Below are 71,345 nucleotides of genomic sequence, written 5' to 3'. Positions count from 1 at the left end.
ATAAAGTGGCAACTCCGTATCATCCACAGACAAATGGGCAAGCAGAAGTCTCTAACAGAGAACTAAAAAGAATCCTAGAACGGACTGTGATGGCCCGAAGAAAGGATTGGGCAAAGAGCTTGGATGATGCTATGTGGGCATACAGAACAGCATTCAAGACTCCTATAGGAACCTCTCCATACCAACTGGTGTATGGGAAGGCCTGTCATTTGCCTGTGGAACTGGAACATAAAGCCTATGGGGCAACCAGATTCCTAAACATGGATGCTCAGTTAGCTGGTGAGAAAAGACTGCTCCAGCTAAATGAGCTAGAGGAGTTCAGACTCAATGCCTTTGAAAATGCAAAAATTTATAAGGAAAAGGCAAAGAAGTGGCATGACAAGAGATTGTCAACCAGAGTCTTTGAGCCAGGACAAAAAGTTCTGCTCTTCAACTCCAGGCTCAAATTGTTTCCAGGAAAACTCAAATCCCGGTGGAGGGGTCCGTATGTGATTACAGGAGTGTCACCATATGGATATGTTGAGCTTCAGGATATTGATTCTGACAAGAAGTTCATTGTTAATGGACAGAGAATCAAGCACTATCTTGAAAGAAATTTTGAGCAGGAATGCTCAAAACTGAGACTTGAGTGATTCTTAGCAGAAGTCCAGCTAAAGACAGTAAAGAAGCGCTTGCTGGGAGGCAACCCAGTCATTAGGAGGGTATATGATTAGTTCTTACAGAGGCAAGTATCAAAAATGAAGGAATTCACAGAGTTACAGAAGGATTCAGCTCAAAAAGCAGAGAAAATGAGCTTACTGGTGAAAAAACGCCAGTAAGGGGCATTTTGGGCGTTAAACGCCAGAATGGGTACCATTCTGGGCGTTTAACGCCAGGAATGGTGCCATTTTGGGCGTTAAACGCCAGAATGGGCACCATTCTGGGCGTTTAACGCCAGGTGTGCAGCATCCTGGGCGTTTAGAAAAACGCCCAGTGATAAAGGATTTCTGGCGTTTAACGCCAGCCAGGGCACCTGGCTGGGCGTTAAACGCCCAAAAAGGGTAGCAAATGGGCGTTAAACGCCAGAATGGGTGCCATTCTGGGCGTTTAACGCCAGCTTGGTGGGGGGACCACAATTTTGTTTTCAACTCAAATTTTTTCAAACTTTCCTTTTCTCACCCATACTTTTCTACAAAATCACACTTCAATCATTCATCATTCACTTTCAAATCTTCAAAAATCAAAACCATTCTTCAAATTTATTTCAAATCAATTACAAACATTGTTCAAAAATTTCACCCTTTTCTCAATTTCTGTCCATATCTTCTCAAATCTCCTTTCAAATTTCTCTCTTCTTTTTCGAAAACTCCCCTCCCCACCTTATAAATACACGTTTGGCTCCCTCATTCCATCACACCATTCGAATTTCCTCTTCCTCCCCCTCTCTTCTCTGTTTTCTTTTGCTTGAGGACAAGCAAACCTCTAAGTTTGGTGTGCTTTTCCGTGATCACTAAGCCAAGATTCATCAAGATCATGGCTCTTAAGGGAAAACAAACCAATTTAAGAGGAAAGAAAGAGACTAATCCAAAGAATCTTTGGAATCAAGAGAAGTTCTTAACCAAAGAACATGAAGACCATTATCACAAAATAATGGGTCTGAGGTCAGTGATCCCGGAAGTAAAATTTGATCTGAAAGAAGATGAATATCCGGGGATCCAAGAGCAAATTCAAAACAGAGGTTGGGAAGTTCTAACCAATCCTGAGACAAAGGTTGGAAGGAACATGGTTCAGGAATTCTACTCAAATCTGTGGCTGACAGATAAGCAGAGAATGACTGGAACCGCTTACCATACCTATAGAACCATGGTCAGAGGGAAAGTTATGTACTTCCATCTGGACAAAATAAGAGAAATCTTCAAGTTGCCTCAACTGCAAGATGATCCTGACTCCTTTAATAGGAGGATGGTGAGAGTAGACAAAGGGTTGGATCAAGTTCTAGAGGACATATGCCTCCCTGGAACTAAGTGGATAACCAATTCTAAAGGTGTCCCAAACCAACTCAAGAGAGGAGACCTCAAACCAATTGCAAGAGGGTGGCTAGACTTCATTGGGCGTTCCATATTGCCCACTAGCAACCGTTCTGAGGTTACCATCAAGAGAGCAGTGATGATTCATTGCATTATGCTTGGAAAAGAAGTGGAGGTTCATCATGTGATTGCTTGTGAGATCTACACAATTGCAAATAAAAATTCCACTGAAGCCAAACTGGCCTACCCAAGCTTGATCTCCTTGCTCTGTAAAGAGGCTGGAGTGAAGATTGAAGCAGATGAATTCATACCCATTGAACATCCAATCACCAAGAAGTCAATGGGAGGAGCAAGAGGAGCAGGGGCGTGAAATCCAAGAATTGAAACGCCAAAAGCTCTCCCCTCAAGCTGAGGGAGCATCCACTTCTCAAAATCAAGGTTATTGAGTCCTAACTCTGTGAAAACCTCTATCATTAGGAGCCTATTTTTTCGTTTTTTTTAGTTTATTTTGTTTCATCTTATATTTATTTTCTGAGTCTTGTTCTTAATTCATAATTAATAAAATTAAAGTTTATGCCTTAAAGCTATGAATGTCTTATGAATCCATCACCTCTCTTAAAAGAAAAATGCTTTAATCACAAAAGAACAAGAAGTACAGGGTTTCGAAATTTATCCTTGAAACTAGTTGAATTAGTTTGATGTGGTGACAATACTTTTTGTTTTCTGAATGAATGCTTGAACAGTGCATATGTCTTTTGAATTTGTTGTTTTGAGAATGTTAAAATTGTTGGCTCTTGAAAGAATGAGGAGAAAGAGAACTGTTATTGAGGATCTGAAAAATCATCAAATTGATTCTTGAAGCAAGAAAAAGCAGTGAAAAAAAAAATTTCGAAAAAAAAAAAAGAGAAGAAAAAGAAAAAGAAAGAAATAAAGTTGTGAACCAAGGCAAAAAGAGTGTGCTTAAGAACCTTGGACACCTCTAATTGGGGACTTTAGCAAAGCTGAGTCACAATCTAAAAAGGTTCACCCAATTATGTGTCTGTGGCATGTATGTATCCGGTGGTAATACTGGAAGACAGAGTGCTTTGGGCCACAGCCAAGACTCATACACTAGCTATGTTCAAGAATCATCATACTTAACTAGGAGAATCAATAACACTATCTGAGTTCTGAGTTCTCATAGATGCCAATCATTCTGAACTTCAAAGGATAGAGTGAGATGCCAAAACTGTTCGGAGGCAAAAAGCTACTAGTCCCGCTCATCTAATTGGAGCTATGTTTCTTTGATATTTTGGAATCTATAGTATATTCTCTTCTTTTTATCCTATTTTGATTTTCAGTTGCTTGGGGACAAGCAACAATTTAAGTTTGGTGTTGTGATGAGCGGATAATTTATACGCTTTTTGGCATTGTTTTTAGTATGTTTTTAGTATCTTTTAGTTAGTTTTTATTATATTTTTATTAGTTTTTAGTTAAAATTCACTTTTCTGGACTTTACTATGAGTTTGTGTGTTTTTCTGTGATTTCAGGTATTTTCTGACTGAAATTGAAGGTTCTGAGCAAAAATCTGATCCAGAGACTAAAAAGGACTGCAGATGCTGTTGGATTCTGACCTCCCTGCACTCGAAGTGGATTTTCTGGAGCTACAGAAGCCCAATTGGCGCGCTCTCAACGGCATTGGAAAGTAGACATCCTGGGCTTTCCAGAAATATATGATAGTCCATACTTTGCCCAAGATTTGATGGCCCAAACCGGCGTAGCAAATCAGCATCAGAAATTCCAGCGTTAAACGCCGGAACTGGCATAAAAGTTGGAGTTAAACGCCCAAACTGGCATGAAAGCTGGCGTTTAACTCCAGAAAACATCTCTACACATAAAAGCTTCAATGCTCAGCCCAAGCACACACCAAGTGGGCCCGGAAGTGGATTTTTCTGTCATTTACTCATTTCTGTAAACCTTAGGATACTAGTTTACTATTTATAGGATCTTTTGACATTGTAATCGAGACCTGAGGACCTCATAACACTTTTTACACGTTTCTTGTACCTTCCACAGCATGAGTCTCTAAACCCCATGGTTGGGGGTGAGGAGCTCTGCTGTGTCTTGATGGATTAATGCAATTACTACTGTTTCTTATTCAATCATGCTTGTTTCCATTCTAAGATATCACTTGCTCTTAACCCGGATGAATGTGATGACCTGTGACACTCATCATCATTCTCAACTATGAACATGTGCTTGACAACCACCTCTGTTCTATCTTAGATTAAGTAGATGTCTCTTGGATTCTTTAATCGGAATCTTCGTGGTATAAGCTAGAACTGATGGCGGCATTCAAGAGAGTCCGGAAGGTCTAAACCTTGTCTGTGGTATTCTGAGTAGGACTCAATGATTGAATGACTGTGACGTGCTTCAAACTCCGAAAGGCGGGGCGTTAGTGACAGACGCAAAAGAATCACTGGATTCTATTCCGGCCGGACCGAGAACCGACAGATGATTAGCCTATGCTGTGACAGAGCATCAGGGACGTATTTTCACTGAGAGGATGGGAGGTAGCCACTGACAACGGTGAAACCCTACATACAGCTTGCCATGGAAGGAGCCTTGCGTGTTTGATGAAGATGACAGTAGGAAAGCAGAGATTCGGAAGATGGAGCATCTCCAAAGCCTCAGCCTATTCTCCACTACTGCAGAACAAGTACCTTTTTCATGTTCTTTTGCTTTTTTACAATCAATCCTGATAATTTCTGATATCCTGACTAAGATTTACAAGGTAACCATAGCTTGCTTCAAGCCGACAATCTCCGTGGGATCGACCCTTGCTCACGCAAGGTATTACTTGGACGACCCAGTGCACTTGCTGGTTAGTTGTGCGGGATTGCAAAAGTGTTATTGCGATTTCGTGCACCAGACTACAACCCATTCAATCAAATAATTTGGTTGGTAAATCAAATGCAATAAGAAAGGAAAAAAATTCAATTAACACAGCTCTGTTTTTTCAACTGTATTGCATAACTACAATGGTAGGAAGTCCTTACTCCAAATGCAACCACAATAAACTGCAACTAAAATACAGCAATGTAAGCAAAACACATGCATATCATTCAACATTATTGTCATCATAATGGACTAAGTAGGGAAAAAAATCAATTTACACAACTCTAATTGATCAACTGAATTGCATAATCACAATGGTTCCAAATCGTTACCCAAAAGTCAACCGCAATTTACTGCAACGAGAACACAGCACTGTAAGCAAATCACATACCTATTATTGAACATCATTATCACCAAAATTGACATGTTCATACTTAACGTAAATAACTACAACTTAAAACTCCTCAATACCAAGCAGTGACTAATACATTGCGGTCAGTAAATCAGGATAGATCATGCTTTTAGAACCAATTATACTTGCATTGCACTAAATTCAGAAGACTAATTCATTGAAATGGTCAAAGTGTCCTGTGCATCGACGCGAACAATGCCATGTACGATCCTTGTTTGTTGCCACAAGGCAGTGACGATGTTAACGGATCTCGGACATCGATCTGCACATGTCGTGTGTCACATTTATCATCAAGGACATCATTAGCGCATTCATAATTCTTGAATGAATGTCTCATGTCCTGCTGTGACTCATTCACCTGCTGATAACATCATAATCCCCAATCAGAAACTATAATCATGCATAAAACCATAATGGTCATTCATCGCAAAGTGGTTAAGAGGAGTTTTACGCATCACACCTGTGTTAACGAGTAGAGATTTTTATTGAAAACACCATTCGTGGACGCGATGTCAATGGATTCGCTGCTTTCATGGAGGCTCCGCTGTTTTATAAATTTTTTTTTTAGACAAGAAGTCCGAGATCATCATTAATTTACCCAGTTCATGACACGGAAATTAGACGTTTATATTCAAAAAAATTACCTCAACAAAAGTGTTGTCTTTACCCTTCCGGTTCCTCATACCCGTCGCCATAAACTTCCTTGTTCCAACCTTTTTAAAAGGCTGCCCAAACAGAGGAACATTCACATAGTTTAATGGTTTTTAAAGGAACACACACCGAACAAGATTTTCAAAGCAGGAGCCTATTTCGAATAAACAAATCGTACCTTGGTATTAGGTCCTGATTGGTGTTCGGACTTAATTGAGAACGACCTCGAAGAATTAGCAAACCTTTCTGGACTAAAACCTGAGTCCTTGGCTGATGCATTGCCGTATGATCGATCGCGAGGGTTACCTTCCACACTATGCTGCATCAGATCTGGACAGCGCTTGTAGTAATGACCGTACTTGTGGCAATTAGAGCATGCTCTCTTCTTCCTCCAAGAAGACCTCTTGGAAGGGGCTCCTTTGCTTTTGACAACAAATGGATCGTTGATGCCTTCCACGTTAACATTAGGAGTTGACTTGCCTTGTTTGCGTGACTGCAGGCGGATAACTAAATTGACAAGTTCAGACTGGACTTCATCAAAGTCTGCAAGATCCTTGCAAGCAATATCACACAGCTTGTTGCAATTCGATGCCAACGCTCCAACTCGAAACTTTAAGACCCTTTCGATGTCATCATTCACAGGCATTTCTGTGCTAATAAATTCGTTCTTTGCATTCTTTGTCCACCTTTTGTATATCAACGAATCTGGAAACTCAAGTATGTTTTCGAACTTCATGGCACAGAAGATATGACTATAAGGAATACCACGTGATTCAAACAGCTTGCACGAGCACGAGAACAAATTCTTACCTATATCGACTTCCACCCATCGATCTTTGGCCGGGTCTCCGAGAGCAGTCACACTGAACTCTACCTTGTCCAAGGTTGTGCTTAGTACCGTTATATTCAAAGCCCCTGTCCTCTGAATCTCATTACGAATTTCCTTGAAAATGTTTCGCGTGAAATAACATGATGCAGATCTTTCATATACCTCCAACGAGGTAATCATCACTGGCTCTGAGCACTGAGACTTAAAGTCAGCTATTAATTCGTTGTTTCTATACTCCTTTAAGGCCCTATCCAGGTTATGCATGAAGTCAATGAGGGTGTTCTTGCGATTAACATAAAATCTGATGAGAGAATTTATACCTTCACACTGTGATGTCGTCCTTATGTAACCGAAAAACTTATCCCGAAGGAAACAATGGGACCACATCTCACGAGTTTCGTACGTCTTTTCCATCCAGGTACTGCCAACAAGGTTGTGCTTATCCAAAATGGCTGCCCATCTCCGATCAAAGTCTCTCTGGTCGTTGTTGTCGTATATAAGACCCTTAAAATCGCGCAAGAAATTAGGATTCTTTATATTTTCACATGCATTTCTCTGCAGATGCCATCCGCATAACCGATGGGTCGCATCAGGCATAACATTCTTGATTGCATCTCGCATGGCAAGGTCTCCGTCAGTTATTACTGCTTTTGGACTTTTCCCACCCATCGCTTCAACAAAGGTTTCCAACAACCACTTATACGTCTCTGTAGTTTCGTCGGATAGTAGGCCGGAGCCGAAGATAACAGTCTGCCCGTGATGATTGCATCCAGAGAAAATGACCAAAGGCTTGTTGTATTTATTCTTCTTGTAGGTTGAATCAAAGGCAACAATATCTCCAAAGCAGTGAAAGTCGATAACTGACTGCCCATCTGCCCAAAAAATATGCTCCAGCCTTTCGTCACTAGTGAACGTATACTTTCCAAAGAACAGCGGATCGTTGTTTGACTTGCCAATCAAATAGTTTATTGCCGCATTGGCATCCCCGTTTTTAACTTTTGCCCGACGATAGCGATCGATGTGGTTGTACAAATCTTTCCGTGTGAAGCCAGCATGACGATATCCACCCTTCTGGAATGCAATATACCCCATAATATGGCAGCTCTTGACACCAAAATTATGAAGATTTTCCACTTAGACTCTATCAGTCACAGTTAGACGACAATTGGCCGGTACCAGATGCGCAAATTGGGGTGGCGTCAGATCATGGTTGTGAGATTCCACAAAACATGATACCTTCCATCTACTGCAGCCGTAGTCAAGCTTTACCCTAAGACGAGCTGGACACTTGGTTCGCGTTAGTGACCTTGCCTCCCTTGATCTATCATCCATATCAAGATACCTCATATTTCTCCAGCCCTCTTTGTTGCAAACAAGTTGCCTGCTAATGATTCTACCTTGATTATCCCTAACCACGTCGTCCTTCCTCATTACAAATCCATGCCAACAAGAATAAGCGGTATAAAATTGGCAAGCCTCATCCTCCATCCTAAACTCCAGGTTCCAAATATCCTCCACCATTAAATCCGCTATTCTTTTTACACCACAAACTTCTTCACTCTTGCTAGTGGAATCCAGTGAATCCACATCGTCGTCATCAGCATCATCTTCTGCATTCGGTTGATAATCGAAATCATCACCCAAATCATTATCAGAATCATTCTTAACATCATCCTCCTTTATGGACATAATTTAACCCCTGCCATAATTTTACCCAAAAATGTCAATAAACAGAGCCAATGGCAGCAACTACGGGAAGCTAAACTAAGCTACATGTAAAATTAAATGAACCAAAACCAATTAAACTAACCCAATTGTTTTCGACCCCAGTATTAGGTTTTAATTTGAATTCCCCAAAGCTAGCCAAAGCATAGAACTGGATAATGTAACTTAATTTCCAAATTCAAGGATACCTACCCAACACCCTAAACAGAGAACCGTTTAAAAGGCATAGACTATCATCCAAATTAAACTAATCTGGATTAAGAAAAAAACTTAATCGGACATACCTTGATCACAACTAGAGGTTGAGCTTCAACGGATAAAAAATGCACTGTCGGAGTCGGAGGGAGGTGACCTTTACCTAATCCGACGCACCTAATTCGAAGGCAGCCGAAAAATGAATGTTGGTAAACCAGCTTCCAACAGCCACAGCTTCAGATCTAGCAGAAGTTCTGCTACAAATTTCTCTACCGGAGCCACATCAGTTTAGCGTTTCGCCCTCTCCTCAGTTGACGTCGACGCCAATCCGACGAAAGCAGAGTACCAGTTCCGGAACCTGTTACTCAAAGGAGATCATTCTTGCTAAATGGACGCTGGGTATAGAACGAAGGCGAAAAAATCAAACAGGGTTGGGTAGTGGGTTCTAGGATAACAAAATTCAGGGTTGGGTAGTGGGTATAGAACGAAGGCGAAAAAACCAGTGGGTAGTGGGTTCTATGCGTTTTCCAGAAAGTAAAACATGACTTAAAAGGCTTGTGAGACATGCATGTTGAATTTCAAAAAGTGATGGTGGGTATTTTATAAAATGAAAAACAAGTTAGAGATTATAAATTATAATTATAAATGTTCCCTAATACACTATATAGTATATGTATACAATAATTAATGTAGTATTTGTTATAGTATATGTTCATTAAAGGCTTTTGCTATTATCAATGAATGCAATTAATGAAAGGTTGAAAATTTTTTTGATCAATGGCTGAGATGATGACACATATGCAAGGGTAAATTACCCATAAAATTGCCATGGGTTTGGAAGAAATCACCATTAAGAATAGATATTTTTGTATTTATTTGATTATTAAAATACAAGTAAAATACAGATTTTTTCTTAATTTTTAAATAAACAAAATAAATACATTTCTTATGGAAAGATGTATATTTTTGTAATTTATTACTTCTTTCCTTGGCATAAACAATGAGACTGAAGTGAGAAAAAGTTATATTTCTTATGGAAAGGATGCACCTGCTTTTCTTTGACTGTGAGGTATAAATATTTAATATTGTTGTGCTTGTGCATTATATTTTGTCCTTTAACATTTATTAAAAATAACAAACTTATTGAAAATGTTAATTTGTATTAGGTTGGAGGGTCTAATCCAACATGTTATTGATATTATCTGAATCCAAAATTTGAAAATGTTAATTAATTTCTGTATGTCTTTAGGAGTTTGCTATAAGAAATTGTGCTTTTAAAATTTAAAAAAAAAATTGGAAAATATGAAAGTTTCAGTAATAGAAAACATAGAAAGTTCAATAGCAGAAAATTCAGATAATGTGTCTGTTTCTCGTAAGAGAAAGAGCGACACTTTTGAGGAAGAAAATAACACCTAAGCCCTCTTTTCGAGGCAAGCATAATTCTGTAGTGGCATTATACAAACACTCAATTAACAGTATATGAACTAAGGAAATATATGGATTTTCTTGTTTTAAGTAAAGATATAGTTATAACTTCAGTCATTATTTAATCATTTAATAGAAAGTTCTACAACATGATATAAGAGTCAAGATGAGGTGGGGGAATAGTGAAGAACAAGTTAAAACTTTGAAGGTTGTGCTTGATGTCTTAGGAATGAGAGATATTGCTTCAAGAGCAGTTACATTACATATTTGATGGTTGTTGATTAGTTATAATCTTCTCCACAACTAGTCACAAGGAATCATGCAGTGGATTGCAACAACAATCCTGCATTACAAATAATATAACCCTTGGGTGGAATCCCACTAATTTCTTGTAGATTCTTGCATTCATTCAGATAAAGAATCTCCAAAAAGCGGAATTCGCCGATGCATTCAGGGAGAATTGTGAAATTACAATATGACAAGTTTAAAACTTGCACATTGGGAAACCGTGGAAGAAATATTTGAAGGAACTCATCAGATATATTGCAAGTACTGAAATCAAGACTTGTTGCATTTGAAGACAGCACTAAGCTCACTTGCTCTATATCATCACCTTCATATGGTGTTAGCAAGCACTCACATTCCCACAAGTCCAAAGCATTAAGTTCTCTCAACATGAAAATGTTCTCTAAACTTTTTTTTTTTATTAGGTCTATATACTACTTTTAATTTTGTAATTAAATCATTTTCATGTAAAAAATATTAAAATTAACAGAATATTCTTTCTAAAAAAATATGTGATCAAAAATCTAATTAAACTCTTAATTGTGAGTATCTTCAATTTGCGGATAAATATTTCGTTAACTCTAACATTTTTTATACTTGCAAGACCTAATTACAAAATTAAAATTAGTATAGAGACCCAATTAGAAGAAAAAAAATATATAGACTTAATTATAAATTTAGTATAACTATAAAGACCAATAGAATAATTAAACCTTGTTAAATTTAGAACAAACATGTATATTACACAAGGTTCTGAAAATTGGACCGGTCATCGAATCGTTTTACTCACTAGTTCATTGGTCCAATTGGTCCAACCGTAATTCAACCGAAAAAACCATTTTAAAATAAAATAATAAATAAATTATAAAACAACTCTCATTAACACAATAAAAAAACAATCAATAAATCATTAACATAATAAAAATTATAGAATGTGTATTGCTATAATATAAAATTACAGAACATGTTGTCTACTGGCATAGTGGCATGTTACTTATTATTATGACAGCCTCTATCACCAGTTCATTGTGCTCATAGTTTTCAATGCTGCAAGCTACTCCACTCCTAATTTTGAGCTGCTCCCAAGTTTCAAATAGAAATTTCAAAACATTTTAATACTATGGCTCAAAACATATTAAAGATTGAGGTGTATGCATGTATTCAATAAAATCAAAGCAAAACTAACTGTGAGAAGAACATTAAATTTAGTCGTGGTTTTTATAGAAAGCATTCCATCTGTTTTACAAGCTTCAAATATAAACAGCTCAAATACTCATCAATAAAATATGAAAATTATGTAGATGTTTTTCCTCTCTAAAATGAATAGTCCAATTGTTAAGTTATTCCACTTGTCAGCATCATTGTTAGAAGAAAATCTCAAAGCTTGAAATCAACCTATTATACATCAAACTCGAAAAGATTATCAAGTTTAACCCAATTTTAACAAGATCTGCACAATAATTAACAACAAAAAAAGCACTGAGTGAGATAATGAGCACAAAATTAAATTTACTAGTATTTTAAATTTAAATTTATAATATATAATATAATTAATTTAGTTTATCACACATAAGTGGGTCTTAATCTTAGTCTGAATGAACCACCCAATGAATTTCTCTTAATTCCCCAGCCTAATTCTCCCTCATGATAAATTCTTCTTCCCTCTCAGTTACATTACATCTCCACATAGTCATCACCATTCCAATTACATTCATTCCCTCATAATTTCATTCTAAGTACGGACTACAGTAAAAAATATAATATTAAAATTTCTAGCAATGCTTATGATTTAGTTTATGTTAATAGTGCAAACCAAACAAACAAATTAAGGCCAATTAGTTATAGCTCAAATGATATAGTCTCTCCATACTCATCCATGAGATCAGGGTTCAAGTCACCCTATCTTTGGTTTTTTTAAAAAAAAAAAAACTAACAAATTAAGGCTTGGCAGCAAAGGCTCCTTTCAATGTAGCCAGTCGTCTTCAAGTCTTGTCTTCGAATTCTGGGCCTCCCTATAAGCATGCTCAGAACTTCTCATCCTTTTCATAACCACTTTGTTCTCCCCAACGCCGCAACTAAAAAATAGAAAACTGAGATGGGACTTTGCCAGAAACCAACGACTTGGTACAAATCCAACCTCTAATTATCATATTAGGCAACGCAACTATCAAGAAACATTTACAAAACAACAAAGCAAGTTTTTCCAATCACTGCTTATCACCCGGGCCAATCCAACAATACCCTTTATTCAGCTCCGAGTCACGTTGGCAAGAAGCCTAGATCGAACTGAGTCCAAATCTGACACTTTCTTGATGCTGCAAATGTTCATTAAACCCAGGGGCTCAATATAAACTAAAATTATCAGAAACAAAATTAAGAAATAAGTGATTCTACTATATCTTAAAAACTCAACCATATTTGAGCCATTAAGTGAAAGGCTCAAGATATGTTTTCAATCTCTAACTTAGTACCATTTATATTTTTCCTATGCAGCTCTTCATATTTTCATAGTTAACAAAAGAAAATGATACTGACTCTCTAATTATAGAGCTATAATCAACAGTAAACAGGAAGAGACTTACCTGTAGATATCATCTCCACTTGGAAGCAACTTCCTGCAGATCCAGTCTGGCACCAACTTTTCAAGAAAATTGATTTGTTCTTCAACTTCACCTGCACAGATGTCAGTGATCATTCCTTAGCAAGTAATCAACAAAGATTTTCTGGTACATGATAATAAATGGCACTGGAACATACTAATCTCAACAACATCCAAACTGTTCATAAGTATCTTTTGCAAAAACTCCTCTTTCGTGATTGAAGCTCCTCTGACAGAATGAAATATAGAGTGAATCACATTGACCAGATCAAGCAACGAAGATGATTTTTGATCCCTTGTATCTAAACCACCTTGAATTTGGTTGGTATCCTCACGAGAGTGACCAGACCTCTCTTCTACCTGAATCAAGAAATCAGGTTACAGAAAAGAAATCACACGCACAAGAGAAAAAATTATTTTTCAATGCAGATTCATATAAAATAAGTTAAAGTTTATTCATGTCTTGTCAAAAGAAATCTTCAAGGAAGGAAGGCCACCTATCATGATCAAATCATAGCATAACATGCACATCAAGTGTGCCCCGTAAAATTAATACCATGGATTCTCAAAGCTAACAGCATGCAGTCAATTAAAAGAAGGGATAATGTATATACAAAGGATATGGTAATTATCAACAAGCCTTAACACAAGTCAAAACTTCAAGATCTCTTGCAACACCTGTCATAAAAAAAATGCACAGCACAACCATACCGCTTGTGAAGCATGAAAACATAGCAGATTTGACCACCAGTAGAGAGAGAGGGAGAGGTGGGGGGGAGGGGGGGGAAGAAGGTATTGGCAAATCCCTTTGTTGTAAACGTAGAAAGACAAGGATGTCTTGTTCTACCGGTAACCCTATATAAGCTAAAAGAGTAAAGTATCGTTTTTGTCCCCAACGTTTGGTGTAAATCCTATTTGTATCCCTAACGTTTAAATCGTCCTATTTGTATCCCTAACGTTTGTAAAAGTGATTCAATGTTATCCTGCCGTCAATTACACATCATGAACGCTTTAGTTTGAGTTTTAAAAATCTCTTCTTGAAGTTAGAATACAAATGTTTGGGATAGAATCGATGATCTACTCCGAAAAATAGCTCATCAAAAGTTGAAACTAATTCCTACAACATTTACATAATTCACTTTTCTAGGGACATAATTGAATCTAAACACAAATAGTGGGTATAATATTAAAATCGAACACATCCAAGTGACACCTAATTGAGAATGAATACATCCAAGTGAGAATAATTGAAAAATATAATCTGATTTGTTAATATAATTGATAGTAGGATAACATTGAATCACTTTTATAAACGTTAGGGATACAAATAGAACGATTTAAACGTTAGGGATACAAATAGGACTTACCCCAAACGTTGGGACAAAAACGATACTTTACTCAAACTAAAATGATAAGATTAAACATTTTTTATGATGTTACAAATAGGACAGAGACGGTTGAGATGGCATACCTGCTGGGGCAGTACATTCCAATCCTCAGCACATGCAATACTAGATTCGAGGATGCTATCGTATTTGTGTGAACCTCCGGTAGGTTCTAAGTTGTCTACTTTGATGTCAAAACCATCATTTCCTTCCATGAGTGGAAAGTCAAGCACTCTTTTTGCTGGTTTGCGACATGATGCTGACTTTCGGGTATCCATGTTATGACGCTTGGCATCAGAAATGGGAATCAATCTCCCAGGTGCTGATTGTGCAGGTGTCTCCGTCATCAAACTATTTGAGGAAGAGGAAATTTTGATATCAGGGCTCCCAAAACTACTATCACAAACATCATGTGGAGGACAGACAGTATGCACTGGTGTATTAGCAATATTAGGTTGAAAGTGAGAGAGAGATTCCTTCCCCTGTCCTCCAGTTTTCATATTAGTTGCACAATCAGATGGTGGTGCATATTTGCTTTCTTGGTTATCCTGGCAACCAGATGCACAGGATGACAAGGAAGCTTTAGTTGTTGAAAAACACTGGAGCTTTTCGGTTTGGCTAGCAACATCCTTTTGAGAAAAGTGTCGGCTAAAGGATGGACATAGATGGAACTTCCCAGGCAACAATTCAATTTGATTGGAAGTTGACGAAAAAGCTTTGGAAGAATTTACAGGCAAATCTACATCAATCACGCCACATGGTCTTTGGCCAAAGGGCTCTGGCAGAACAGCCTCTGGAATATCAGCAGCCTTATCCACAATAAAACAAAAAGAGAAACGGGGATAAATACCTCAATCACAATTTCAAAATTCTTGAGCGAAACATGCAAATAACTGAGCCTGGCCCAAGAATACACTAATGAAGAGGTAAGCTAAACAGAAAAAAAAAAACACAAGTGGATACTCTCATTTTCATCAACCCAACTTTTAACATAAGAAAACATGTTATTATACAGTGTGTATACCTGCTTGATGAAATGACAATACACAGCACAGAATTCTTTGCAGGTAATCCAAACACCACAACACAATATATTACCGCTAATTGACTCTTGTGGACATAGTCAGACATAACACAATAGAAGAAGTACCCAGAAGACCCACTAGTAATTACCTTGTCATACTCTTGTAATAACGCAGTGCATTGAACAATTATCCTCGTGACAGCTAACGGTCTATAACAATTTCATATGATTGTATTGTGTAAACTACAAAGCAAAAACATAACTAACATGATAACTTAAAATTAAAAAAGTTACCTCGGGATGCATATTGGAGAAATTAATAAGCCTAGAACTAAAATATTGTCGAAGAGCCATATCAGCAGATTCATTAGATTCCTCTTCCAAAAAATCAAATACCAAGGTGATCTTCATGTCTGACTTCATACACAAGCTCTTCTTATCATGAACAAGGACCTTATCTATATGTATGCCCTCAGGAAGTATATACTTCATTTGTGCAAGATGGGCATATGAGAATTTCCTGGAAATAAAATACAGAACAGTAACTTCATTTTACTTAACCATAAAACCAAAGTTGTCAGAAGAGTAATCCCTGAAAAAAGATTGCACCCAATTGCCAAAGCGTTAACATTAGTCTCACTACAAACTGAATAACTCCAGCAGAGTCCATAAAAATCAAAAGTACGACTGTAAGAGTCATCCTAGTTGTCTATATAACATGTTGGAAGCTACTTTATTCATGGACAACTTTGGGGATCTAATGTTATCACTAAACTAAATCAGGAAACATATAAGAAAACAAAACAACACACCTCTGCGCCAGAATTTCAACTTGGGCACAAATATTTTGAAAAGTTGGAGACTTTTTACGCAGATGCAGAAATCTAAGTGAGCAGCTCATATGGCCAAACAAATCAGCTACGGCTCTGTATCTGAAACAAAAATTTAAAAGTAATATGAAATCACAATTTGATTAAAATTTGATGGAAATTGAAACTTTTGCCAAAACAATTTTTAAAAAGATAATATAATTATTTAGGGTGCACACTTTTCTGGGAGCTGAGTTTGTTGCTCTTTGGATTTGGAAGGTAAGGGCTCATTCGTCTTATTTGGTGTAGGGCATGCAATTGATTCATCGGATTCGTTGAGATTCTTCGCACACTTCAAGTCCGAAACGCTTCTCGCAGATTCCTCGCACGATTTTTGTTCCATTCTCCAACAACACTAAAGACGATGGTGCAGTAGGAAAAACTGCATGGCATGAAATAGAAGCGGAAAAAAAAAAGGAATCAACGCACAAATTCAGCTAAGCATTGTCGTGGCACTGGAACAAAACTGTGCTCTGTAAAAGAAATTTTACCTGAGCTGAGAGGGTAGCAGGATTCGATTTGGAAAGGGGAAAAAAACCCTAGCTGGGTTTCTGAGTTGACTCGGTAGCGAGTTGTGACTCGGAAAGGAGGGAAAATGTACGAACTTCAAAAATCGTGTAGTGGCTAGTGTGTGTTTTTCGCTTTCGTTGTGGATTGGTGCTTTCGTGAAAAGACGCGATTGCCCTCGTTCTGTTCAGCCTGTTGGCGCTTTTTTGCAGTTTTCCGTTTTGGGATTTGACCGTTGAGGGGCACTTGGAAGTTCAAACTTTTCTTGTTTTCAGCTCTTATTTTTTGGCCTTGAGGGTTTCAGCCTTTTATTTCAGGAACCAATAACATGGTTTTTTCCCGTATTATTGGGTCTTGAGCCCACTCTTGTAATAAAAAAAAATTAGTCTTCTTCATTGCTAGGCTGAAACTGAGTCAAGTCAGCTCGACCTCGATTTGTTAATAGCTCGATAAGTCAAACTCGTGAGCTGACTCAATTATATATATATATATATATGAAATAGTAAACATAATTATATATATTAATGATCTTAATTATTTAAAATTTTATATTTATTTTTTATATATAATTTTGATATAAGACATAAATAAAAATTTTATAATTTATTGATAAATAAATAATATATAAAATTGATTTTTTTAAATATTTTTTAAAATATATAAGTTATAATTTATTGATATAGAATTATAGATTATGTTTTTATTATTTAAGTCAACTCGTAAACTCAAATAAGCTCGTGAACTTGATCCATGAGCCAAGCTCAATTTTTTTAGTCGAGTTTAAATTTGGTCCAACTCAACTTACTTTCATGTTTGATAGAGACCTAAAACTATTATTACTAAAATAAAGATATATACAGAGATGTAAATATTCATTTTAGGAAGTGGAGCCATAGAGGTCGAAGGAATTGGTCATGGATGTTATAAGAATTGGGTTTTTGAGAATAAAATTAGCAGGATAAAATAGGAAAAAAATTGACTTAGAGATAATTGACAAAAATATTATAAAAAATAATGGTAACTGATTTTAGTGGTTTATTTTAATATATACGTACAGTGATTTTTAAATACCAAACGATGAAATTTTGTTTTTGTTTTTGTTTTTAGTCTAAACACTATAAATATTATTGAACATTTTTATTTTTTTCCCTAGACCATTATTGGATTTGGATCCAAAATAGGGATGTTGAAGAGTCTTGGATTAAATAGGCTTCATTCGTCCACTTGGGACAAAACCATAAGGCAGATTTCAGATCAGATGAACTCAAAGGGCAATGTTAATAAAAATAAAGAAATGCTTGAAAAATTCAATTAATTGGTTGAGTAAATACTGAGAATTCGAATTTCATTTTGTGTACACAACAATTCATATTCATTTCGTGACGGATTAATTCATAGACAAAAATAATGATCTCATTTAAAAATTTATGTGAGTTGTATTAAATATTTAAATGTATGACTAGCTTATTTGATATTTTCATAATTGTTAATCAGTAAAACAATTTGTTTATTCGATATAAATTATGACTTTAATCTCGCAGATATTTCGATTCCAATAACGATGATATTATAATTTCAATTCAATTAATTATTAATAAATTAGTATTTACAATTTGTGAAGAAAAATATCCATGCACATGTATGTATAGGACTATAGGAGCGAAATGGGTCATACAGTTGACCAACCTAACACATTATGATTATTAACACCACGTGTCACCCTTCTTGACCAGTAGCTTGATCCTTGTGGCCCCACCTTTCCAACCACATTATAGTTGTACCTCACACGTGGAACACCCAAGAGCCGACCTATAAAAATGATTTGGAAGATTGGGAGTATGTGTGGCCAAACACTATTACTATGAATGAATGTTATGAAGATGAACAAATTATTATGTTGCAAAATTATACAAACATACATAATATATATTATATTTTCCTTTTGGTTTATATATATTCTCGTCGTTTTATTAAGAATAATATCCATATCAATATCATCAATATCAACTTCAATCATATACACCTTCATTTAAGCAAGGATATTTCATTTGACACCTATTACATGGATCGATCTTTGATACTAGCACATCCTTGCTTCCATTGATTAATTATAATGCATATCTTATAATAAAAAGATAGATATTATTATTATTATTATATTTTACATAATTTATTGAACGAAAAATCTCATAGTATATCATCATCTCTTCACGTATATTATAGTAAACTTTAAAATTTAAACGGTAATATATTATTATTATTCTCGTTTATTAATCTCTTATGTAAGACTTCACCAGTGTCGTGGGTGTTTCGAATTATTCATTGGAAATAAATTAGTGTACATATTTTTCTAGTTTGATATGACATTTCCTTGCCACATGGCAGTAAAACAAAGATCCTTATGTATACCAGATTTCAGGGAATTGTTCAATAATTAGTTTTTTTTTTATGTTTTATATAATAAATAAATTCATATATTATTCAACTACAGTCGGTTGACCTGAGATAATTCATTGAATTCAAAATAAAAATGGAAACGATCAAAAGACATGCGATAACAACAACAATAATGATAAGGACAAGTCGTAATAAATAGTTTGATATTTCGTAAAAATAAAAGATACACATTTAAATATAAAATAAAAATGTACTTATTAAAATAACAATCTCTTTCATAATTTATAAGTTCCAACAAAAAGTAATTAATTAAGTGCATAACGTTATAAGATTTAATTTGATGAAGTTTTATATATATGTATATCAACTAATAACACAAATCTCAAATATATCTATACTACAGTAATTATTATAATCAGTTATATAAGGGTGGGGCAATTGCCAATTGCCCTCGTTGAATTTTTAAAAAACAAATAATAAATATATATGTATTTGTAATGTCTTCATTACAATAATAATAAAGATTATTATATTATATAAATTTAGAAAAAATATAAAAAAAATAATTTTTAATTAGTTAATATAAACCTATTTTAGTGTTTAGGCTTATGAGTTAGAATTTAGAATTAAAAATTAATAATTTTAGATTTAGATTTTAAGATAAACAAAATAATTTTTAAAAATTGGCCATTATTGGCTAAAAAAGATTAGTTAATTCCGTAAAAAAAATTATAACATAAATATTATAGTGCCAACTCTATAATTAAATAATAAAAAATATTTGAATAATGATTTAATAAAAAAAAGACATTGTCTATAATTATATATAAAAGAATTGTGATTTGTTTGATTCTTTAATTTTTATATTTTACATAATATTTTATTTTTCTCTCACACAATTATATTGAAAAATCGAAATTGGTCCATTTAATATGTTAGACTCTTTATAGAATTATTTTAAATATTAAGGTATAATTTTTATTATATAAAAAATAATTAATAAAAATATTTTTTTATGAATATAAAATATTTAACAAGATACTAGTATTATAATAAAATATTATGCAACATATTAAAAAATTGATTAATATATATTTTAAATTTTAGATATATAAATATATTATTATTTTTGCCTCCACTACTAAAATTGTTTGAATCTATCACCGATTATAATGATGATTATAGCACTTTAAAAAATATTATTAAAAAATATTATTAACATATAAAAAAAATATAACTTTAATCTTAATAACACTTTAATACATTATTTGTGAAAGAATTATATCTGCCACTAATTGTTGAAACTGGCCAAAGGCTATAATCATACTTTAGGCCGATTATAAAATGAGACAGCTTAATCCAAATAAGGGGCATGTTAAAAATTCTACTTGAGTTTCACTTGAAAAATTATTAGAATTTGACTTAAATATTAAAGTGTTTTTTTTTTTGTAAGTATTTACACTGTGTTTTTTATTAATCAAAGTATATTTTGTCCATCCCAATGAAATGGAACCAACTCAACTAAAATTTGGACGAATTATACCACGGAAAGATCAATCAAGCAAGAACAATATATATATATATATATATATATATATATATATATATATATATATATAGATTTCGCTAATAATAAATCAACAAATATTTTTAAATTATATTTTATACTAATTAATTATTATTAATTATAGTTATTTAAAGTTGGCTGGTTAAAAATGATTCCTTATACATTTTCATAATTTTTTTTATATTATCTTATATTTAAATTAATATTGGTCAATCTTTTATTTTTTTACTAAAAATATCTGATTCTTTAATTTTTTTTTTCTCTCTCAGCTTAAACCTAAAACCTTTGCGAGATAATAGACATGCATGCATCATATACAGTATTTTTCTTCTTCTTTGCCTTTATTATTATTGTTATTTGACACGTAATTTTGGGACTCCATAAATGTGGTTGGCTTAAGTTGCAAGCTGGCATGATGAGAAAGGAAACTAAGCATGAAGATTTTTAATTTTAAGCTAAGATCAGATGAGAGGGTATGTATTGGCATCGAACAGTATGCATCATACACTTTTGAGTGCTAACGACAGCTAATGGAATTTTCCTGAATACCACTAACTTCTCCATTAATTACTTCTTGTATGTTTATATCATATATACATGCATGGTTTATTTATTTATTTATTTTTTTCATGTCATTTTCCTTAGAATTAATTAATATATGATACTAAAAGTTTGTCCCACTAAAATTAAGATTGACGGTTTACGTGTGATATTATTTTTTATAAGTCACCATTCCACTAGATCTCTATCTGTCCCTCTTACACGTACATTGGTTTAACATATGACAATTATTAATACTGCTAAATACTATATATATATATATATATATATATATATATATATACTAATTTAAATATATACGATATTAATAATTTATTATTATTATTATTATTGTTGTTATTTAATCTAAATTTGATGGGAAGAAGCTAAGTGTGTTGTACCCAGGAAATGAAGCATGCAGGTATAAGGGAAACTAGCTAGATAGAGTACGTAGTTATATATTGACTTATTGTTATTTAAAAACTGGTAAAAAGTTGCAAGCTGGTGCTAAATTAGTGGCAAAGTGGGAGAAGGAACAAGAATGAATGAACCACTTGTGCTTATGAAAGTTGCATGTCACATGTTTTATTTGCCAAAACACTCACTATTAGTGGTGATGAAGACACATTATGTATGAATTGTCCACATTCATAAATATTTACTAATACTTACAAAGAAGAAATTTCAAGTGCTTTAAACCCCGTTGTTTGTTTTGTGGCTCAAGAGTTGTTTGGGATCTCAACGCTCCACTCAAGAAAAAATAAAAATAAAATACATGTTGAAAACAAAGTGATTATCTCTATATATAAAAATATTTTCATAAAAAAATCATCACATTATATATATATATACACTACAAGGAAACTGAAAAATAACAGTAGCTTTGTTAATGAATTGCTGCGATGATTTTAAACCGCCGCAAAACAACATATCTACAGTTCTATAACCGTTGTAGTTTAGGACATTGACATTTAATTTTGTGACAGTTTTACGAACCGCTAATACAACTATCACAAATTAAATAATTGATTTTGCGACGATTGCAGACCCACCACTATTTTGGCCAATGAATTTAAAAAATATACGAATGTTAGATTTTAAAAAATTGTGATGATTTTAAACTGCCGCAATTTCACACATGAACTTTAAAAAAAAACTAGCTAATTATAAATGACATTATTTGAAAAGAGTATAGATTTTAATTGGAAAAACTTTCCAATTTTTTTAAAATAAAAAACACTTATTTAATTAACAGTTTTTTATCTAATATTTTTACATGAAAAAATATCTAAACAAGTTATTCATCTAAAATAAAAAAAATGAATGAACAACCATCTCCTCTCAATAGAATATATGTGTGTAACACTATATGTATATACCTAATTGGATTAAATCGACATCTAGAATATTAACTACTTGCCAAGAATGAGTTCGTTCAGAGGCAAAAGCACATTTGATATAGGATGATATATATTCTTTTGCATATTAAAAACACTAGATAGTAAAAAGTACCATTTCATATAATTTTTTATTTGCTTTTTCGGTCTACTTATTTTTATCATTTTCGGGTGGATGAGTTAACTTTAGCCTCCACTTGCTAACGAAATTTTCTTCAGATTGAGCATTAATATATCATCATCATATTTTGGTGAAAGTTTGAACATTAATTATCTTCACCCACTTGTAAGTTGACTTGGGCAGTTTATTTTAAATTTCTAATCCTTGTGAAAACAACCTCATTAGACGGCAAGCAATCCCATTTGCGGCAGTAATAATGGTAGTGTGGTCACTTGGCACTCAAATACTTAAGTAACAAATAAGAGAAATATAATGTTCTAATCATGATTTTGACACTACAATTTAGATATATTAAAAACATTGTGTTAATATTTTTATTATTGTTTATATCTATATTAATAACAGTCAAATATATCATAAGATTTATATTATTTAATACTAAATATGCTTTTGCTTTTGCATAATAGAAACACTAAATAGTAAAAAGCACCCATTTATAATATAAAGGGCTTATTTATTTTAATGGGCTTCCAAAAAATATATTTTTCTGAGTTATTTTTTTTAAAAATATTTGTATATTTAGATATTTTATACAGAAAGATTTTTTTATTTATCAATTAAGTCTGGATACAATAATATAAAAGTATTATTTATTTATTATGTAAAAAATATATTTTTAAAATTTTTCTTTAAAATATGTAAATTATAGTTTTTTAAAAAATATATTTTTTATTTTTTAATATTTTTATTTTTACTACTAAAAATTTACTAAATACGTTAAAAAATAAAAAAAAAAACTTTTTTATTAAATTTTTTTAATTAAACACAAACACAAGTATAATTAAATATAGCTTATAGGATATATATTATTGTTTATATGCATATTAATAACAATCATTTAAAAGCTTTATGTTTATGAAAACAAGGATGAAAATGAACTAAGACTATAAAAGGGGAAAAGCTAAAACCAAAACAAAATTTTTGTAAAACTAAAATACAATTATACAAATGATCTATGTTTAATTATTTATACTAATACAAATATGGACACCAAAAATACTACTAAAAATACTTAAACCTATTTATTTTTGAAAAATTTTGTTGGGAAATGGTAGAATTAAATAGAAAATACAATATTTTTTAAAGAAATTTACATAAAAATATGTGATTTTTTAAAATTTTTTATTATTAAATTTTTGTTCCTTTTTATTGAAAAATACAATTAAGATTATTACTAAAAGTAAACCTTACTATATCGTCACCATATATTATAAGATTATAATATCAAACGACCAATATTATATAAATAGGACATAGCCTATATGTTTGTTTATGTTGTCCAATTTATTAGAATATTTGTTGTTTCTATCTTTGTTTCCACACAAGACTGTGTCTCTCTGTCTCTATCTCTCTGAGTGTTTCTCGTTGAAGGAACAGCTAAGAACCCACATTCCTTTTGATTTTTTGCTTCTTGGATCTCCAATTTTGGGGAGGTTATGCTTCTGGGAAGCTCTCAAGATCTATGCTTTCTTTTGATTTTGGATTGAATTGAATTGTATGATACTAAAGTTTTGTGCTTTCTCCATCTACTTGCTCTGGTTGCTGAATCAGACCTCACTTTAATGTTCATGGTATGACATTAGCTTGTGATTCATATTTTTTTTTGAAGTGAGAAATTCAAAGGGAATGAAATGATTGCAGGTCTGGAAATTGTTCTAATGGAAAAGTGTTTTTTTTTTTTAAATATCAACTCAACCAAGTTCAAACTTTAACATTGGAGTGAATTATGAGAAAAAGGGGTTTTGCCTTTTCAATCCAAGCTATATGGATAATAAAAAAAATTGAAGATTTTTGTTGTTTTTCCACCAACTCAGGAGCATTTTTCTCATTTTTTTCTAAAAGTTTGAGCTTTTAAAATCGAGTTATTGTTCAATTCTGGTTTTCTTTAGATGTTGAGTGTTATCCAGTATTCCTTTGCGTTTCTGCAATGTTTGCTTGTTTTGGGTATCTTTGGAAATCCTTTACTCACAATTTTTGAACTTTCTGTGAATTTTTTAGCCGTTTACTTGTTCAAGTATGCAAGTTAGAAACTTATAGATGAAGCTACTTTACCTTGATGAATTCTTCACTGTGCTTAAGTCTGAACCATTTTCATTTCCTTACCTTCTTCTATTGATGATGTGATATGTTGTTAAGAGTAAATGGGGTGCACGGGTGTTCCTACCTTTAAGTTTATTACCATGAAATTGAAAGTATGGTGTTGGTGTAATCTTTTGAAGCCTTTTTCTCTTGTTGTCACAGTTCCTAGTTGACATGGACAAACACTTGTCATATCTCATGCTGTTCTTGTGATATTATTACTTTATTTATTTTTCTCTATTTATTTCTTAATTAAGATCTCTCTAAATGTGATTTTTTTTTAATGCAGAGAATACCAGAAATTTTGACTTGACCAGTCAACAGCAAGGGCAAAGGACAAGGTTTGTTAGTTACATAAGTCTTTGGTTCTTGTTTTTAATTAAGGATTATGATCATGAAGATTTTGTAGCTTGTTGGGAAGTGGATATAGTAGTGAGAACCATTAATACTGCTGAAAGCTGTCGAAAAAAGTATAAAATTAATGGCTCCAAATAAAATATTTGTCAAGTTTAAAATATTGTAGAAGAGTTCAGTTACAAGTTGAATGTAATGCTGCTCGTGAGTGTAACCTACTACCTCCTTTTTTGGTTGTTTTGGCAACTTGGCATTTAATTAGTCAAGTTGATGGTTTTTCTAGTGTTAATCTCTCAGCTTCCTTGAAAGTTTGTTCCCGGAAATGAAGAATCTTTGAATCAAACCAATATACTGTGGGACCATTATTCCCAGCACTATATTGTTAAGTTTGCTCTGCTTGATGTTGGAGACAATCGAAACTCACTGTCTTATTGAAACAGGATTCTTGAGGGGTGGTTTATTTATTGTATATAATACACATAAGCATTTCGAAGGTATAGCAAGGCTCCAGACATGGGGTGCCTGGTGTCGACTCCAAAGGACTCCGGTGGAAACAGAAGGAAACCAGGGAGTATTGGAGAAGTTTCGGTCTATGTCCCCGGTCTACGAATTCCTAAACCTGTTGATTTTGCTCAGTCACTTGGAGATCACTTGTCAAAGAAAATAGTAGAGCGCCTTTCGGCTCTTAGAACACGTATAGTTGTAATGGCTGGCCAAGAAGGCCCTACAATTACAAGAACAAAAAGAAAAAGTGCTACTCAACATGGTCAGTTTCTTAAACAAGGATGAACTTATTTTATTTAATGATAAAAGAAGGTAGATTAAATTTACTGATGCATTGGTATGGCATCATCTGTAGGTGGGTCGACACTGCTTGATCTTCTGCAGGCTCTAGAAGATTATTTGCCAGTTCTTTTGGGGTTAGTCAACGATGGTAAGCCTTATATTTGTTCTTTATTTTGTAATATGTGCTTTTGCCTTTCTGTAAGATAAATATTCTAATATTTGCTTTATGGTGAAGGAAGCCATTTACAATATAAAGTACAATTTGTTTGGGTGAATCAAGAGGATGATGCTGAGGTAACTCCAACCATTTTTTTCCCTTCTTTCCTGATTTATATTGTATTTCTGGACTTGATTTGAAAATTATTTTCTACACTTAAAAAGTGCTGATCAGTTTGTTCCCACCACTTCCATTCTTTATGGTGTGGCGTGATTGACGCTTTCACAGGAAACAGCCATGTCTAATGGTTGGTATGAAGTGTTGTCAGTTTTACATTTGATGGCAATGCTATTACTATCACAGGCTAATTTTTTACTGCTTCCAAGATCATCCACTGATGGTTATCAGCTTAAGGTATCTGAAGGTAAGTAATTTGGAAATTTAACACAAATCCATTGTACAAAACAGCCAAAATCCATTGTAATAGATTGGTTTAGACCTCAAATTAGACTCTTTGCTCTTGAGATAATTGTTGTATATACTGTAATACTTTATTTATAAGAATGTTCTGTCTTCGCAGTTGCACTGATCTTTAGTATATATTGTGTCGATTGCGAAAGTAAAATAGTTGTTACTTGTAACAGAAAGCAGACGAGCTTCTGTTGATATCTTCTTAAAGGCTGCTGGATATCTGGATTGTGCTGTCAAACATGTTCTTCCCCAGTTGCCGGCCGAACTCAGGTTAGTACATGTATATGCCATTTATGCAATAACTGGAATGAAGCATTTTCTTTCCCTGTATGACCTATATAGTTTTCTATATTATTTGATGTTTATTACATGTGTTCTGATTATAGGAGGAATTTACCAGTGGACTTAGCAGAAGGAACGCTTCGAGCACTCTCTCTACAGGCATTAGGCCAGGTATCAATTATAATTTCATATGGACCTACTAAATGAGGTGTCTTATCTCTGCTATGGTGTATTTATGATCCACTCTTAGCTTTGAAACATTCAACTGAAAATCCTCTCTGCTTTGGTATAATTGTTTATTTCTTCCCTTGTTTAGGGAGTGGATATCCAACTTGGAATGGCAATTGATAGTACGAAGGCCACTCTAGCTGTGAAGCGTAGACTTGCATGCGAAATGGTGAAATGTTGGCAGCAGGTATGATAATGAAGAAGTAGTCCTTTACTGAGTCTGTACCCTGTTGGTTATGCTTTTGTTTACATTAGTTTGTTAACATGCGTCGATTCGCTAAGCTTTGGTTATTTTTATATTTTACTCTTTGTTTTGCAGGCTCAAGATAACATTATGAACCTTGCATTGGCAAATGATTGGGGCGAAAAGCATATTCTCTTTGTGAAATGGAAATATGTAGAAGCAAAGGTAGGGGATCCTTTGCATCTTGATATTTGTTTATTTATAAATCATGAGTTGCTGTGTAGTATTGATTAGAAATCTCTATCAAGTTAACATAAGTGATTACCTTGTTGAAATGGTTTACCAGGCTGCAGCATATTATTATCACGGTTTGATTCTTGATGAGGGAAATACAGAGAAATCTCATGGGATGGCGGTAGCTGCTTTGCAAGCTGCAGATGAATATTTCAAGGAAAGTAAGAAGCTGAATGAGGCATTCAATGCAGCACCTCCATTGTCAAGGTCACCATCATCTTCCCTTTCTCACAATGTTGTGCTGTTATTTATCTGAAAATTCTTGCATTTGTGAATCCTTTTGATGTTGACTTTATCTGAAACCTCAGTGTTTGGTTTTACTTCTTAGATTTAAATGATTTCGCCACCTCGTTATAGAACTTGGCATGATGAATTTTTTAAATTTCTTGTCTCATCTTCCATTGCCTGTTGAAAATTTCAATGAAGATACTTTTGTGTAATATGTGTACACAAGAAGCTTGCAATCTTGAAGGCTCGAAGCTATGTCGTTTGGTATACTTGTTTATTGCCCATCTAACTCAAGGTCATGGTGCAGAAATCCACCACTTTGGGGGACCATGAAATATCTGTCTGAGAAAATCCCTAAGGATACTTCGAGCAAGGTGCGAATCAACCGTGATCTGTACTCTCATGAAAGGTAAATTTGCATGGTGCATGAGTAACTTTCCGGAATCATGTAGTTATGTATTATTCTTGGTCACTGTAAAGTACTACAATGACTAATAAAATCACATCTTGTCATTGTTATTTTTTTATCATTACAGGATCATGGAGACAGCACCAACATTGCCGGATTTCGCATTGGCCTTGAAACCAGATGAATATCAACTTCCTGCACTTGACCCCTCTTGGAAAACTGAGAACATAAAAATTGGAACAAACTGATGCCAACCATTTCAAGGGTGTCATAAACATCAAAACAAAACCTTGAAAGAAGCCAATCAAGTTCAAGCTCAGAAACTGAAAAGGGTGTTGTTTTCTTCAGTTCTTGTTAATACAAAAAGAAAATGGTTTTTAATTGAACCTTGTTTTGGTTTACCCTTTTGGGCCTTTTTTTATCTCCCTTTATAAATTGATTTCCTCCATCTACACCATCAGAAGAGATGCCATGCAAGTAGAGCTTCCAATGGAGTTCAATGTAAAATTTCCCCACTGCTTGTGAAGAAAGAATAGTTTCCCAATACCAAAATAATAAGATTGCTATTTCCATTTCATAGTAAAGCAAGTCACATCATTTTCCATGTGTGTAAAATTGACTTGTGCAATTGAATATAAAATGATAAGTTTCTTGACAAGAGTTCCCATATTTAGTCTAATTTTAAAAATATATAAGTAAATGATCTATTATATACAAATATTTTTATATCATAAGTTTTAACTTAGATACGTAAAAATCCACATGAATGAAGCTTAAAACGTACTAGATGACAAGAGTAACACAATGGATAAACTTCTCAAGAAGGAGATTCTTGCTCTGCTGTGGCCAAACTTATTCCCGGTCTAAAGCCTCAAAATTAAACAAACAAGTAATATAGAATACATGTCACACAACAGCTAAAACATCAAATCCTCAATTCTATAATGAACTAAGTGATTAAATTGACATATTCAAAGAATTTTCTGCATAAATTCTTGAAAAGCATTCTCTCCTTTGTGGACAGAGAAGTAATCTACAAGCAATTTCACAGTGGTAGCATCTGCTGCAAAACCTTTGTCTTTCATAATCTGAAGGTATTTTATTGACTTCAGAACATCATTTCGTCGCAGTAATTTTTGGACAAAGTCATTATATGTGCAGCCATCCTCTTCCATATTCATCAGCAACTCTTCAGCACCAATCAGAAGTCCTTTCATACATAGACCTTGGATCATTATTGTTTAGTATATACATTAGGTTTCAAGCCTTTTGCTGGCAGACAAGAGTTCTCGTGCATCATTTAGTTTTCCAGATGGCACATCCCATCGATCACCAAACTATAAATTACAATATTAAGATCCAAATTATTCTTCTCCATTTCTCTAAATAATGATATTGCATCAGAAGACAATGACATTTGAATTGGCCATCCAATATAATCGCGCAGCTCCGTAGATCAGGATGTTGATCAAATTTATGGATTGTAATAAACAATTCTCTAGCAGCTAACGGTTTCCCCACTCTGCAAAATCCACCAGTAAGAGCTTTCCAAGTAACAGCATTCACATTTAGTCTTTTATTGATTATTCCATCCAAGAGATAAATAGCCTTATTAATCCTTTTAATCTTGCACCAGCCATGGATCTAATTAGCAACACCATCACCCTCATTAAACAGAGTAACTCCCCATTTGAATAAATCTACACACAAATTTATCAAATCTAATTCTCTTATTGATCTCAAATCAAGTCTAGTTGGTTAGATAATTTAAAACCTCATCACAAATCTTAATAGAAATAAAAATTTCAATTCTTTAGGCATGGTAGTAAATCAAGGTTCAAATTTTTAGCTTGTAGAAGTGTCTACATTTAAGGGCCCTATAGACTATAGTATTCAAATAGGATTATTTCAATCCATGCAGTTCAAGTACACAAATCTAGATTTCTCAGTCTATAACAATGGTCTTAAATTTTGCTCCTAGTTTTGACCATTCACCTGTGAATTTTGCATGATTACTCTTTGCCACACTCTCTTGATGCCGCAGTTGTGGCACTTTTTCTCCCCACTCTTCTAGTTGAGCTTTAAGTGTCTTTCCTTCTTGAAAAACCTCCCTCTTTTTTTTAACAACCACCTTCTTTTCTGATTCACAATCACATAACTTAGCTTTGATGGCATTGATTTCCTCTTCCATCTCCTTTTTTCTTTTCTCCATCCAATCTAACTTTTGGCGCAACTCATTTTCCAAAGCAAGATTTTCCCTGAATCGGTGCTTGTTGGATTCCAATGCTGCTTCTAATTCATCAACTCTTTGTAGCTTTGATGCCGTGGACTTAATTTTCATACATGATTCAATGTATTCCCTACTACAATGATTGAACAACCATGAAGCTTCCAATATCAATGTTTCCACTTCTCCTGATATGCCATCTTTTGAAGACAAACCGGAGAGGTAACGCAAACTATTGTTAATCACATTGTAGTGTTCATCATGCAGCAGCACTGAAGCATCATTATTGGTGATGAAGTCTTGTACTGTTTTCAATGCTTCCCTAACCTCTTCATTTGGAGCATTGATTGTAAATTTATCATGCGAATGTGAAAGACCATTGGTCGCATTAAGGGAAGCGTAAAAAGCCTCCATTTCTGCATCATCATCGTTGTCATCATCATCTTGAATGAGAGGAATTTCTTGTCCGTTTTCTGAACCACCAATAATTTCTACATCTTGTGCCTTTGCCGGATGATCCTTGGATGCTAGATCAGAACCAGAGTAAAGGAGAGTTTCAACGACTCACAAGACAGTGTGCAATCAGTTTTGGGGCCACAAAGAAAAATGGTTGATATAAAATGCACTATTGTTTTTTTAATATATAAGCTTAGATCAACCTATTTACCTATTTATTCATAGAAATCACTAGTGATTATGTAAGATCTCTGAATTCTCTTGTTTATTTATGTATACTTGATGATCAAGACAGGAATGGTTCATGAGTTAGCTTAGCATACTACCAAACCCCAATCTTTTTTTCTTATTTCTTGATGCAATTTTATATCTCCTTGGTATAATAAATTTTGCAAAATTGTTCAAACTATGAAGGAAAAATAGTTGGCTAATATACAAAATAGTAACATGCCAGCTGAATAAAATATTTGTAAAGAGAATATTTTTACTTCCTATTTTTTTACGATTTCTTATTAACTCAAAAACCGACATAATCTTAAATTTCTCACTGCATTAGATTCCTAGCCTTAACGCATTTGACTAAGCAAATCTATGTATTACATTATTCAAAAAGATTAGGGGGAAAAAAAAGAAACAGAGGGAGTAATGAACTTAATTATGCATCAATTGAACAGTCTAGTCAAGATAATGTTTACTGTTTCCTCCCACTTGGGTAGAGTTGAAAAATGCAGATGGCACCAAGTCAGTCAGCAATAGTAAAAGGCTAAAAGCTCACCTTGGACAATAGTGGTGCCATTTATTTGAATCACATCATCATTCAACGAAAGATGCGGATATAATGGAAGAGACACTTTATCCTCTTCTTTCTTCAGCAGAGGATTGGTGAATTGAATATCTTCCATGGCATCACTTTGTTTGAATACACTGAATCCAAGTCGCAAGCTGTGATCAGGCTCAACACCCCCTAGGCTCTGCATAACAGGATCATTAAACAACTCCACATGATTCCATTCATTTTGTAACAGAAGATTATGCACCTCATCATTGATCTTTATCAGCTTTTGACTTAGAGCCATAATTAACATATCTTTTTCAAGAAAAAACATGGAAAACTGAGGCACATCATGACCATTGATGATCATTTTGAGGAAAAATGGTGCACAACTCTGTTCAGCAATGACACACAGATATATGGCAGGGAATTTGTTCCGAAACCAAAACGAAATTGACGAACCCATGCAAGAATGTTTGAGTCCCTGCCAAATGCCAATCAAGTTAGTCCATAAAAAATAACCTTAGAAACACTATATGCATAATATCAATATATGTAATAACTAGAAAGGAACCTGATTCAGTAACATGCTTCTGCAAGAGGATGTCAAGGATGTGCAGGTTGGTACATGCAAAATTTGTATATTTGGTGGAATTCCTCTAATTTCCTTAAGATTCTTGCAACCATCCAAAATGAGTTCCTCCAAAAAATGACATTCTTTGGTGCATGCAGGAACAAGTGTGAGGTCCAAATCTCTCAAGGATCTGCAGTGACTTGCAGAAATTTTTTCTATGTTTGGCGGAATCCCTCTAATTTCTTTAAGATTCCAGCAACCATCCAAAATAAGTTCCTTCAAAAAGAAACATTCCTTGATGGAGGCAGGAAGAACCTTGAAACTGTTGATTGATAGGTCTAACTTTTTCACACTGGAAAACCGCGGGACACCTATTTGAAGGAATTCATCCGACACATTGCACCTGCTAAAATCAAGGTGTAGCTGGTTTGAAATTGCCATTGAGCTGGTTTGCTCTTCCCCTTCATGTTCACATAGTAGCAACCCATCACAATTCTGAATACTCAAATATTTAAGTTCTGGCAACACCAAAATGCTACTTGGCAACTCAAAAATTCCAGAAAACCGCAATACCAGTTCTTGAAGCAGAGTAATATACTGAATTGAAGATGGAAATTTTGCTATTTGAGTGTTGATCAACTCTAGCTTTGTTAAGTTTTCCATCTTCCCTAATATTTGAGGAAAAGTCTGAAGACTTGAACAATTTGAAAGATAGAATTCTTCAAGAGAGGGCAGCATAAGGGCTGGAAAATGCTTAAGACTACAACAACCATGAGCATCCAATACTCTAAGTTTGCCCAATAATCCAACTGATTCATGAACTTCAATTAAACTCTTGCATTTACGAAATGATAATTCTTCTATGTTTGGCGGCATCCCTCTAATTTCTTTAAGATTCCAGCAACCATCCAAAATAAGTTCCTTCAAAAAGAAACATTCCTCGAGGGATGCAGGAAGAACTTCAAACTTGTTGATTGATAGATCTAACTTTTTCACATTGGACAACCACGGGACACCTATTTGAAGGAATTCATCCGACACATTGCACTTGCTAAAATCAAGGTGTAGCTGGTTTGAAATCGCCATTGAGCTGATTTGCTCTTCCCCTTCATGTTCACATAGTAGCAATCCATCACAATTCTGAATACTCAAATATTTAAGTTTTGTTAACACAAATATGCTACTTGGCAACTTAAAAATTCCAGAAAACCGCACTACCAGTCCTTGAAGCCGAGTAATATATCGGATTGAAGATGGAAACTCCGCTATTCGGGTGTTGATCAATTCTAGCGTTGTTAAGTTTTCCATCTTTCCTAGTATTTCAGGAAAAGTCTCAAGACTTGAACAATTCGAAAGATAGAATTCTTCAAGAGTGGGGAGCATCAAACTAGGAAAACGCTTAAGACGAGAACAACCGTCAGCATCCAATACTTTAAGTTTCTCCAATAATCCAACTGATTCATGAACATCAATTAACTTATGACATTGACGAAATGATAATTCTTCTAAATTTGGGGCAAAAGATACATCAGGTACATGCTTTAATTCACAGCCGTCAATTTTCAGAAATTGTAGATTCATGAACTTCTGCAGAACGAAAATTCAGATGGTGTTCAAAATGGGTTATAATATTCAACATATGAAAAGAGAAATGATTATACAAACCTTTTGTAACTGGATCAAATTTAAGAGACTGTACGATAAATCCAGCATGACAAGTTTCTTCGGACAAAAATCAGATGGCAAAGATCGTGACGGATAGTATCGCCATTTCAAAACTCTTAAACTGTTTGGAAGTTTTTTTGGACCTTCTAAACAACAATGTTGATGAATAAAAAGGATTTTGAGATTATTCATCTTCGCAAATGCTTCACCATCCCACTTTATTTTTTCACGAGAATTGGGTAATACCAGGTCTATGATTTTAATTTTGTTACTTCCCTGCTAACACACAAAGCATGAGTTAGTCGCAATGCATGTATGTATTTTACGAAGTTAACATACACATACGATTATGTTTACATACCATAATGAAAATAGAAATCAAATGTCAAGGCAATAAAAGATTGGAAACAGAGGAATAAATGGCTTGTGTAAACATAAATGATTGAACAACCTTGTTGTGAGAGACTTAATTATCAAAATAAATAAAGAAACAACCAAAAAGTAAAAGTTCCAACTCTCAATACCAATTTTTCTCACCTTATTTTCCTCTAGAACATGCTTAATATCCTCGAACAACCACAACCTGCTACGCCTTTTAGGCTCTTCCGGTGATTCTTGTCGCACAATTTCTTTACCCATGTCCTGTATCAAATCATGTAATGTTACTATATCATCATCAATCTTTACCAGAGATTTATCAACCAACACTCTTATGCTACTCTTTGGGCAAACACCATGGAGAGCTTGAAGTATAATTTTGGCATATTCCACCTTGTTTCCATTTAGAAAACAAGCAATGTCAAGAAAACAATTCTTCTCATCCTCCTCCAAATCATCAAAACTTACTTTAAGTATTTGTTGAATCTCTTTGTTCGGTATTCTTTTATACTGCTGTAATGCCGATTCCCATTCCTCATTACTTTTACCAAATAAGTTGGAACCTATTACTTCCAAAGCCAATGGCAGGCCAGAAGCATAAGTAACTATGCGATTCAAAATGTCTACATAACTTGGATCAACTTCATTGGTTCTAAAAGCATTCCATATAAGCAAATCACGAGATTCTTTCTCATTTAATTTCCCTACTTCATATGTTCTTTCAACACCATGACTTGCTAGCAAGCCTTTGTTTCGAGTTGTAACAATGATTCTGCTGCCGGAGCCATACCACTTAGAATCTCCAACAATGGCTCTTAACTGCTTCACATTGTCAGCATCATCAACAATCAAGAGAACCTTCTTTTGACGAAGCCTACGCATTAGCACTGAAATTCCTTCATTGACATCTCCTAACTCAATAGTAGTGTCTCCAGTTAACTTATGAAGTAGTATCTTTTGGAGATATACCAAGCCATATGCAGCAGAACTTTCTCTAACATTACCAAGAAAACATGTATCTTCAAATGAGCCAGCAATCGAATTATAAATGGCACGCGCAAGAGTTGTTTTACCTATTCCACCAATTCCATAGATCCCTACAATGCAGACCTCATCATCAAATCCAACTTTCAAAAGTTTCATCACATCTCGAACATGAAGCTCCAGCCCAACCAAGTGATCGGTGATATGTAAAGAACCACGGTGAGTCCGTTTGGAGACTGCTGCAACAACTTTCTTAATAAACATACGTTCAGATTCATCCCTGTGGAATCAATAACGGACTTAACTAGTGTGAAATATGAAATAACATTGCGTGCATCATATTCAACCTGTTAGGATATGTGTTTATCGTAGTATTATATCCACTGCATTAGTTGAATGATCATCCAAACAACTAAACTTGATTACGCAACAGCATGTACTAAACATTACAACTAAAATAAGAGTGCCTTCCCATTAGCTTTTGAAGAAAGAGTCTAATTTTCATGCACATGAAACACGGACATTCAATTGTGCATTGTCATATAAGCAAAAATAAGTAATTTTTATTTGAATGCATGAATCTGACTCTGCCGGTGCATCAAGGTGGTTACCTACCAAATTTTATAAAACTACTGTTCTCTTTAAAGAAAAGTGAATCCAAAATAAAACCCTAAATGAATTTCTTTCCTATGTAAGATTAAATCATTAAGCAACTGAAAAAAAAAAGAAAGGTGGTACCCAATTTTGAAATGATAACCGGAGATGTTTGCAGCTTGCTCAAGAGCCATCTTCCATTTCTCCAATTTCTCCATGTTTTTCACCATGGAACTTCCTTCGCCGCTCCTGAACCTCTCCTCGTGCTTAGTCAATGCTTCTCCATAGCTCCCTCTCAAACGCCGCACATGAAAGGGGTCAACCTCGTAAAACAGCGGCAAAACAATCTGATCCTTTGCCTCAGCACAGTCCATGATGCTGACAAGTTCATCCAAGCAGAAAGACGAAGTTGCATAGTTGGCAGAGAAGACAGGGATAGCAATCCTTGATTCATGAACCGCCGTGAGAAGCGAGCGTGTGATGTCTTCTCCTCTCTCGAGCTCCTCATCGTCAAGAAAGGTGTGTATTCCTCTTCCACGGAGAGCTTCATAAAGATGGCCGATAAAACGTTGCCGAATATCTTTGCCTCTGAAACTTAGGAACACATCGTACGTCCACTCACCCATGATTCCTTCTCTCTCCAAAGATTAACTAATAAGAAATGACGTAGTATCTATTTTCCTGATCTCGCGGAGAATAATCTGATAGACGTAGGATTCAAGTTTGCACTTTGTAGGGCCTCAGCGAGTGTATTAAATGGAATATTTGGACGCTTAATGGAGGTTTAGAGAGTATTAAAAATATAAGTTACCTCTTTCTATAAGCTAAAATTTTTGGGATGAGTGGTATCATTACGTGGTATTAGAGTTTTAAATCCAAAAGGTTCGATTCTTAGTGAACTTCTAAATAGTCAATTGTACTCGGATGGTTATTCTAAATAGTATAGGAGATGTACACATTTTATAGGTGGATTGTAATATCACGTCAATAAAAATAATATATTTTTTATATTAATTTTCTGAGTGACTACTTATAGATCATCAGTAAATATATCATTTCTACTATCTGTGATTTTTACCAATTTGATTCTTGGATAATCATTATATGGCTTTTAATTGTTATTCCTCACTTCATTGGCAACAATGGCACTCCAATAGGTAGAATAACTTCTAACTGTGCAACATTAATTTCAATTGAAAATTATTAACTCTAATGTATATGTATATCACAGTCCGCATAATAGATGCTCTAATCAAGGCTTTACTACTTCTAAGTGGTCTATAACAATGGTGTTAAATTTTTCTCCTAGTTTCGACCATTCACCTGTGAATTTTGCATGATTACTCTTTGCTATACTCTGTTGGTGCCGCAATTGTGGCACCTTTTTCCTCCACTCATCTCTTTGAGCTTTGAGTGTCTTTGCTTCTTCAAATACATCTTTCTTTTTCTGAACAACAATCTTCTTTTCTGATTCACAATCACATAACTTAGCTTTGATGGCATTCATTTCCTCTTCCAGCTCCTTCTTTCTTTTCTCCATCCAATCTAACTTTTGCCTCAACTCCCTGTGCTTGTTCTTGTTTCCTTCCAATCCTGCTTCTAATTCATCAACCCTTTGTAGCTCTGATGCTGTGGACTCAATATTCCTACATGATTCAATGTATTCCACACTGCAACAATTGAACAACCATGAAGCTTCTGATACCAATGTTTCAACTTCTCCTGATATGCCATCTTTTGAAGACAAATTGGATAGGTAATGCAAACTGTTCTTGATGACATTGTAGTTTTCTTCATCCAACAACACTGAAGCATCATTCTTTGTGATGAAGTCTTGTACTGTTTTCAATGCTTCCATGGCTTCTTTACTTGGAGCAGTGGTGGTTGCTGGATCATCATAGGAATTCGGGGAAAGAACATCATCATGTGTCTCAGCATCAAGAGTAGCATAAAATGCTTCCATCTCCACATCATTATCATCTTGAGTTAGAGGAGCTTGATTTATCAAAGGCTCATCAAATTTTATTAGCAAAGTGCTGCTACAAGTTTCTGTGCACATTTTCTGTCCACTATCTTTATCACTACTTGATGGAGTGGTGGGAATTGGGTCATGAACGTTTTCTGTGTTAGCTATGGATGGTGTTTGATATGACTCTCCTACAGCATTTGCTAGATTATCCTCATATGCTAAAGTATATCCAAAACAAAAGAGAGTGTGAAATTATTAGTCAATGCATAGAATAGGGTATTATAGTCAATGTAGTGTTAAACAGAGCAATTGAAGTTGATAAAAAAAATATGATGTTAGGCTTTTCAAAAACAGAAACTCCAAGAATCAAGAAAAGAGATTAATCTCTTTCAAAAATAGTTCCATTTGCTTTCTAGGAGATGCTTTCTCCAAAAGAAAAACCCGAATTTTCTTGGCTGCTCTTGGAAGGGAGACTGAGAGAAAGAGACAGAGACTAAATTAAGTCTTTAGATTATGTTTGGTATAAAATATACTAGACTGAGTTATGTCTAAATACCATGTTTGGTTTAAGATAAATATGAAGGTTGAATGGTAGATTTGAAATTTAAAATGTTAAAGTTTTAGTTTCTAATCCCAGCAATTTCAATTCCCTTTGTCTCCACTTTTTAAAAATACTAAAGGGACTCAAATTTTGTGTCTCGAGACTGATTTTCTTCTAATTGATAAGTTAATGGAATTAAATTGTTTCTTTTTATTCAACTTAGATAGCTAATGAAACAATAATAATTTATATGTTGATCAAGAAATAAATAATTTTGTATTGCATGGGTGCTAATCTTGTCCTAGTTTTTATTTATGAAAATGAATGTTCCCAAGTACAAATTTCATAAGACTATATCATGTGTAGTTTTTCGCCACATTAATTATTAAGAAATGCCACACATATATTTACCTTGGACACTAGTTGTGTTAGTTTTGTGCTCTGTAACAATTGTGTTTGACTCCCAATTCAAGTTGTCACTGAATGATGGAGATGGAAGCAATGAATGAGATACTATTTCTTGTTCCACATTTGTTTCCAATGAAGTCAAATTTTGATGCCTTTGCACAAATTGTGTAGGAGAATATCCAATACCCTCCAAGCTATGAACTTCTTCCAACAAGAACGGATCAGTGAATCTTATATCTTCCATGTTACTAAATTGTTTGAATACATGGAGTCCAATTTGCATCATGCTCTCATATATAGTTCCACCACCTACTCCATGCACTGCATGATCAGAAGACAACTCCACATGATTCCATTCATCTTTAGAAATCACATTGTTTACCTCATCTTTGAATTCAGTTTGTTTTGGACCCAGAGTTAGAATCAGTATGTGATCTTTTTGTAGAGAGAATAAGGAAAAAAGATGCATTTCATGACCATTGATGGTCAACTTGGGTTCAAATGAAGTCTTTTTCAGTTCATTAATCACAAAGAGTGATATGGCTGGAAACTTGTTTCTAAACCAGAAAGAAATTGATGAGCCGTGGCGAGAATAGTTGAACCACTCCTGAACTTTTGTTCCTGGCATTGGCAGCCATGATTCCTTGTCATTTACATCCTCATGTAAATCCTGCTTCTCATAAGAATTCGGCAAGGTCAAGAATTTTTTAACTTGTTTGATAACTAAGTACATGACAGAAAAAGTGAGATTCTAATGCCCTTAAATCAAGATAGTAAGACTCACACATGATGTTAATTACAAAATTAATAACTAAACTCACTTTCTCTCATTACTAAATTCCTTGATTTAGAGGATTCTTTTCCTAAAATGACATTATTACCTATATCACAAACCACCACCACCACCACCATTAACAACTCTTAACCTAATGAAAATGTCAATCAATACAAAACAACACAAGAAATCATTTGTGATGGGGCAACAAATGTGTGCTTATATCAAGTCTAAATATTTTATAAAGTTTTTAGAATTTGGGGTTTAGAGTAACCTGGTTAGAAAACATGCTCCTAGAAGAGGAAGTCAACAATGTAGAGCTTGGTGCATGCAAAACTTCTATGCTAGGTGGAATGCCCCTTATTTCCTCAAGATTCTCACAACCATCCAAAATGAGTTCCTTCAGAAAGTAACAATCTTTGGTGAATGATAGGAGAGTGAGGTCCAAACTTTTTAAGGATATGCATCTTCTTGCAGAGAATTTTTCAATGTTTGGTGGAATCCCTCCGACTTCTCGAAGATTCCCACAATAATCCAAAATAAGTACCTTCAAGAAGGTACATCCTTCAATGCATGCAGGAAGAATTGTGAAACTGTTGGATGATAGATTCAACTCTTTCACATTGACTAACCAAGGAACACTCCTTTGAAGAAACTCATTTGATACATTGCAGTTTCTGAAATCAAAGTGTTGCTGATTGGAAAACACAACTGAGCTTATTTTCTCCTCAACTTTCTCTTGTGAATGTAACAGCAAACCATCACAGTTTCGAATTCTCAAGCACTTAAGCTCCTTCATCAGAAAAATGCTACTTGGCAACAGAACAATCTTAGAGTGCCACAATTCTAATCTTTCAAGCCTAGCAATATAACGAATTGAAGGTGGGAATTCTTTTATTGGAGTGTATTCTAACTCAAGTTTTGTTAAACTTTCCATCTTCCCTAATATTTCTGGAAAACTCTCAAGACTTGAACAAGACGAAAGGCGGAGTTTCTCGAGAGAAGGTAACATAAGGTCTGGAAAACTTCTAAGCTTGCAACAACCCTTTGCATCCAACATTCTAAGTTTATTTAGCAAACCAACTGATTTATGAACTTCAGTTAAGTTCTTACACCAACAGAAAGATAATTCTTCCAAATGTGGGGCAACAGATAAATCAGGTATTTGTTCTAGGTGCTGGCAATTGCTGAAATTCAAAACTCTCAAATTCATGAACTTCTGCCAAAGAAAAAGTAATATAAATCAAATAAATAAGCTTAAAATGGATAAATTAATGTTCATGATTATAAAAAAAAAAGACTTCTTGTATTGTACTTGCCTTTTGCTTCTGAAAGAAACTAATGAGTGATGATATGGAACTATCTGGTAACCACAATATGGCTATTTCCTTTGGATAAAAATCAAATGGGAAAATTTGTGAAGGATATCCTCGCCATTTAAGCACTTTCAAACTATTTGGAAGATGTTTGGGACTGTCTGAAAAGTCACCTTTATTAATATCAATTGTTCTGAGATTATTCATCTTTATGAATGCTACACCATCCCAATTAAGTTTTTCATCAGCTTTGGGGAATGCTAGCTTGATAATTTCAATTTTATGGCTACCCTGCTAGCCCATAAAAGCAGCAAACAACTTTAGATAGATAATGACCTTAACATATCATTTAAAGAATTAAAGGAAAAATAAGAGTTAATACTCAAAATGATTGTTCAAAGATCACACATAAGTCAATTTAAGTCATACATAATCTTTCATGAACCAATTTGAGCATTGTAAAAGAGAATCCAACTTACCTTGTCTTGTTCCAAAACACGTTTTGCATCCTCAAAGTTCCAAATTCTGCTACGCCCTCGAGGGTCTTCCGATTCTTGTCGAACAATTTCTCTACCCATATCTTGAATCAAATCATGTAACATCACTCTATCATCTTCAATCTTCACCAAAGACTTATCAATCAAAACTCGCATGCTGTTCTTGGGGCAAAAGCCGTGATGAGCACGCAGTATCTCCTCAACATACTTGGATCTATATCCATTAAAGAAACAAGCAATGTCAAGAAAGATCTTCTTCTCTTCCTCCTCCAATCCATCAAAACTCACTTTAAGAATCTCTTGAATCTCTCTCTTAGGACTTCTTTTATACTGATCCAAAGCAGATTCCCACTCATCTTTACTCTTACCAAACAAATTAGCCCCTATTACTTCCAATGCAAGTGGCAAGCCAGAAGCAAAAGCAACCGTTCTGTTCAAAATGTATGAGTAACTTGGATCAACCAATCTTGTTTTGAAAACATTCCATCTAAGTAAATCAAGTGCTTCTTTATCATTTAACTTCTCCACTTCATATGTTCTTACAATTCCATGACTCGTTAACAAGCCTTTGTTTCGAGTTGTTACAATGATTCTACTACCAGAACCAAACCAAACAGAGTCCCCTGCAACTGCTTTTAACTGCTCTAATCTATCAACATCATCAACAATCAACAGAACCTTCTTTCGATTCAGCCTACGCTCTATCACCTTCTTTCCTTCACTGACATCACCTAACTTAATATCTCTTTCATCACCAACTAACTTTGAAAGCAGCATTTGTTGGAGATACACTAAGCCATGTGTTATTGAATTTTCTCTCACATTACCAAGAAAACATACACCTTCAAATGAGTCAGCAATGGAATTGTAGACGGCACGAGCAAGAGTTGTTTTACCTATTCCGCCAATGCCATGAATCCCTACCATGTGAACTCTGTCACTGGATTCAACATCCAAAAGTAAGTTCAGTTCTGGAATCTGAGATTCTAGTCCAACTACTTGATCTGAAACATATAAACAAGTGTGATGAATCCATTTGGAGACTGTTTTCACAATCTTCTCAGTAAACTCGCATTCAGATTCGGCCCTGTGCAGTCAACATGCTAAGGTTAACCAACACATGCATCACAATTCAAATCGTTTCATGTTATGCCATGGTTTGATAAATAGATTCTATGCATGTCTTTTGCTATTTAAGCTTACTTTTAAGTAAGTTTTAATTTTAGTATCTTTTCATTTTTGGAATCTAAGATATTTTATTTTAGATTTTATTGTTAGTAAATACCAACATAATCGTTAAACTCCGATGTCATAAAATAAAAATTTACCAGAACGAAAGGCAAAAAATAAGAAATTTAAAAACAGTTTTGAATAAAGTTTTTTATTTTTTAATTATTCTATTAGTTCCTATAATTTAATTAAATTTATAATTAAATTTTTATACTTTTTTTTTCTTTCAATTGAGTTTTTATACTTCTTTTAATTTTATAATTAAATTCTTTTCGAGTCAAAAATATTAAAATTATCGGAATACTCTTTTCAAAAAAATGTGATCAAAGACCTAATTGTAAGTATCTTTAATTTATGAAGAAATATTTCGTTAACTCTAATATTTTTTAAAGACCTAATTACAAAATTAAAAGCAGTATAGAGACTCAATTAAAAAAAATATAAATCTAATTATAAATTTGTTAAAACTATAAAGACCAACAAAATAATTAAATTTTTTTATATCAATTAGGTAGAGTTGATTAGTTGGATGAAAAAAACGTTATACATTGAAATATGACACAATTCTGCTTTGTTTGGTCTAACACAGCCTTACTCATTTTAAATATTCATAAATGATGCATTATGTTTATTGATCGTTATAAAAGAGATGAACAAAATCTGGAGTATTGCATAGAAATATAGCAAGGTACCCAAGTTTAAAATGAAATCCAGAAAGATTAGCAGCTTGCATAAAAGCCATCTTCCATTTCTCCAACCTCTCTTTATCTTCCTTGAGCTTCATCCTCTCCTCATGTTTTTCCATTGCTTCACCAAAACTCCCCCTCAGATTTCGCACATCGGAAGGATCCACGTCATAGAACACCGGCAAAACAATCTGCCCCTTCGTCTTGGCACACTCCATGATGTTAACCAGTTCGTCCAAGCAGAAACTTGAAGTTGCATAGTTTTCCGAGAACACCGGAATTGCAATCATGGAGTTTTCAACTGCAGTGAGAAGTGAGCGTGTGATATCCTCTCCTCGCTCGATCTCCACGTCATCAATGAAGGTGTGGAATCCCCTCCTGCAAAGAGCTTTATAGAGATGGCCAATGAAGCGTTGCCGAATATCTTTGCCTCTGAAACTCAAGAACACATCGTAGGTCCAATCAGCCATGAATGATAACAGTAACACCTCGCTGTTCTTTACACTCTACCTATCTAATGAGTCGATTTAATTAACTGTATTCTTTTTTACATATACATAGGTATAATTTTTCCCTTTTAAAAAAAAAAAAAATTCTTGGTCAGATACCTAGGTATATGTTGAATATTTTTTGTGCGACGTATCGGGATCACTATTAACTATGCGCCTTAGTGTCAGTACGTTGTGCTGGAATTTGGCAGTTTCTATTCTGTTCATAAACAACAAGAAGAATATAGTATAATTTGGAAAAAGCAACTTAGCAATAGGAAGCTTCACTTTGATAAAAGAATCTATGAATCTATGGTCAATATCATGATGAAATGTTGCATACTTGCATGGTATTCTGCTCTTTCGCAGCAGGTTTTGGCATTACACTTACACATAACAACAGAATTTTCACCGATGCAATGCAACATCCAGTAACAGAAAATGTACCATAAACTACTCTTGAATTCTTACACAGACATCTCAGTCCAAAACAATGGTCTTAAATTTTTCTCCAAGTTTTGACCATTCAGCTGAGATTTTTGCTTGAATAGCCTTTGCTAGACCCTGCTCGTGCCTCAAACGTGGCACTTTTTCACCCCTCCACTTGTCTAGTTGAGCTTTAAGTGTCCTCCCTTCAAAGATATCTCTCTTCCTCTTCAGGGCCATATTCTTTTCTGATTCATAAGCAGATAAGTTAGCTTCAACAATTTTGATATGCTCTTCTTGTCCCATTTTACCTTTTTCAATCCAAGCTAACTTTTGGTGCAGCTCATTTTCCATGGCTACAGCTTCTTTGAACTGATTCTTGTTAGGTTCTAGACCTGCTTCCAATGCATCAGCTTTCTGCAGCTCGGATGTCGTGTACTCAAATTTCATGCTTGCTTCCACGAAATCCTTACTCCAATGGGTCAAGAACCATGAAGCTTCTGATATCAAAGTTAGCACTTGTCCTGATAGGCCATCATCTGCAGACAAATTGGAAAGGTACTCTAAGCTAGTTCTCACTGCACTGTACTGTTGTTGATGCAACAGAACCGAAGCATCGCCAGAGATGAAGTATTTTACTATTTTTATTGCTTCCCTGGTCTCTTCGCTTAGAGCATTAGTGGACAAATGATCTTGGGAACATGAAAGAACATGGCTCCTAACATCAAGAGAAGAATAAAATGCTTCCATTTCTGTATCATCTTGAATTGGAGGAACTTGATTTATGTAAGACTTGTCAGATGTTGTTGGCAATCCAGTGGAACAGGTTTTCACGTATATTTCTTGTCCACTAAGTTTTCCACTTGATGATGTGGGACTAGGGGCCTGCATACTTTGAGTCTCATCAAAAGGGGCTTGAGATGATTCTCCTGGAGCCTTTGCTAGACAATCCTGGGATACTAGGTAAAATCCAAAAGGCAGGAGACAAGACAAGGTTGACATTAATGATTGGCGGACTCAAATAAATGATGGCAACTATTAATAAATATTATAAAATAATTTTAAGACTGGCAGCTATCTATATAATATCAAAGATTATCTTTACTAAAAATGTTATATATACATAAAAAACTGGTAGTTATCTATATTTTCCTTGACAAAATCAATTATGCATCTCATGATCTAGTGGTGATAAACGAGCGAAGTACACAGTAAAACTGAAAGTAATACTGAAAGCACATGAGAAAGAAATGTAATATTTACCTGGGAGTGGGACAAGAGTGGAGCATCTTAACTGCTCTGAAGGCATTGAGTTTGAGTAATTTTTTTTATTGTCGAATTCTGGAGGCGGAAGCAATGAAAGCAAAACTTTGCATTGTCCCATATACGGATCGACTAAAGCCAACATTTGTTTCTGCTGCATAAATTGTCTCTGAGAATGTTCCCTTTCCACCACTCTCTGCTCTTCTTTCAGTGGATCAGTGAATTGAATATCCTCCATGCTACTACTTCTTTCAAATAAATGGAATCCAGTTTGAATGACAGGCCCATGATTGACCTTAGAATATGTCAACTCCACATGATTCCATTCATTTTTTAGAAGTACACCAGTCATGTTATCTTTGTTTTTTATTAACTCTTTACTCACATTCAGAATTAATTTATTGTATTTTTCCAGCCAAAAACTGTAAAAACTATGCACTTCGCGGTTGTTGATCTTCAATTCTGGGCAAAATAGTATATCGTCTCCACTTATGACAGAGAGAAACATGGCAGGGAACTTGTTACGAAACCAGAAGGAAATTGAAGATCCCCAGCAATAGTGGTTGAGCCACTCTAGAATCTTTGGCCTTTTCACTGGCAACCAAAACTCCTCTCCACCCTCCTCCTACAATATTGTTGGTGATAATTAATCTCATCAACACATTATTTTTGGTATTTAACCATAGCATTACATATATAAATAAGTGCAAATTGTGACACAAAATTATCAAATAAAGTATACAAGTAAATAGTAACCTGATTCAGCAATGTCATGCTTCTACATGAGAAAGTCAAAGTTGTGCAGCTTGGTACATCCAAAACTTCTACATTCTGTGGAATCCCTCTTATTTCCTGAAGATTCATGCAACCTGACAAAAAGAGTTCCTTTAAAAAGTGACATTCTTTGGTGCATGCAGGAAGAAGTGTGAGGTCCAAATCTTTCAAGGAAGTGCAATTTCTTGCAGAGAATGTTTCTATCTTTGGTGGAATCCCTCTAATTTCTTGAAGGCTGCTACAATGATTCAAAATAAGTTTCTCTAAAAAGGAACACCCCTTGATGGATGCAGGGAGAATTGTAAAATTATTGTATGAAATATCTAAAACTTTCACATTGACAAACCAAGGGATACTCATTTGAAGGAATTCATCTGATGCATTGCAGTAACTGAAGTTAAACTCTTGCTTGTTTAAGGACACCATCGAGCTCAGACGCTCTTCGCATTCATCCTGAACATTTACCAGCAACCCATCACACTTAATGCTCAAATGTGTAAGTTCTGCCAACACAAAAATGCTTCTTGGTAATTTAACAGTCGTGGAGTTCTGCAGTAGCAAACTCCGAAGTCGAGTAAAATACCGAATTGAAAATGGAAACACTTTTATGGGAGTATTATGCAACACAAGCTCCATTAAGTTTCTCATCTCTCCTAGTACTTCTGGAAAACTCTCCAGACTTGAGCAATGTGAAAGATTGAGATATTCAAGAGAGATCAACTTGATGGGAGGAAAACTCCGGAGATTGATGCAACCTTCAGCATTCAGGATTCTGAGTTTATCCAGCAGCCCAACTGATTTGTCAATCTTCACTAAATATTTACACCGAACAAACGATAGTTCTTCTAAATTTGGGAGAGCAGACATATCAGGTATCTGTTCAAGCAATGGAGAGTCATCAAGATGCAACACTCTCAACTTGACGAATTTCTGCATAATAATAATAAATAACAGAATCAAATGGATAATCTTAAAATGGATTTATGAATATTCAAGATCAGATAAAATTAATTATTGTACTTGCCTGCAGCATCCTAAACAAATTGACAGGCAATAACCAATTATGGCTTAAATCCAACCATGCAAGTTTCTTTGGATAAAAATCATAAGGCAAAAACTCTGAAGAATAACCCTTCCAAATCAATACTCTTAGGCTGTTTGGAAGGCTATTTGGAAGGTGTCTGGGACCGTGGACGAAATGAGCATAACAAATAATCAGTGTTTTGAGGTTATCCATCTTCTTGAATGCCCCACCATCCCATTCTTCTAGCAAGCTTTTAATTTTAGGAAATTCTGCTTGTAAGATTTCAATTTGACCACTTCCCTACAATACAAACGAGTAAAGCATAAGTCAGCTACATAGAGTGCCGTATGTCTCATGAAATCAAGATGCACAGTTATCTGTCAAGTGAATGAAAGATTTGAAAGAGAGGAATGAATGACTTGGAGTGAAAATAAAACAATCAAAAGAGACTAACTTTTAAAATGAAAATTCCAATCATGAATATCATCCTTGCTCACCTTATTTTCTACCAAAATATCCTGACTATCATCACAGTGCCACACCCTGCTACGCTTTCCAGGCTCTTCTGGTGATTCTTGTCGGACAATTTCTCTACCCATGTCCTGTATCAAATCATGCAGTGTTACTTGCTGACCAACAATCTTTGCTAGACATTTATCAACCAAAACCCTGATACCATTTCTTGGGCAAACACCATGATGAATGTGGAGTAATGTTTCAACATTTTTCAAGCTATATCCATTATAGAAACAAGCAATATCAAGAAAAAAATCCTTCTCATCTTCTTCCAAATCATCAAAGCTTACTTTGAGTATTTGATAAATCTCTTTCTTAGGAATTCTTTTATACTGATCTAATGCAGATTCCCATGTCTCTTTACTTTTACTAAACAAGTGGGAACCTATCACCTCCAAAGCCAATGGAAGGCCACAAGCAAACGCCACTATACGGTGTAAAATGCTTTCATAACTTGGATCAACTTTGTCAGCTTTTAGAGCAATCCTTCTAAGTAAACAAATAGCTTCTGTATCACTCAACTTCCCCACTTCATATAGTCTTTGAACCCCATGACTTCTTAGTAAGCCTTTGTTTCGAGTTGTAATGATGATTCTACTGCCGGAGCCAAACCAGTTAATATCTCCTGCAGTGACCTTTAACTGGTTCAGTTTGTCAACATCATCAAGAATCAAAAGAACTTTTCTTTGGCACAGCCGACGTTTTAGCACAGAGACTAATTCATTGACATCTCCGAGCAGGAATTCTGTTTTATCACCTAATGTATTAAGCAGAATCCTTATGAGATGTCCATGGTCGTGTGTTGCTGAATTTTCCCTCACGTTACCAAGGAAACATGCATCCTCAAATGAGTCCTTAATTGAATTATAGACTGCACGAGCAAGAGTTGTTTTGCCTATCCCTCCAATTCCATAAATCCCGACCATGTGGACTGCATCATCAGATTCAATATCCAAAAGCGATTTTACTCTTAGAACCGGAGACTCTAGTCCAACTAGGTGATCTGCAACATGCAAATGAGTCTCACAAACCCATTTGGATACTGTATTAACAATCTTCCCAATAAATTCATGTTCAGTTTCACCCCTGCATCAATGATGGTAGCTAGCATGAAATATATACTCAATCTATTTCCTTGTATCCCCTATTGATAATTACAGTTATAATTTATTTATTCCTTCATTAAGGGAGGTCAAGTTTTTTTTTTTTTAAAGTTAGGAGTGAGACTCAAATCCAACACTTTTAAGTGAGGATGGGAGATTATGTCATTTGAATTATAGCTGCATGGCGACCGAAGAAGTTTAGTAAGTAAATAAAACTTATTTTTTATAATGACTATAGTTTTAAGGTAATTTGTTATTCTAATAATTAGCTATAATTTTTTTTTCTCATTTCTATATTTATGAGTATTTATAAATTGGAATTAGAATTTATAGAATCCACAAATTTAGTATTTTTGTTAAATTCAAAGAGATAATGTGTCAAATTATAAACATTATTAGCTCACAAATATTATTATTATTATTGTTGTATGTCTAATTGGATTCATAATTTCAGCATTTGAAAATATTAAATTTATTGTAAATCTTGAATTATTGAAATGATTTTTTTTGTAAAATTCATGATTTTATTAAATACACATGAGAAAATACGTGTATATTTTATAAACAGAATTCTTTTGTCATGACCCGAACCAAGCCATGACTGGTGCTCAAGGGACAAGTCCCTCAGCAAGCCAAACGACTAAATTTTCAGAAAAACGGACAGAATCTCCTCTGTTTTTAGGACCTTACCAACATAAATATTAACTCCCTGTATTAATAATAAACCTCCATTTCTAAGACAACAACAATAACATACTCCAAATAAGTTGATAGCTAGAGTATATAGTTAAAACCATAAGTCTTACATAACCAAATCATTATCACTACTTAAATAATTCAAGATTCAAAATAACATAACCCACACGAGGATCCTGCCTGTGACATATGGAGCATTGACATAATCTAAATTTTTGAGCAAAGGTTCCATTACATAATTACTTAGCCCTTGGGAAGAAGAAGGGCTCACCAAAACGACTAAGATCTACTGAGGGGCAGGTGGAATGGAACCTGGAATGACTCTTGTATCTGAAAAACATGGAATATAATAGGGTGAGTTTTGCAACTCAGTGAGCAAACATTACATCTATAACCCACACGAGACAATACAAGGTTTACCTTAAAAATTATATTTCTTTCTAAAGATGAAGAATTCATATTAATTAGTTATACAAATAATTAGATAAATAATTAAGCGGATGAACTGAAATGGGAGTTCTCATTCCAGAAGTCAATCAAATCAAATATTACACACCTAGGGCAGCTCCACCTCTAAGGGTAGCCCTTTCCTCTAGTGTGCCCGTACGGTATAACAGATCCAATGTGTGGCCTACACGTTAGGCTAGCAACGCCCCTGCTAGCTGAGGTCTGAGCCAGATGCATCTAGGTTAACGTCATAACCGCCGTTAACTACGGTTTTCTAGTCAGAGTCTCCCAAACCAATCCAAACCAGATCACTTATAAAAATCTCTAGTGCTTATAACATACTACTAAATTCCATAGCAAATCAATATATATAGGATTGCATACTAAAATTTAATTAAAATTTACATAAGGTCAAATAAGAAAACATTTATACTTTACAAAATATATAAATATCGTCTCGTGTGTATTTTTATAAAATTGTAAGTTTCACAAATCAATATTTATTTTCAAAAATTCAGAAATTACAATAATAAAATATTTTCAAACTCCAAAATTAATGATTCAACATAGATATTGATAATAATATATTTAAAAACAATTATAGATATAATATCCACTCATAACTTGATTCCAAAGAACCGGAAGCAACTCTGAGCGCGTCAACGAGCTACCAAATGATGTCCAATAATTCTATAACTCTAGAAATATGACAATAATGATATTTGTGAGCTACTACTATTGTCAATTAACATAATCTTACTCACCTTGACAAAAGCCCCAAATTTTCTAACCCTAATAACCCTAATTCGGATTTTGCTATACCCACAAGTATAGGGATGCTAAAAATTGGAGATATAGCTAATTATTGAGTCAAAGAGTTACCTTGAAGCCTCAATAATAACTAGAACTCAAAAGTTGAATGCTTTCTTTACTCATTAAGATGAACTCTTTGATTTGGGATTGTGAAACTAAGATTTCTCTTTGGTTATAAATGATGTATTAAAATGGAGATAAAAATAGAAGGATAAAATGAAATTTAGTGTGTTGTGGTTGAAATAAAATTTTTGAAATGAAGAAGATAGGATAGAAGAGAAGGTGAAGGGAAGGAGAGGGTTTGTTATTTTTTTGTATGAAAGAATGGAAAAGAAACGAGAGGTAGAGAGGGACTGGGAGCTCAAGAGAGTTCTGGAAGAGAAAAAAAAAGAGGTTAAGTGGGGGCATGTGCCCCCCACGTGCCATTCACTCTCTTTTTTTTTTCGGTTATTACATTCTCTCCCCCTTAATAAATTCGGTCCCCGAATTTTGAATTCATATACGGTGATAAGTGTGATAGTTACCTTCAGACTCAAACAAATACGGATATTTGTCACGCATAGCGTCCTCCACTTCCCAAGTTGCTTCATCTACCGAATGATTCTTCCAAACAACTTTCACAGATGCTATCTCTTTAGAACGTAGTTTCTTTACTTGGCGATCAACTATAGCCACTGGTTCCTCTTCAAATGATAAATCCTCCTTTAGCTCTATGGCTTATGGTGCAAGCACATGAGATGGGTCGGGAAGGTATTTGCGCAACATTGATACGTGAAAGACTGGATGAATCATAGACAACTCAAGCGGCAATGCCAAGCGATATGCAACTGCACCTATTCTGTCCAAAACCTCAAATGGACCAATGTAACGAGGACTAAGCTTGCCTCTTTTCCCAAACCTCATCACTCCTTTCATAGGTGACACTCGAAGAAATACTTGATCACCCACTGAAAACTCTAAGTTACGCCTTCTGTTATCAACATAAGCCTTCTGTCTACTCTGAGCTGCTAATAAGCGTTCTCTTATTAAGCGAACCTTCTCAACCGCATCTTGTACCAAATTCGGCCCCAAAAGTATTATTAACCTCACCAATCTCAAACCACCCAATAGGTGACCTACATCTTCTCCCATAAAGAGCCTCAAATGGTGCCATTTGAATGCTGGCTTGATAACTATTATTATAAGAGAACTCGATCAAAGGTAGATAGCTGTCCCAATTCCCACCAAAATCTAGAACACAACACCTTAACATGTCTTCCAATGTCTGGATCGTCCTCTCTGATTGCCCATCGGTTTGGGGGTGAAAAGCTGTGCTAAGATCTAGACGAGTTCCTAACGCTTTTTGAAAAGATTTTCAAAAATGAGAGGTGAACTGGGGCCCGCGATCTGAAATAATGGACACTGGAATTCCATGTAGCTTAACTATCTCATCAACATAAAGTTGAGCATACCGAGCTGCACTGAAAGTTGTTTTCACCGGAAGAAAGTGAGCTGACTTCGTCATTCTATCCACAATTACCCAAATTGAATCAAAACCTTTAAAACTACGAGGTAAACCTGTTACAAAATCCATTGTAATCCTTTCCCACTTCCATTCAGGTATCTCAATCTGTTGTAATAACCCAGCAGGTCTTTGATGTTCAGCTTTAACTTGTTGGCAAGTTAAGCAGTGAGAAACAAAAACTCCTATGTCTTTCTTCATGCCTTCCCACCAAAACAATTGTTTCAAATCTTGATACATCTTATTGGAGCCTGGATGAACGGTATACTTAGAATTGTGAGCCTCCTCCAAAATAGCTTTCTTCAAGTCGGGGTTATCTGGCACACATAAGCGTTGACCACAACGCAAAACATCTTGATCAAGAGAAAAGTCTGAGTTCCTCCCATTGCGAACATCTTCCATAAGCTTTCTTAGTTTCGGATCATCACCTTGTGCAACCTTGATCTGTTCTATTAGGGAAGATTGAGCTCGAACATGTGCTAAGAAAACTCCTGATTCTCCAAGGTCAAATTGAATTCCACTGGCCTCCAATTGATGGACTTCTTCAACAATTGGTCTCCTTCCAAGAGTGATATGGGCCAAGCTACCCATAGATTTTCTACTGAGGGCATCTGCTACAACATTTGCCTTTCCAGGATGATACAAAATGGTACAATCGTAATCTTTTAGCAACTCCATCCATCTCCGTTGCCTCAAATTTAAATCCTTCTGTTGAAATATATACTTCGAACTCTTGTGATCCGTATAGATTTCACAGGTCTCACCATAAAGGTAGTGTCTCCAAATCTTTAAAGCAAAGATGACCGCTGCCATTTCCAGGTCATGAGTTGGATAATTCTGCTCATGCTTCTTGAGTTGTCGCGAGGCATAGGCAATAACGCGGCCATGCTGCATTAATACACAACCAAGTCCTATCCGAGATGCATCGCAAAAGACTGAGAATCCCCCGGACCCAGAAGGTAAAACAAGAACTGGTGCTAAGGTTAGGCAAGCCTTAAGTGTCTGAAAACTTTTCTCACAAGCTTCTGACCATTGAAACTTCACATTCTTCTGAGTTAACTTGGTTAATGGTGCCGAAATTCTCGAGAAGTCCTTGATGAATCGCCGATAGTAACCGGCCAACCCTAGAAAGCTGCGAATTTCTGTCACTGTAGTTGGCCTTGGCCACTTCTGAACGGCTTCAACCTTCTTTGGATCCACCATGATTCCATCTTTTGATACCACATGCCCCAAGAATGTCACTTGATCAAGCCAAAACTCACATTTAGAAAACTTAGCATAAAGCTTGTGATCCCTTAAAGTTTGTAACACAATCCTCAAATGATACTCATGCTCCGCAGCACTTTTCGAGTACACCAAAATGTCATCAATGAAGACGATAACAAAACAATCTAAGAAAGGTTTGAAAACTCGGTTCATCAGATCCATGAATGCTGCAGGCGCATTTGTCAGACCAAAGGACATTACTAAGAACTCATAGTGGCCATAGCGAGTACGAAAAGCAGTTTTCGGAATGTCTTCCTCTTTTATCTTCAATTGATGGTACCCTGAACGCAAGTCGATTTTTTAGAAACAGGTAGCTCCTTGAAGTTGATTAAACAAATCATCAATCCTTGGCAATGGATACTTGTTGCGAACAGTTATCTTACTGAGCTGACGATAATCCACACATAGTCGCATCATCACATCCTTCTTCTTTACGAATAGAACAGGAGCTCCCCACGGAGAAGTGCTAGGACGAATGAATCCTTTCTCTAGCATATCTTCCAATTGAACTTTTAATTCTCGTAACTCAGTTGGAGCCATACGATAGGGAGGAATGGACACAGGTTGGACTCCCGGAGCTAATTCTATGGAAAACTCAACTTCGCGATTAGGTGGCATCCCTGGTAGCTCATCAGGGAACACATCAGAAAATTCTCTAACTATAGGAACCTGATCAAGACTAGGCACTTCGGCATCAACATCTCTAACAACTGCCAGAAATCCTTGGTTTCCCTTATCCATCAATTGCATAGCACTCATAGATGAGATGATGCTAGCTAAAGTGGGACAGTCATCACCCTTAAAAACAAAAGGTGAGATACCCGGTATGTCAAAATTCACAGTTTTGGAGTAACAACCCACATCAGCATGACAAGCTGCTTACCAATCCATGCCTAAGATGACATCAATATCTTCCATTGGTTCTAAAAGGATCAAATCAGCTAAGGTGTCAACGGTATTAATTCTAACAACACAAGACCAAAATACGACTCGAACCATCGTGGAGACTCCAAGCGGAGTGCCAACATGAAATGGGTGAGATAACAGTTCAGGTTGTTTATCGAAACGAGATGCAAGATGTGGAGATACATATGAATAATGAGAACCCGTATCAAATAACACTCGAGCATCTAAAGAACAAACTTGTAAAGTACCTGCCACCACAGCATGAGAACCCGTATCAAATAACACTCTTCCTCTTTGGCTCCCTCCTCTGTTATAAGTCTGACCCCTGCCACCTTCTCCTCTGCCACTAGGACCAGAAGAATTTCCAATAGACATAGCTGAAGATGATGGCATTGGTGTTGTAGGACGTGCAATACCTAGAGCAAAGCCTCCTCTAGGATTTGGACAATCCCTCCTAAGATGACCAGATTGACCACAACCAAAACATGCACCAGTAGCCTTGAAACATATACCAGAATGGTAACTCCCACACTTAATACAATAGGGCTGAGCTGGCCCTGTCTGATTTGAACCCTGTGCACTAGATTGAGAGGTGCTCTTAACAAAAGGTCTGGGATTCGAAACACTCATGGGAGCAGATCCAGAAGAAGCAACCCCACCAAAAGATGCTTGAGGACGAGCTCGATACCCCGAATAACCTCGCTGATTAGTTTGACCATGATGAGACTGAAATCCTCCTAAACTAGATCCACCAGAAAATTGTCCCTTCATCTTGGGCTTCTTACCAACATCCTTAAAAGCATTTCTCTCCGCTATTCCAGCTTCAATTCCATAGGCAGAGTTTAGGACATCCTTAAAAGACATGCGTCCGACTTCAGGCATAAGAGTAGTGAACATAGGTTCTGCCAATCCACGAACGAAACGACGAACTTTCATCTCTTCTGAATTCACCAAGTACGGAGCACTCTTAGAAAGTCTAGTAAACTCCTTAGCATACTCAGTCACTGTCATATTCTCTTGCCTTAATCTTTCAAAGGCAATTGCATCTTCTGCTTGCTTGTTAGCTGGATAAAATCGAGCAAGAAACTCTTCAGTAAACTCTTCCCAAGAAGGAGGAGGAAGTCTAGCTGCTTCTTTGCTCTCAAGAAGAGACTCATACCAATATCTTGCTGAACCACGCAAGTTGTAGGATACTAACTCAACAGCCCATTCTTTGGTGCACTTGAGAGCTCGAATAGCTTTCTTTGCATCCTCTAGATATTGTTGTGGATCTTCATCTAATGAATCTCCATTGAAAGTGGACGAATTCAACTTCAAATACTTTTCAATTGGCGGCTCTTGATCCCCAAACAATTGATGAACCCTATGAGGCTGAGAATTTGGCGCATTAGGAATTCCTGCTCCACCCCTATTTTGATTTGTTAGGACCTGTAATACCGCATTAAGGGTTTGATTCATTCCCCTCAACTCAACTGTCAAGTCTGTTTGAGCCACTCCTACTGCGGGATTTTCTTGAACTCCCTCACGGGGTATCCTTTCTCCGCGCCTATCAGCTATTCTTTGGCTCCTTGGCCTTTGTCGAAGCGCTCCAAGTGGCGGAGAAACTGCCCTATTAGATTCAGCAGTATCAGGAGCATTAACAGCTCCACCACGTCTTTTCTTAGGTGGCATCTTCCACCTATTGAGTAAATAAAACGATGGGATCACCAACGGCATATGTATATGAAGTTCAAAGACAATAGGACAGACAAAAAGAATTATAAAAACAAAGGATTGATGACAACTTCCTATAGGCCTCTAGTAACATCACACTTTGTGAAAATGGGCCGGCTTCCATTTGCACAATTGTGATCTTACTAAAGAACACTTGCTCCATATTACACAGAAAAACCTAAGGCTCTGATACCACTTTGTCATGACCCGAACCAAGCCATGACTGGCGCTCAAGGGACAAGTCCCTCAGCAAGCCAAACGACTAAATTTTCAGAAAAACAGACAGAATCTCCTCTGTTTCTAGGACCTTACCAACATAAATATTAACTCCATGTATTAATAATAAACCTCCATTTTCAAGACAACAACAACAACATACTCCAAATTATATCCACAACCAAATATATCCAAAATACGCATCATATATATATATATATATATCAAGTTGATAGCTAGAGTATATAGTTAAAACCACAAGTCTTACATAACCAAATCATAATCACTACTTAAACAGTTCAAGATTCAAAATAACATAACCCACACGAGGATCCTGCCTGTGACATATGGAGCATTGACATAATCTAAATTTTTGAGCAAAGGTTCCATTACATAATTACTTAGCCCTTGGGAAGAAGAAGGGCTCACCAAAACGACTAAGATCTACTGAGGGGCAGGTGGAATGGAACCTGGAATGACTCCTGTATCTGAAAAACATGGAATACAATAGGGTGAGTTTTGCAACTCAGTGAGCAAACATTACATCTATAACCCACACGAGACAATACAAGGTTTACCTTAAAAATTATATTTCTTTCTAAAGATGAAGAATTCATATTAATTAGTTATACAAATAATTAGATAAATAATTAAGCGGATGAACTGAAATGAGAGTTCTCATTTCAGAAGTCAATCAAATCAAATATTACACACCTAGGGCGGCTCCACCTCTAAGGGTAGCCCTTTCCTCTAGTGTGCTCGTACGGTATAACAGATCCAACGTGTGGTCTACACGTTAGGCTAGCAACGCCCCTGCTAGCTGAGGTCTGAGCCAGATGCATCTAGGTTAACGTCATAACCGCCGTTAACTACAGTTTTCTAGTCAGAGTCTCCCAAACCAATCCAAACCAGATCACTTATAAAAATCTCTAGTGCTTATAACATACTACTAAATTCCATAGCAAATCAATATATATAGGATTTCATACTAAAATTTAATTAAAATTTACATAAGGTCAAATAAGAAAACATTTATACTTTACAAAATATATAAATATCGTCTCGTGTGTATTTTTATAAAATTGTAAGTTTCACAAATCAATATTTATTTTCAAAAATTCAGAAATCACAATAATAAAATATTTTCAAACTCCAAAATTAATGATTCAACATAGATATTGATAATAATATATTTAAAAACAATTATAGATATAATATCCACTCATAACTTGATTCCAAAGAACCGGAAGCAACTCTGAGCGCGTCAACGAGCTACCAAATGATGTCCAATAATTCTACAACTCTAGAAATATGACAATAATGATATTTGTGAGCTACTACTATTGTCAATTAACATAATCTTACTCACCTTGACAAAAGCCCCAAATTTTCTAACCCTAATAACCCTAATTCGGATTTGCCATACCCACAAGTATAGGGATGCTAAAAATTGGAGATATAGCTAATTATTGAGTCAAAGAGTTACCTTGAAGCCTCAATAATAACTGGAACTCAAAAGTTGAATGCTTTCTTTACTCATTAAGATGAACTCTTTGATTTGGGATTGTGAAACTAAGATTTCTCTTTGGTTATAAATGATGTATTAAAATGGAGATAAAAATAGAAGGATAAAATGAAATTTAGTGTATTGTGGTTGAAATAAAATTTTTGAAATGAAGAAGATAGGATAGAAGAGAAGGTGAAGGGAAGGAGAGGGTTTGTTATTTTTTTGTATGAAAGAATGGAAAAGAAACGAGAGGTAGAGAGGGACTGGGAGCTCGAGAGAGTTCCGGAAGAGAAAAAAAAAGAGGTTAAGTGGGGGCATGTGCCCCCCACGTGCCATTCACTCTCTTTTTTTTTTTCGGTTATTACATCTTTGAAAATAGGAAGATTCGAATCTGCAACCTCTTAACTGAGTATGAAAAAATTATGCCATTTGAGCTCTAGTTTATTGTCATATATATATATTTGATTATTATGATACTTAGTAACATGTTGCATAAATAGAAGTTTGTTATAAATTATGTATTTTGAATTTACTTGAGATATTCTAACTAGAAAGTTGACGGTATTAATGACATTAACATAGAAAGACTCAAATTTCAGCTAGTAGATTATTATTATTTATTAGTCTAAGTTAAATTTGTTATATTGTATAAATACACATTGTATTATTCGGATTTGATTTTGAAATTAGTACTCTCATTTCAATTTATACATTTAATTATTTATCTATAAAAAACAAAAAAGTATAAAGGACTAACTATACTATCAATGAACTTGAACAACTTTTTAGATTTTAAATTTAAAAATAAAATAAAATAAAATTATAAATAATTAGAATAGTGCTATAAAATTAAGATTATCGCAACATAACCCTCCACTGAATATCATTGCGTAATCATTTCGTCAACGTGAAGCGCTTTCTCATTGCGTTGCAAGTCCCTCAAGCTCAACCGTCCGTTTCACCGCCGATGTGATCTCCACCGCAATTTCTCTATGTGTCGTGCCGGGCCAACCTGCATGGAATCCTCATTGTCATGAGTGGCGCATTCCTTGACGTCGAGTTCCGCTTGGCGTGAGTCTCCGCTATTTGAGATCGCCGCGGAGTGCGCTGGACTGCGTCGCCGTCCTCCCTGCATCAATTTCTCATCGCCGCAACGTGTAGCTCTCCATACAACGTATCCTTGACGCGATCGGTCCCTCCTCCTGGAGCGCCTCTTGCTGCGCCACCGATCTTCTTGCCAGCATTCTTGTCAACACTCCAGGCCGTCGCACAAAGCAGTTGCGATTGCAAGAGTTCTATAGACAAAGTAACGCCGCTTGTGTGCATTGCTTTTTTTTTTTAATTTTTCTTTGACTGTTTTTTCGGATGTTTTTTTTATAGGATTTTAGATGTTTCTTTTTGAGTAAATGAATTATTTTTTATGTGAGTTACTGGATGTTTTTTTTGTGATTTTTTTTCTGCGAGTGCGTTCTTTTTTTCAAAATTTGTTCTTTAACTGTTTTTTCTGATGTTTCTTTCCGAGTAAATATAATAGATATTTTTTATGGGATTTTAAATATTTCTTTTTGAGTAAATTGATTTTTTATGTGGGTTATTGGATGTCTTTTCCTAAATTTCGAGATGTTTCTTTTATGGGGAGGATGCAGGGGCGCGTTAGGGAGTTTGAGAAGAATTAAATAACGTGCGCATGGCGTCGCGAGAAGAAGAAGAGGATGAGGACGAAAAGCGTTTTTTGAACAACTTTTTAGATTTTAAAAAAGTTGTTATCTATTTATTGTCATATTTTTTGGTACGAAATTTTCATCTCTAAAAAAATATAATTTCTATAATAAGATTTGTATTGTCTCATATAAATTATAAATATGATATTTGTTTATTAAATTATAAAATTCATCTTATTATATTCTTATTTTTTTAAATACAAAAATCAATTAAAATTTCATTCTACTTACTTCAAAAGAGATTTTAATCTTTTTGGTGAGATCTTTTACTAAATTTTAGAATGTGTCAAATACTTCATATATCACAAATAGAATCCTTTTATGATATATGTCGATTTAGTGCTTAAATTGTTAGAATACGAGTTATTAATTAGTTATGTAAACCTAACTAGATAGACTATATGCTTAAAATATTAACTTATTGATTCTAATATAACTTTTGGATGCTTACCCGAGTATACATATATTGAAAATGTGTATAATGCTGTGTGAAGTTTGGATATTTATTGTTAATATGGGATGATGATATTTGGGAAAGTCTTAAAAATTTTTTCTTTTTTTTTTCTTTTTTTTTTTTTGTAAATGTGATTTGTAGGCTTGTCAAGGAAAAATTGGCATGTTAGGACTTGTCAGCTTACACACTCTTAATTTAAAGGAGGGTATTGCCCGATGTACAAGCTTAGCAAGTAGTTAGTTGAATTATTAGTTGTGGTAACAAGTTAGTTAGAGTAGCCTAATACTAATTGATTAGTTTGTTGCAGTAAAACAGAATTTAGTTAGCCTCTAATTATTCTAAGTTTGTTGCAGTAAAACAGAATTTAGTTAGCCTCTAATTATTCTAACTTATCTGGTTAGATGGATCGGACAATATATATAGCTAATTGTTGTAACAGTGTTAATTGAGATTTATCATTTTTTGTACTATGAATAAACAAAAATTCTCTCATTTTTCTCTTTTTGTCTCCACTTTTACTCTATTCTCACACTCCCTCTTTGCACCTTTAACATTAACTTATATATAATTATTATTGAATAGTATTTTGATTAAATAAATTTAACAATATTTTATTTTAATTTTATATGAAAAAAGATTGTATATATTATAAATAGAAAAAATATTATTTAATATCTCTTAAAAGTGTCACGGCCCAAAATGAGCCATGACCGGCGCTCAGAAAAATAGTCCTTTAGCAAGTCTAAACTGACTCAAATATAAGTTAAATAAGAAAGTTACAAATATAGTTCTAAGATAAATAGTTATATATTTTTAACAAAAATAAAATAATTACGAATGGTTGGATCCTGCCTGTGACATATGAAGCATATACATCTAGGAACTCGACAAAGAATACGTACTCGTTGCAGATTATTACTCTTGAATAAAAACTCTCATATAGTCAAGTATTTGTTCCTGAAAAATATTTTTAAAAAAAGGGGTGAGTTTTACAACTCAGTGACTAGACAATACATCTATAATCGACATGAGACCATATAAACATTATTATCAAAGTAACTTTAATGAGAAAATAATAGTTGATAATAATAAGTGAATCAATAAGGGAGTTCTCATATAGAAATCAAATCAAAAGTCCACACTTGGGCGGCTCCACCTCTATGAGTAGCCCTTTCCTCTAGTGTGTCTGTACGGAATAACAAATTCAACGTGTGGCTTACACCTTAGGCTAGCAACGCCCCTACTAGCTGAGGTCTGAGCCAGATGCATCTAGGTTAACAACTTAACGTCATAACCGCCGTTAACTACGGTTTTCTAATACGAGTCTCCCAAACCAATTCAAAACATATAATTTCAAATACAACAAATATTTGATCTTTCAAATATATAAGGTATCGAATCAAATCAAATCAGATAATACTTTCTCATCAGAAATCTTTTTCAATCATAAAAGAATTCAAATATATTTCACAATTTTTAAAGTGAGTACCAACAAATACTTCAATGCTTCAAAAACCGATATCCAAGTAAAATCAAATATTATGGAATAATGCAAAACTTCATAAAAAATATATATAGTCTCATGTATAGTTCCAAAAGTATAAATTTCATAAAAATAAATTATTTAATTCTAATAAATCAATTATTCTAATCAATTTGAAATTGTTTAAGGCAAATATACTAAATATAAGTCAAAGATCATAATAGATATATGTTAAAATAATTATAAATGCACAATCAAACAGTTATAAATGTAAAGTCTCCTCACAACGTGGTCCCAAGGGACTGAAGATACCAAGCCCGAAGTGACAAATTCAAGGTAAGGAGGATTGAAGTGAAATGGAATAAATGAGCGCATAATTTGGACCAGAGTAGCGACAAGATGTTGCTGACGATAGTTTTAGGAATCCAAAACAAAGCAAAACTAAAATCGAATTAAAACAAAGACAAGGTAGATTAAATGGTGATAGAATAGGACATAAAAGCTAGAACAGAATTAGGAAAAAAGGCTGGACCGGGATAGTTACAGGAACGGTTCAACTCTAGCAGCACCAGTAGCTCCGGCAACAAGGACGAGTTTGGTTCAGGTTTACCCAAATGGCAACAGCACGCCCCAATGGTGGCGACGACGACGGTAACAGTGGTGGCAGCGGACAGTTCCTCCTCCTTTGCGTTTCACTCTCTCTGCGAACTCCTTTTCTCTCTATTCGAAGACCCTCTGTTTGCGCCACTCTCTCTCAAGCTGTCTCACTTCGAGCCTCCACGCCTGTAGCTGTGGTGACAGCGACAGTGTCAGAGTGGCTCAACGGCGGCAGAAGCATCCCCTAGCTCCAATCACGACGACGCCTTTCTCTCTGCTCGTGTTCTCATTTTCCCTCTCCTCAGCAGCAACGACAACGGCAGCAGCCTCTCCCTGGCGTCATCCTCCTCTCTTTCCTTTTCTTCATCCCATCTCTTTATTTCTCCTTTCGATCATCTTTCTCTCTTCTGTTTTGTCTTCTGTGCGTGGGGCGGGGGGTACATGTGAGAGAGTGAGTGTTAGTGGGTTTAATTTGAGAAAATGGGGTTAGGGTTTGGTTTGGGAAAAAGAGGAGTAAGGGTATTTTAGGGATTTTATATTCTACCTTCCTTACAAAAATTTTCGCCCTCGAAAATGATATAATCTACAAAACTTTACATGGTTTTAGCGCTTTACCAAACATGAGAAAGAAGTATAATGAGGTGCAAAAATTATAAGATAAGTTTCTGTTAAAATGATGCGGTTGGCATTCGCCTGCTCTCGTTCCCTTGACAACTCAAAAATAGATAACACTTTTCACTTCATAATCTCTTGGTTCTGTTGTACATTTCCTTGGTAGCAACTGGTCTCACGTCAAGCCTTAGAATTAAAACTTTCTAAACTTCAACATCGATAAGTTGTGTCCAAATACTAATGTATCGCTTGTTATATCGAGGAATCGCATGTGAACTGAAACAAGTTCAAGTTTACTCAAAAGGATACAAAACCTAGGAAGGGAAAAACAAGCATCACAAACGATTTTCGCAAGAATTTGGAAGGATGCGTAGAATTGCAATAAAAAAAGGATGTTCAGAAACAACGAAGTGTGCCAAAAGAGAGTCAAATCACATCTTAACAAGAAAATCTGAATCAAGAAATTTCGATAGAAGCAATAAAAGAAAATATGGAATATTGGGTCGAAACAAGTTCAAAATAAATAAAAGTACAAAGCTCACAAAAAAAATGGCCACTAAAGTCAATGACAATGTTCACAAGAATTTAAGAGAATGATTAGGGACATTCATCAAATAAGACATCCATCAACAATGGAAAAAAAAAAACTAAGAGAATCATTTCACATTCTCAAGGAAAAGGATATGAGACGAACATTTAAAAAAAATGATAAAGACATAAATATTATCACGTCATACAAGTTGAAACAAAAGATGCAAGGTTTATGAATTGGAGATTAATGGCGATCAGGGGCAAAGGTCTTTCCTCAAGACCTTTGGAGGATACCGAGGTGCACAATCAAGCAAGGATATGTATAAGCAAAAAGACAAAATCAACCATAGAAAAAGCAAAGCAAAACTTAAAATAAAAAAAAATATGACAACACATTCTGGAATAGACAACATAAAAATCATAAAAAAAAAAACAACTGTCACAAAAATTTAGTATGCTTTCTTTCTCTGTTTATAGAAACCTTCAATTAAGTACCCTTAAAATTATTATCATAACGTTGGACATTTAGTAATTATGCCAATAATAGATAGATTATATAAAACATGACGAAAGAATGTAAGCAATCATCTCATTATCCTCAAAGCCAACAATTTACATGTACATTTAACTTATTATTATTGTAAAATACACTCAAATGTTTTAATATGCTCACACAATTATGATTTAATTTACAAATAAAGCACATATAAGATAATGAAAATTGAACAAAAATTTGACGTGATTGCAATTAACATAAACTAACATTAGTTATAATAACTGCTACTTTTTATTTTGTCTAAATCTTTAAACATAATTTAGCTTTCAATATAATTCAAGCACATAGCAAAAGAATTTTAAGAAATGAATATGAGATCATATTTTTTGTAAAGACAAAACACCAAAAAGAAGACTTATCTTCATAAATAGTTAACTAAATTTAAAGCTCATGAACTAAAGACAACCTCAAATCTACTTAATATACTAAAATTGGGTTTTCTCCCGACTACTAAAGGTGACGTGTCGATCTCTCATGCCTCCATTTTCCCTCCAAAACGAATAAAATTTTTTTTCTATTCTAAATTATTTTATTGTAATTATATTATAATTAATACTAAATGAATAATATATAATTATACTAATTTAGCAACATATCTTCATTATAATTATATCAATCATATTTAATGCACTATTAAATTACTTATCAATTATCAATTAAAATACTTTTAATAATTTTAATGATAATAATAATATCAATAATAGTAATAATAATAATAATAAAAAATCTTTGTTACTCGATTCACGTATATCAAATAATTTTTTTAAATTATTTTATAAAACATATCTTTAATATAAATATATTGTAATTAATATTTAATGAATATTATATAATTATACTAATTTAGAAACATATCTTCATTATAATGGTATCAAATCAAAATTTAATGCATTATTAAAAAATTACCTTAATAATAGGTAATTTACATATTTATTTTTGTTTTACTAAAGTCTATATATAGTGTTTTTCTGTGATACATGAATCTAAATTTGAGAGTCAATTCATAATTTTATATTTAGTGTTTTTTTACTACTTCATAGAATAAGAATGTATTCTTCATTTTTTATTGAAGTTGATCATTTTAAGGTACAATTTATAATTTTTTATAATATTTTTCATATACTCATTTTATTATATTATTTTTTTGATAATTTTTTATTTGTTGTTACTCTAAGTTATTCTTATCGTCTAATGTTCCAGTTCGATTGTCTTTTGCCACAATCATTTACAATGCATCACATCCATGAAATACATCATCGAGTTGTCTTTACTGATTCGGGTTCCAACTATATGGATATAAGCGTTTAAAGAAGAGGCAATAGTCTCTACTTTACCGAAGGATGGTTGGATCTATTCACCTATTATGACTAACCCAATGGAATGTGGTTAAAGTTAGATTTCTTAGGAGGAGCTCGATTTTTGATTGAGGAATTGCATCCACAAAATTTTATAGGGCAAGTTCAAGTTCCATCCCCTCCATGCTTTTTACGTCTGCTCGAAAATCTTCGAAGTGGAGCACATAATGAAATTGAATTCCCTCCGTTTCAGTTCAGTTTTGCTAAATTCGTGACAAATTCAGATATGCAATTTTAACTATTGGTAATATATTTAAATTTTCTTAGTTTAAGCTGTTCATTATTAGAATAATTTTTTAACATATTTTGATTTTTTCAAAAATTACCAGCTTTCTTTTGCATGCATGCAATGCCATTGAGGGGAATAAGAGTTAGTTTGGTTTCTCGGTGTGATAATTCTATACCTTACCGCATTGCATGGATAGCGGATGATGAAGCTTATCTAATAAGAGGATGGTCTGATTTTGCACGAATTCTAAATATTGAAACTTACGATGTTATTTCAGTTGGTTGTCGTTACAAGAATGATTCTATATTATACGTACTACGGACTAGAATATGTTCAATATTGTTTAGGTAATTTGGTTTTACTATTAGTATTTGATTAAATTATAATTATAGAATTTTAAATTATTGTCTCAATTTATATATTACGATTATTTTTTGTAGATTTGATATTTTTAAATAGTTTAATAAAATGAAGTAGTGTCAGATATTATTAAGTTTATTTTTATCCTTTATTTCTTTATTTGTATTTTCATTATATTTGACAAAAAAATGAACCTACATATATATTAAATCATTGACCTAAAGACAATTTATTTGCCAATAAAAACAGATTTTATTTATAATTGGAATAAAATTTATTTGCCAATAATCGGTGGATAAAATTAAAATTACACCCGTGTCATATAATTATAATTGATTAATTGGTATAAAATGAAATTATACCCGTGTCATGAGTAATAATCTAAATAATTATATCTTAACAAAATATAATTTGAAATAATTTATAAACAATTATCTTAACAAAAATAATTATTTAATAATTGATTTAAAAATCAATGCAAAAAATAATTATTAATAATAGTATTATTATTAATAATAGTATTATTAACTGGGTAAATAATATTAATTTGACAAAAATTACCAATTAATTTAATTAACTGACATAAAAAATTGCATACTAATTTTACAAAAATTGCATGGCACGGGTAATTGAAATATAAATAATATATGAAAATCTATTGAGTAAATTAATGATTTTGTACCTTAATAATTTGACAATTATTACTCAATTAACCAATTAATTGAATTAGTAATAACAATTTTCAATTTCAAATTTATATATTAAGTAGTTATTAAAAATTGGGTAATAACGATTTACACGGAAAATCATTGATAAATTCAATTAACCATATAGAAGATATATACTAACAGTTTTAGTATATTATTTATGGCAAGCAAAATTATTTCCTCATATTTTCTATTAAAATTGAAATTAGTATAGTTTAAAAAAAGGTTTATTAATAAAATTACTAATAGTCACATTTTTATACACAGGATATATGTTTTCTATATATTATTTAAAAAATATAATGAAACATGAATAATGAATGAGTATGTTATTTTTCGAATAGCTAATTAATACAAAATTGAATACCCTTTTTTATTTCATTGAGGTCATATTCTGTTTAGTGAAAGTTTCAATCACCTTAATTAAATCATGTGTTTGTGCCTTAACTTATTAAGGTAGTAATATATTACATATTATATCTAAGTAGTTATTTCCCATAGCGGAGATGTAAAAATCATATTAAGGTTTATTGCCAATAATTAGTGGATGAATAATAGTAGATATATTATTTTGGGAAAGTATTTTCATTATAATTATATCAAATCAATATTTAATTATGATAAAATATGTTAATTATAATTATATCATAGAATTATAATAATTACGATATTTATGTTATATATTTTAATCATTAATGTACGTAAATAATTAAATCAAAATATAAGTTATAATTACCCGTGCTATGCAAGATTAAATAAGATATATAATAACATAGATGATTTGTTACTTATACTGATTAAATACAATAAATACATATTAATTTAGTTAAAAAAATCATTGTCTCCTATGTTTTCCTATTTATTTTTTAATTTATTAAATCCAATCAATTATAATAAATTAATTATCAACTAATTAATTCAATTAATTATTTTCTAATTTATTTTTTGAATTCAATAAATCAAATAAAATTAATTATACTAATTATTTGTATTGACTAATTGATTTGATTAATTCTTAAAAATATTTTTATTTAATTTATTTTATTTATTTAAATATAACTAATTAATTATTTAATTTTATTAGGATAAATATCAAATTCTATTTCTAATATAAAAATACAAAATTTTATTCATTTCATTTTTATTTTACCGCTATAAAAGACCATATATGCTAGAAGAAAATATCATTCATTTACCAATTACTCTTTCATTGGGTAGCTTTTACAATAATTCTTTTTCTTTCTATGAGGCGCCGTCACAAGAAGGCAACTATCATGAACACAAATCAGCACACACTCTTCAACTTCCGTGCTCATCATTTAGAGCAATATATGATATGTTATCCATTAAGCATTTATAGACCATGGTGTTATCATGTTTGCATAAATAAATAAAAAATCCATAATTAAGCTTAAGTCATTTATCTATTTGTGTGGTATTTTGTAGTGTGAAATTACTTTTAATTTGTGTTGTGCAATGATATTATGGTTTAATTTAAACTTTTATTTTAGAATTGTGTTATGATTTTATCTCATCTTTTTTTCTTAGATATTAAGTTGATGTATTTTTATTTATTATTATTGAAGCAGATGTGATATAAAATTTGTAAAAAGAAAAAAAAACTTACATTCAATTTATTTTATTGTAGTCTTCTATTCTATTTTTTTATTCTTTTATTCATTTTATTTTCTTTTTAAATATCATATAATTTATTATAATTTATACCAATTAATTAATTATAATTCGTTATATCAGTTAGTTTAATTCATTAATTTATAATATACATGATAAGATAGATCATTTGTTACTTATATGTTTATTTTTCTAAAATTTAAATCTGAATAATTATATTTTCAGTTTTTTTATGAACAAAATATTATTAATAATGAATAATAATTAACCATTCATAATTTTAATTAAAGTGTTTGGATGATTTTTATATTTATTAATATTAATTATTGATTTTTTCATAAAAAATTATATTATAATTTTATGTTAGTTCATAATTGATTAATGATTAATGTTTATAAAGCTATGTTACTCTAAATTTTATATTTTAAATATTTTATTTAAATATAATTTTTTAACATAAAAATGTATTATTTTTAATAATATCATAATTTTATTTTTTAATTATTCTAAATGAATATTTTATCAAATACTAATTAAAGCTATTCTTCCATTTGCTTTTACTAATATATTTTCTAACTATTATATAAAATTAAAATCATATTAATGAATTTAATATTAAAGTTAATTTGGCTTTTATTATTTAGAGTGTTTTTCAATCAATAATTTTATACTCTTTACTTTTTTTAGTTTCATTTTGAATTTTAATTTAGTACTCAAAGGTAGTGAAATTCTATTGATATTGAAATAAAGTTACAAAAGGATCATAGGGTAGAATAAGTAAAATAATGTGATACTCACATTGCAACATTCAAATGAAACAACTTAGCATCTAAAATGTTTATCTTTCTCTTCTCGCCGTCTATTATATTATCTATCCTATCATATAAAATCGAATTTTTATCTTTAATGATAGAATCAACGTAGCATGCTTCTGTATTATTTTGTTTAACTCATTAAGTCAATTCATTATGATGAATTAATCATATCAACTAATTGATTTGAATAGATATTTAAGTATCACATAATTTAAAATTAGTATTATTATTTGATTTAATGTTTATGATATATAAATTTAAGGAATAAATTAAAATAAGATAATTTATTACTTATTTAAATTGAATACAACAAATATAAATTAATTTAGTTAAAAATTTACTATTTTCTAATCTTCTATACATAAAAATGACAAAACAAAATTATAAAAATATCTTTTTATCACTTTTGCTATTTTAATTTTATTTTTTTTGTTTTTTATGTATAATTTTATTTTATATTAATTTTTTATTTAATAATAAAATATACTCATATTAATTTATCATATATAATATTTTTCTCCTATATTAATCAAAGAATTTTAATAGTTATCAACTACATCTAAAGAATGACTGAGAGTGAGAACTACAGAAGTTAAACCCAGGTTCAAAATGCTTAAACAAAGAAAAGAAAATAGTGGATATATGATTAGAGAAAAATATAATAATGACAAAATATACTAAAACTGGATTTTTTTCCAACTAATAAAGTGAGTGTTAATTCCTGAATTTATTTTTCTCTAAAATAAAATCACTATTTTTTCTAAATTATTTTAAAAAAATATATTTATTATAATTATATTACAATTTATATTAATATGCATGATATACTAATTTAGAGAAATATTTTTATTATAATTATATAAATCAATATTTATACATTATCAACTAATAAAATTGAGGTGTCAATTTCTCATGAATTCATTTTCCCTCCAAAATGAAAGTACTGTTCTCTCTTCTAAATTTATTTTAGAAAAATATCTTATATAATTATATTACAATATTACAATTAGCATTTAATGAATAATGCATAATTATAATAATTTAGAAAATAAAATAAGTCCAGTAATTTATCTTCCGATTGCACACGTGTATATAATAACTTTTAAGAAGGAGTCATGTATTGTAAATACGGTCGATGATTGTAAACTGTATACTAACATTGATATAATATTATTTTAGGTATATGTTTTGTGAGTATCAAAGAAAAGTGTTGAGTTGTTTTTTAGTAGATTTAAATTATTCATTGTTTATTAGAGAATTTTGCATTAGAATCTCTAATAATTTTTATTTATTTTGAGCTAATTTTGATATGTTCTTATTTGACAGTAAATAACATATAAAAATTTGTTGGTGGGTCTAAGTATATTAGTTATTTATGGTCACATTGAGTATATAGTTGATTTATTGAAAAAAGTAGATTACTACAACCAATTAATAACTATTTAGAGTTAATATATTTAACACTAGCTAAGAAAAAACAAATATACATAACATTTATATTTTTATTAATCAAATTATTATAATTTAATTATCTTAATAAATAATTTAAATTATAATTTTAATTATCACGTGCATGGCACGGGTTAATACACTTGGAAATTACTGCACGATGAATGTGGTATATAGAGAAGTTTTTGAGAGGCCTATAATAAAAAGATAATAACAAAATGTCTTACTAAATCTATTTATTTATTAAAATTTATTACTATCACTTAAAAAAATTTAGAAATTCTAGGAACTAATAGATGATTCTTATTGTACATTAATAGTTTGAGAATAATAAATTATCATAAAATTCGTATAATTTATTCTCTTGACAAACAATTTATAATACGTTAATATAATTTATATACAAACATTGATACAATGTTGTTTCATATATATTTTGCAGTATCAAAGGATAGCATTGAATTGTTATTCGTAGGTTAAATTATGGTCAAAAACGTTTTTTTAAAGATATTTTCAAAAATTAAAATTTAACACATAATCAATTAAATTGTATTATTTTTATTAAAATTAGACCGGGCAAATCAGTTTAATTAACAAAAAATTAATAAATTAAATTTTGAACCAGTATAAATTAATATTTTTTATAAAAAATTACTACAATATCTCTATTATAAACACAACTAAATATCTCTATTATATATATATATATATATATATATATATATATATATATATATATTAATTTTAAAACTTTAAATTCTAACCCTATA

At 33.4% G+C, this 71,345-nt stretch overlaps 8 protein-coding genes across 12 annotated transcripts; 1 reads left to right on the top strand and 7 right to left on the bottom strand.

The window, feature by feature from the left end:
- Positions 1-5,461: 5,461 nt before the first annotated feature.
- Positions 5,462-7,867, bottom strand: LOC130981151 (protein FAR1-RELATED SEQUENCE 5-like). Its single transcript, XM_057904771.1, has 3 exons — positions 6,125-7,867; positions 5,940-6,020; positions 5,462-5,653 (listed from the first exon to the last, which is right to left on the bottom strand). Exons 1-3 carry the CDS (start codon positions 7,865-7,867, stop codon positions 5,462-5,464), a joined length of 2,016 nt encoding a protein of 671 aa, XP_057760754.1.
- A 42-nt stretch (positions 7,868-7,909) lies between these two features.
- On the bottom strand, positions 7,910-8,464 carry LOC130981150 (protein FAR1-RELATED SEQUENCE 5-like). Its single transcript, XM_057904770.1, has one exon. The coding sequence runs from the start codon at positions 8,462-8,464 to the stop codon at positions 7,910-7,912; it is 555 nt and encodes a 184-aa protein (XP_057760753.1).
- Positions 8,465-12,097: 3,633 nt separating this feature from the next.
- On the bottom strand, positions 12,098-16,901 carry LOC130982673 (CDT1-like protein a, chloroplastic). Its single transcript, XM_057906722.1, has 8 exons — positions 16,774-16,901; positions 16,462-16,664; positions 16,226-16,345; positions 15,708-15,933; positions 14,476-15,198; positions 13,163-13,364; positions 12,988-13,078; positions 12,098-12,720 (listed from the first exon to the last, which is right to left on the bottom strand). Exons 2-8 carry the CDS (start codon positions 16,623-16,625, stop codon positions 12,654-12,656), a joined length of 1,593 nt encoding a protein of 530 aa, XP_057762705.1. The 5' UTR covers positions 16,626-16,664; positions 16,774-16,901; the 3' UTR covers positions 12,098-12,653.
- Positions 16,902-24,145: 7,244 nt separating this feature from the next.
- LOC130979163 (uncharacterized) lies at positions 24,146-28,989 on the top strand. Of its 3 annotated transcripts, none has more exons than XM_057902532.1 (13): positions 24,146-24,442; positions 25,240-25,291; positions 25,745-26,070; positions 26,164-26,238; positions 26,326-26,384; positions 26,611-26,671; positions 26,892-26,988; positions 27,105-27,171; positions 27,317-27,415; positions 27,548-27,637; positions 27,759-27,913; positions 28,242-28,343; positions 28,471-28,989. In XM_057902532.1, the coding sequence occupies exons 3-13, from the start codon at positions 25,818-25,820 to the stop codon at positions 28,589-28,591; spliced, it is 1,179 nt and encodes a 392-aa protein (XP_057758515.1). In that variant the 5' UTR covers positions 24,146-24,442; positions 25,240-25,291; positions 25,745-25,817; the 3' UTR covers positions 28,592-28,989. The 3 variants fall into 3 exon arrangements, with proteins under 3 accessions (XP_057758515.1, XP_057758513.1, XP_057758514.1); XM_057902530.1 differs by having other exon boundaries at positions 26,536-26,671; positions 28,471-28,988; XM_057902531.1 differs by lacking the exons at positions 24,146-24,442; positions 25,240-25,291 and having other exon boundaries at positions 25,324-26,070; positions 26,536-26,671.
- A 149-nt stretch (positions 28,990-29,138) lies between these two features.
- LOC130979162 (TMV resistance protein N-like) lies at positions 29,139-36,702 on the bottom strand. 3 transcript variants are annotated; one of them, XM_057902528.1, is made up of 7 exons: positions 36,138-36,702; positions 34,575-35,679; positions 34,038-34,313; positions 32,373-33,959; positions 31,802-32,282; positions 30,339-31,097; positions 29,139-29,865 (listed from the first exon to the last, which is right to left on the bottom strand). In XM_057902528.1, exons 1-7 carry the CDS (start codon positions 36,617-36,619, stop codon positions 29,849-29,851), a joined length of 4,707 nt encoding a protein of 1,568 aa, XP_057758511.1. In that variant the 5' UTR covers positions 36,620-36,702; the 3' UTR covers positions 29,139-29,848. The 3 variants fall into 3 exon arrangements, with proteins under 3 accessions (XP_057758511.1, XP_057758512.1, XP_057758510.1); XM_057902529.1 differs by lacking the exon at positions 29,139-29,865 and having other exon boundaries at positions 29,960-31,097; positions 31,802-31,997; positions 32,064-32,282; XM_057902527.1 differs by lacking the exon at positions 29,139-29,865 and having other exon boundaries at positions 29,960-31,097.
- Positions 36,703-37,104: 402 nt separating this feature from the next.
- LOC130981148 (uncharacterized) lies at positions 37,105-39,644 on the bottom strand. The gene is made up of 3 exons (XM_057904769.1): positions 38,915-39,644; positions 37,317-38,180; positions 37,105-37,166 (listed from the first exon to the last, which is right to left on the bottom strand). The coding sequence occupies exons 1-3, from the start codon at positions 39,642-39,644 to the stop codon at positions 37,105-37,107; spliced, it is 1,656 nt and encodes a 551-aa protein (XP_057760752.1).
- A 153-nt stretch (positions 39,645-39,797) lies between these two features.
- On the bottom strand, positions 39,798-44,002 carry LOC130981147 (disease resistance protein Roq1-like). Its single transcript, XM_057904768.1, has 5 exons — positions 43,422-44,002; positions 41,482-42,586; positions 41,032-41,293; positions 39,974-40,928; positions 39,798-39,837 (listed from the first exon to the last, which is right to left on the bottom strand). The coding sequence occupies exons 1-5, from the start codon at positions 43,883-43,885 to the stop codon at positions 39,798-39,800; spliced, it is 2,826 nt and encodes a 941-aa protein (XP_057760751.1). The 5' UTR covers positions 43,886-44,002.
- A 381-nt stretch (positions 44,003-44,383) lies between these two features.
- On the bottom strand, positions 44,384-49,608 carry LOC130981146 (disease resistance protein Roq1-like). The gene is made up of 6 exons (XM_057904767.1): positions 49,601-49,608; positions 47,888-48,992; positions 47,391-47,690; positions 46,349-47,296; positions 45,593-46,217; positions 44,384-45,288 (listed from the first exon to the last, which is right to left on the bottom strand). Exons 1-6 carry the CDS (start codon positions 49,606-49,608, stop codon positions 44,384-44,386), a joined length of 3,891 nt encoding a protein of 1,296 aa, XP_057760750.1.
- Between the last annotated feature and the right edge of the window lie 21,737 nt (positions 49,609-71,345).

This window comes from Arachis stenosperma, chromosome 5, assembly GCF_014773155.1.
Source record: "Arachis stenosperma cultivar V10309 chromosome 5, arast.V10309.gnm1.PFL2, whole genome shotgun sequence".
Lineage (NCBI taxonomy): Eukaryota > Viridiplantae > Streptophyta > Magnoliopsida > Fabales > Fabaceae > Arachis > Arachis stenosperma.
Note: the sequence above shows the minus strand (reverse complement) of the source record. Positions and strands in the feature narration are given on the sequence as shown.

Coding starts and splice junctions, on each gene's coding strand:
- LOC130981151 (XM_057904771.1), bottom strand. CDS start 7,867: ATGGGGTATATTGCATTCCAGAAGGGTGGATATCGTCATGCTGGCTTC. Junction 6,021..6,124: donor AATCAGGACCTAATACCAAG/GTACGATTTGTT, acceptor CTGTTTGGGCAG/CCTTTTAAAAAGGTTGGAAC. Junction 5,654..5,939: donor AAGACAACACTTTTGTTGAG/GTAATTTTTTTG, acceptor TGTTATCAGCAG/GTGAATGAGTCACAGCAGGA.
- LOC130981150 (XM_057904770.1), bottom strand. CDS start 8,464: ATGTCCATAAAGGAGGATGATGTTAAGAATGATTCTGATAATGATTTG.
- LOC130982673 (XM_057906722.1), bottom strand. CDS start 16,625: ATGGAACAAAAATCGTGCGAGGAATCTGCGAGAAGCGTTTCGGACTTG. Junction 16,346..16,461: donor CAAACTCAGCTCCCAGAAAA/GTGTGCACCCTA, acceptor TTTTTGTTTCAG/ATACAGAGCCGTAGCTGATT. Junction 15,934..16,225: donor GTTGAAATTCTGGCGCAGAG/GTGTGTTGTTTT, acceptor TTTTATTTCCAG/GAAATTCTCATATGCCCATC.
- LOC130979163 (XM_057902531.1), top strand. CDS start 25,818: ATGGGGTGCCTGGTGTCGACTCCAAAGGACTCCGGTGGAAACAGAAGG. Junction 26,385..26,535: donor ATCAAGAGGATGATGCTGAG/GTAACTCCAACC, acceptor ACGCTTTCACAG/GAAACAGCCATGTCTAATGG. Junction 26,989..27,104: donor CAGTTGCCGGCCGAACTCAG/GTTAGTACATGT, acceptor TTCTGATTATAG/GAGGAATTTACCAGTGGACT.
- LOC130979162 (XM_057902527.1), bottom strand. CDS start 36,619: ATGGGTGAGTGGACGTACGATGTGTTCCTAAGTTTCAGAGGCAAAGAT. Junction 35,680..36,137: donor GGTTATCATTTCAAAATTGG/GTACCACCTTTC, acceptor TTGATTCCACAG/GGATGAATCTGAACGTATGT. Junction 32,283..32,372: donor GAAGCATGTTACTGAATCAG/GTTCCTTTCTAG, acceptor GGCATTTGGCAG/GGACTCAAACATTCTTGCAT.
- LOC130981148 (XM_057904769.1), bottom strand. CDS start 39,644: ATGTACTTAGTTATCAAACAAGTTAAAAAATTCTTGACCTTGCCGAAT. Junction 38,181..38,914: donor TAACACAACTAGTGTCCAAG/GTAAATATATGT, acceptor GATATACTTTAG/CATATGAGGATAATCTAGCA. Junction 37,167..37,316: donor TAATCATGCAAAATTCACAG/GTGAATGGTCGA, acceptor AATGTTGCACAG/TTAGAAGTTATTCTACCTAT.
- LOC130981147 (XM_057904768.1), bottom strand. CDS start 43,885: ATGGCTGATTGGACCTACGATGTGTTCTTGAGTTTCAGAGGCAAAGAT. Junction 41,294..41,481: donor GTGTTTTGGAACAAGACAAG/GTAAGTTGGATT, acceptor ATGGGCTAGCAG/GGTAGCCATAAAATTGAAAT. Junction 39,838..39,973: donor ACTTCCTCTTCTAGGAGCAT/GTTTTCTAACCA, acceptor CATTTTCATTAG/GTTAAGAGTTGTTAATGGTG.
- LOC130981146 (XM_057904767.1), bottom strand. Junction 47,691..47,887: donor ATATTTTGGTAGAAAATAAG/GTGAGCAAGGAT, acceptor TTTGTATTGTAG/GGAAGTGGTCAAATTGAAAT. Junction 46,218..46,348: donor GCATGACATTGCTGAATCAG/GTTACTATTTAC, acceptor ACAATATTGTAG/GAGGAGGGTGGAGAGGAGTT.